The following is a 72,089-nucleotide window of genomic DNA, read 5'->3' on the forward strand; positions in this document are numbered from 1 at the left end:
TTTTGCAGAACACCTCCTCAAATTCCTACGGGTTCTCGGGCCATAGCAAACACCCTTGCTCAGTTTACAAGTTTTATCATGACTAAGTAAACGACAAACAAGTTTGCCAAAAGATTGTGAGATTAAAGTGGGATTTATTTTAAAGTGAAAAGTTTCATATCCCAAGACCCCGATGAAGTTCGTGATTCGGCGGAGTAGTCGGATGCAGTAACGATAGTTACTTAGCAAGTTTAATTACTTCCCGTTTGGAGGAGAGCTTAAACTGCTGATAATAACCAGCCGATAATATATCACTACATAGTAAAAAGTGAAGTCAACCCGCCATGGCTGTTTGGAAAGCGCTTATCTCAAAATGTGCTGAACTAATTTAATTAATGTTTTGACCAGTAGAAAATGTATCCTGGAGGTACTTGACTGTGCTTTGCGAATCCAAGGCCAGTAATCCTGTTTTGTTATAAAGTAAAATACTATTGCGCTCACTATCCTTACTCCTTCCAAGTTAGCCCGCTTCCATCTTAGACTGCATCATCAGCTACCACCAGCTGAGACTGCAGTCAAGGTCTAATTTGTAATGGAATAAAAAAGTATATGATAAAAGATGAAGAAGTAAGCCAACGATTCGAAGCCAAAATTGTATGCCTACCTATTTATTAATTATAATAGTTGATAGTTTTATAGATTGCAAACTCACGAGAACCTACTACCCTACTTTATATCACAAAGACTTTGTAAACACCCGACAAGTTTCGGAAAGATTAAACGATTAATTTAAAAGTAGAAAGTTTCATATTATTGAGATGTGAAGATGAACTTCGGCACAGAGTAAGGATATGATATTACATACACAGGAGCACGACGAAGGCGTCTAGATAGAACAATCGTTCTAAGTGCGAGATGAATGAGCGATCTGCGGGGTGAATACGTATCTCGCGACAGGCTTGCGACAGGCGTAAATCTCGCGATCATTGCTGTAAAAACAGCGGCTAGAGAGAAACAGCAATAGCCCCAAAACAAAATAAGAAGAAGAAGAAGAGACAGCAAATGAACTGTCGCATTGCTACTGCTGTCGCGTTGCTGTCGGTACTACAACGTTTTACGTAATCACCCCGCTGAACTGCCTACGTAAGTAGTTACAGTAAAATAAGTAAATATAGTAGAGTTGAGCTACGTAGAAGGATAATTTAGCCGTCAAAAGTTTCAGATCGTGATATGAAGATGAACTTCTTGACTGGAAGGAGTTAGTCAAGCTACTCGTAGTTTAATTACTTCCCGTTTAGGGAGAACTAAAGTTAAGGCGGCCTGTGATCCAAAATTGCCCAGCAAAGTTATGTCTTGCTGACACAGCGGCAACTAGTATGACAGATGTAATAGGAGATTGGTATGTTAATCCATACTCATCATCATCATGATCAACCTATCGCCGGCTCACTACAGAGCACGGGTCTTCTCTCAGAGTGAGAAGAAAAAGTGAGAGGTGCGTGCCCGGGATCGAACCCCCGACCTCCGATTAGAAAGCGGACGTCCTAACCACGAGGCTTTCACAGCTTTTACTAGATAACGTCTTAATCCATACTAATAATTAAAGGAAAAGCTGACTGATCTATCAACAGAGATAGCTTGCGTCCCGAAAATTGGTATGCACTTACAGTCAGACAAACAGACGAAAATTACGTATAATATTGTTTTGGGATCTATAACGATAATTTATGTCTCCTCCGATGCAAAATAGGTATATTTAATACACAGAAATCATCCAGTTTAAGTTTTATTATAAAGCGTAGATTATAATAAAAAAGTTAAACAGTGTTATTTTACCTTCAGTATTTTTATTTATAGCTAGCTATTATAGATAGCTAGCTGATGCCCGCGACTTCGTCCGCGTGGATTTACGTTCTTCAAAATCCCGCGGGAACTCTTTGATTTTCCGGGATAAAAAGTAGCCTATGTGTTAATCCAGGGTATAATCTATCTTTATTCCAAATTTCAGTCAAATCCGTCCAGTAGTTTTTGCGTGAAGGAGTAACAAACATACACACACACACACACACACACACACACACACACATACTAACTTTCGCCTTTATAATATTAGTCGGATAGAACTGTAACTGGGGCGAAGTCAGGTGAGTCAGCTAATAATTGCTCAGTTATTATAAAAAAATCCAAGATTTAAAGCAAATTATAATCAACAGTATAAACCTGAAAAAACAGGTTTAACAACTCGTGGTTGAAATTGCTTTCAATTCAAGCTTTCCTGTAGCCATTGCATAATAAGCTATAATAAGTGCGACAATTCTTTGTCGCGGCTTTTTTATCAACAAAATTGTTGCAAAAGCTCGAATAGAATGTGTGTCTCAACTCACAGTGTTTGTGCTTGGGCTGTACAGTGTTGTATGCAAAAGAATTATTGTATTTGTTATTTATTTGCGGTCTTCATTGTTTCTTACGTTGTTAAGAATAATTTTTAATTTAAAAGAGTAAAAGTTTTCATCAAGTGTGAAATTTAAGTAGGTCATGAAAATAAAGATTTTATGACTTCATAATATAAATTGCAAGAAAACCATACATAATCTATTACCGGATGAAGTTTCGGGCATCATCTATTTAGCAGAGATAGCTTGCATACTGAAGACGACATAGACCACTTTTTATCCTGGAAAAGTCAAAGAGTTCCCACGGCATTTTTAAGAAACTAAATTCTCGCGGACGAAGTCGTGAACATCATCCAGTGTAGATATAATAAGCTATGCATGCTTTGATTATCCTTGACAGTTGTAAACCATACCAGAACTTTTCAAGTGCCATTCAACAGATCGAGGTCATTGACTTTCCTATTCTCACTTTGATCGCATTGTAAAAACTGAAATGTTTATTCTGTATCCAGACGCAATAACTAGTCGTATATATTCCTTTTTCTCGTGTAAATTTTCCCGTCTTCTTAATTTTCCGCACAACTCTGTAGCTACTCGGCAGTGTCCGGATTGGCTGGTATAATACTTTATTCCGTCTGGCAATAAGCCATTTAACGCGGCGCTCTCAACGTTTTATTGTTTATCCCTAACATAATGTGCCTACTTGACGAACTATTTCTAGGACTGCTCCATTTATCGAAATTACATAATATGAGATATAGTACGTGACAGGTCGAGATGGCATTCTGGGAGGTAACGTCACGCACACCCGCACAGCCCCCACGCTATCCCGGTCCGGGCGAGCCCGGGTAACAGGCGGGTGTGCGGGGCATCCCCCCCCCCCCCTCGCCTCATACCCGGATTGTCTCAACCTGTTGTGGACTATAGGTATTGCGGACAGTGCCACGTATGGTGCGCGGACGAGACACGGATTAAAAATATCACATGAAGCAGTTCATGCTTCATCACGGAGGAGCACAGACACGGTACGGTGAAGCCTGAACTGTTTCATATAAATTGTTCGTGATGTTTTGAATCCGTGCCTCGTACGTGGCACGAGTCGTGCCCGCCACGTGTTAGCATAAATTATCCCTTAGTCGTTTATCCGCAGCCTAATATTTTATCAAACATAAAATATACGTATGTAATAAATACATGTTTCCAACTGAAGTTGAACTGTTTTGCTAAATAAAATCCACTCGTGGTTAATTACTTGAAGCTACCTATAATATACCTACCTATAGAAGAACCTACGAATACTTCGGGCGCAGTAGGAACTTTATGAAAACATCTGTTTTTGAAACCAATTTACGCGGTGTTTTAAAAGGTAGTAACTTTCTAATGGTTATAATTTTACTAAACATTATTAAAGCCATGCCATAGCAGACACAATGTTTTTTGCAGCGGTCACCGATTTAGTTGCGTTTGTGAAGCTTGATGCCGCGACTGAACGCTCCAATCCACACACATCCCAATCTCCAGTCGCAGCGATCAAATCAATGTTATTTATTACCAGCTAATGCCCGCGACTTCGTCCGCGTGGACTACACAAATTTAAAACCCCTATTTCACCCCCTTAGTGGTTGAATTTTCGAAAATTCCTTTCTTAGCGGATGCCTACGTCATAATAGATTGATCAGTCGGTCAGTCAATCACCTTTTCCTTTTATATATTTAGAAGACTAGCTTGTGCTCGCGACTTCGTCCGCGTGGACTACACAAACAACCCCTTATTTCACCCCCTTAGGGGTTGAATTTTCAAAAACCTTTCTTAGCGGATATAAATAAATTTCAAAAACCTTTTATGTATTTAGATTTTAAACGATATTCACCTGTAGAACATTAACTGTCGAGAAACATAATAAAATTCTATGTAGGTACCTACAATTATATTCTGTAGAAAACATGTAGTTTTTACTAAAAAGTAGGGAAATAAAAATAAATTCTCTTTTCTTTAAATCCATATTCTATCTAGAAAAGAAAGGGTTTCGTAGTTAACCGCTAGCTTCAACTAATGAGAAAGCACCTGGAACATAATTCTTGTGGCAACGAATTTACTGCAAGCACTTAGCGACCTCACAGTAGAGCTTAACTTCTAAGTTAGACAAGTAGCTATCTACTTGTTTAAATTGACCTTAAACTATTTTTAGGTACAATACTATAATCTATTTTTCTTACTTTAAAGGTAAACAAAACGAAAAAAACTGGCCTAGTGCGAGTCAGGCTCGCGCAACGAAGGTTCCGTAGTATAGTCGTATTTTTTCGACATTTTGCACGATAAATCAAACACTCATAAAATCAAAAATTCATAAAACTAAATAAAAATCTTTTTTAGAATTTACAAGTAAAGCCCTTTCGTATGATACCCCACTTGATATAATTATCTTACTTTGATAATTAAAAATACTAATTATTAGTTCATGATTACAATTTAAATTTTGTTTGTGTGATATAACCACAAATTCACGGTTTTCTGATTTTTTCCCTAATGTTTGTTATAAGACCTACCTACCTGCCAAATTTCATGATTCTAGGTCAACGGGAAGTACCCTGTAGGTTTTTTGACAGACAGACGGGCAGACAGACATACAGACAGACAGACAGATAGACAGATAGACAGACAGACATATAATAAAGTGATCCTATAAGGGTTCCGTTTTTCCTTTTGAGGTACGGAACCCTAAAAAAACGCTGTAGATTGTATGATGTGGAATGCTCTTCCGTCATCCGTGTTTCCTGCAACCACAGAGAATTCAACCTCAAGAGTACACATACAAGGTTTTGTATGAAAAAAATATCGTAAAATATTGGCGGGGGACAGGGGAGAATGCTTTGTTGTGATTGGTGGACTCAACAATCACGTAATCAAGACAATGTGCGGAATGAGGGTACCGAACGGACGTGGGCCGAATTTTATCCTAAGCAACTGCCTAAGCTTGGCGATCGGGGGTGTCCGGCTATTAGGCGTCTATAGGTCGTAGTCCTAATTATTATTAGAAATACCCTCAAACATCGATATAGAGTCTAGTCCATCATATTATCATTAGATTTGTCATCTATTATTTATTTGTTTATCTTTGTACGTAACGGTATTTTGACTTTTAAATGCTGATGCATTCAACGATATTGCGTTTCCTAGCGGTGATAGCCTAATGGTTAAAACGGCGCGGTCCGGTAAGTCGGGGGTTCGGGGGTCGATCCCGGGCATGCACATCTACCTTTTCGGAGTTATGTGCCTTTCAAGCAATGAAATACTATTTTCTTCAACGGTGAAGACACAAAAATCAAAAGGAAACCTGCATGTCTGAGAGTTCTCCATAATGTTCTCAAAGCTGTGAAGATCGTAGACTTGGTCGGCAACGGCATGTAGACTATGGCCAAACTCTGAGAGGAGACCCGTTCTAAGTAGTGAGCTGGCGATGGGTTGATGATGATGATGGTGATGCGTTTCCAAAATCAATACAGATACACATACATACTGTGAAACATTTTGTCCTGCTTTGGCTTCGTCGTTGTCGAGTAAAAAGATCTAAACACACGATATCCCACTAATAACAGTAAAAGATCTTATACTATATCTCGATGCTACATTTGGAGGATATCCAAGCTATTTGCCACAACGCAATGGAATTGCCACTTAAGATCTAAAGGCAAATTATGTGAAAGTATATTTATGGGAACTTCCTATGACGACAGTTGTAGTAAGTAGTAATATAGATAGATAATATTACTTGTATGTCATCTCCTTATTACATCGTAATTCGAATTATTTTGTCGAGATATAGGTATATTGGCACATACAAAAATGACTTGGAACCAATTTTAAATTCATTCTTATAAATATAATTTACTGGCATCTTATTTTGATTTAGTAAACTAAAAGCAAACTTGCAGGTAATTGTTGTTACAAAACAACTGCAGGTATAATGAAAAAATAATTAAAAATAGAATATACTTACTCAATTATCAATAAAAAAGTATGGCTATTTGTGGCGATATTCCTGAAAATTTTATGGAAATATAGAACCACCACCATTTTTACACCAAAATTTTATGGAAATATAGAATTGAGTTAAAAATAATATGAATATGTATGTAGCCTTTGCATGGATTGCATTGAGTAGGTTGTTATATAGAAACGGAATAAATAAACACAGGGTTACCCAAAAGCCAATTACCATTGGTTAACCTGCCGGTTCCGCAAATTTTTTTGATAAGTATAATATTGGGGCCGATTCTCTTGTACACAATCTCTAAACTAAACTAAATTAACAGGTCTAAATGTAGTGCCTTCCTTTTCCGCAAGCTACATTATGAAAGGGATAGCAATAGATTTAGACGTGTCATTTTATTTTAGAGATTGTGTACAATGGAATTAGCCACAATATGTATTTGAAATAATTTATAAATTTTCTAGAAGTGTAGATATAAAAAATTATAAACTACCTGATGCCCGCAGCTTCGCCCGCGTGGATTAAGGTCCCGTGGGAATTTTTAATTTTCCGGGACAAAAAGTAGCCTATCCGTGGTGGCCCGTCCCCGGGATGCAAGGTAACTCACTAAGTACCAAATTTCGAAAAAAAAATTTAGACGGATGATTATTTAAAAATCCCATGGGATCACCACGATTTAGGAATGCAATTTCTTACAGAATCAGGGCCTAGGAGTTGAGTTCTCTAGTTCAAAAGTCTTTTTTTTGTAGGTACCTCCAATATCAATAATGAATAACTGACAGTTTCAAAACCCCAACAGTTTTGGTGGGCAGATCCTGTAAAGCGTCTGGATTGAGGAGTTGGAATCCAAATTTTTTTATGGGACAATGTCGCTAAGTTTCTCTATCGATTAAAAAAACAAATTACGCAAATCGGTTCCTTTTTTGAAAGTTGGTTTAACTGGTTTAAAAATAGGTTTAGCCGTTCCGAAGATTAGCCCGTTCAAACAGACAGACAGACAAACATTTTAAAAACGTGTGACTCACTTTTGGTACAGTTCAAATAAACCATATGAGCTTAATATGAGATAGTGATTTCGAAATTACAGACAGACACTTCAATTTTAATTATTAAAAAAAGTACTAAATAAAGTAGGTATAAAGAGTATAGATATCCACCTAAAAGAGCTTTCAAGGTAGGTACAATATAGCTACACATTCTTCTTTAACTAGTTCCTGAAACATTTTGTGGTCGAATAACCGATTACGTGGAAGTATAATAGCAGGTCAGTGTTACCGACGGGCACACATTAGCATCGCTTTGTACGGGAATGACTCGCTCCATTTCACACGTTCTGTACATTAGATGTTTCAGGCTAGACTGAGCTCAGCCATTAAGGCTATACAGATTTTGGCGTAGGTATCGAGTTATCGATGCATTAGCTTAACGGTCGGTTCGCTTAGTCTTTATTTACGTTTAAGAGCCATATAGGCACCTACACACCTGAACAAACAGTCCTGTATACACAAGGTCTCAGACTGGAAACACTGTGTCAGGAGCACAGCTGATGTCCGCTTCAAAAGAGGTTGATTTTGAAATTCACGGACTCTCTTGCCAAAGGATCGCCTGGTAGGCTATTTCGGTACGGCTCTCTTATTGTTCCTACAGACGAGCGGCACTTTGTCGTTCTATTTCCTCCTCACCATTTTACTATCTGCCGTGGCCGGCCCGCTTCTACATAGTCGAAATTTCTCGGATTCGAACAAAGCAATTATAACACACTGCTAGAATATGGAATGCCCTTCTAGCTTCCGTTTTCACCGCCAGCTATAATATTGGGTCTTTCAAAAGAAGAGTGAATAGGTATATCTTCTAGTTGCTTGTAGTCAAGCGCGCTCCATTTTATCGTACAACTAGATGATGCTCAAATAAAAGTCTTTGATTTTCCGGGATAAAAAGTAGCACTCATTATAATCGTAGTGTAGTGACAGTATAGAAATAGGTGTGTACCCTGAAAATTTTAACTCTCCACCTATTACGGTTCATGATAGGTACACTCTCCCATCTCTCAGATAGAGGCCCTCTGACTTACTCCTCGGTGCCTCTGACGGACGGACATCGGAGGCTTAGTAATAGGATACCGTTGGCATCCTTCGGGTACGGAACCTTATGAAAAACTCTGCTGACGTTGCCGGTGTCGATGTGCATGCATCAATGGCAGCCGCCAGCGCGTGGACGGCAGCCGCCGACGTGGACTGTTGACTAGGCGGACAGACATTTACGGTTCGATGGTTTGTATACAATCATAATAATTTTGTCAAATATGATATTCAAAATTATTCTGTCACACTTTTATACTTATGTACGGTAATTAGTTTTAAAATAATTCAACGGGAAATAAGAACTGAGAGAAAACATCATTAGCAACGTCATTTGCATAAACTTTCCAACTTGGAAATAGTATGAAAAATGTCTTGAATTTCCCGACGGGCTAGAATTACTTAGTTTTAAAGCGAATGTCTCTGGAGTATTTGTGCAGTTTAAAAATTTTCTTGGTTTCGATGCTTTGGTGCAATTAGAACATTTGCATCAATAAAATTATTATAGACGTAGGTAACAACACGTCATGTTAATTTCATAGATTTATTCATTATGTTTGCCTTCGTTATGCTCGGCATGCGTTTTCATTATTTGAATATAAAATAATATTGTTTGTTTGTTAAACGTGATTATAATATATTTGTATTGATAAAAACGAGTATCATTAAAGGTTTTGTTTTTGTTCGTTATATTTGTTAGGATATAAAAATAAATTTAATTTATAGGCATGGGATGAAATATTTATTTATGCCATAAAACGTCAAAATTGTTTGTCATCCCCTAAGGGCCGGTTTGACGAAAAAAATATTAAGTAACATTTTTCTTGTAAGACCAGCTTTTTCTTTAAGAAAAATTTAATGAGACCTTCTCAAATAACAAAAGCCTTGAAGCGGAGTATAATCTGAAGAAATTACATTAGCAAATATTTAAAGTACACTAATCTTTATCTAAAATCTTTATGAAATAAATATCCCGTTTTTCTATTAATTTGTTGATAGCAAAAATGCATTTTTGTTGTTACATTTCCGTGACTTAATGTTTCACCCCAATGATGAAGCGCGACCTTCGGTTCTATTGTTTCTTATTCAGTTACTGAAGGGATGCCTATTGACGGGAGTACCTAACTTATTAAATTACTAAGTTGTAGTGCGAGCCATACTCGCACTTCACCTAAATATCTGAGAAGCTTCCTGGTGTAGTGATGAGTGCGTTGGTAAGTGGTAATCCCCGGTTTGATTCCCGGCGGGTTCAATAGGTTATATAACCAATAGAGTTCTAACGTATATTAGCTTATTGCTTATAACTTATAAAATGAAATGGCTTTACCTGTACATTCTAAAACAGATTTTTATTTATTTTTATACATAATAGTTTTTGATTTATCGTGCAAAATTGCGAAAAAATAACTGAGTACGGAACCCTCGGTGCGCGAGTTCGATTTGCACTTGGCCGGTTTTTAGAGAAAACCCAAGCTCATCAAGCACCGAGTATAAACGTCTGTGTCATCAAGTCATCGCTAGCGGTTGGTTGATGATGATGATGACCCTTTCGATGTTAGCGTACTGCTATCTTAATTGCGTTGACATTTACCACCTGGAGAGATCCCAGTTAAGCCCAAACTGAATCGTAAAACCCCAACCAAAGCAAAAAAATATTTGCAATAGGAAGCCGGTTAGAATTAGAACAGTGAATGACCCCAGCGGTACTGGTGCACTATAGGACTTCCATGCTCTATATATGACGTATGGGTTATAATCGTTATGTGACTTTAAAATTAAAAAAAAAACAGTTGTAAGCTTTTAATCAAGGCAATTCCAGAGATAAATCCAAGAGCTATCAAATTATATTTCGCAATGGCAAATGGATATCATTATGCTAGGTCAAACCAAGTTTCTAAATTTAATAAAATATACCTAGCGACAGGTTGAGATGGCAATCGTTGTGGGGAGACGCCGCACACCCGCACAGTGGGTGACGTGTGGGTGTGCGGGGCGTCCCCCCGCCTCATACCCTGATTGCGTTATCGAACTGTCGCGTACTATAGGAGTTTTTCCACTTTCATCCATTACTTTTGTGTCACTCACCTGAGATCACGAAGACCAGACAATGGTCTGCTACTGATCTTTTCACCATAATATTAGATTAGCTTTGGAGCGGATGAGTACAACAAAAGAGCGAACGTTAAAGTTTGAACCTAAAGTTCGCAGATTAACTTCTTCGAAGGAAACTTACGAATAATGGCAGCTATGTGGGAGTTATGACAGCAAACTTATATAAGATTTCAATTGTTCTTTTGAAAATAGTTGAATATTGAAATAACCTTTATAGAATACTAGCTTATATAAATTTCAAACCCCTATTTTACCCCCTTAGGGCAGTTACGCACTCATCCGATCCGAGTCCGTGAAATACGTTCTTTTTTGTTTTGTATGGGAGCTTATGACATATGTCGTAGATAATCGCTGGTATTCTCACGGATGACGGATAGAACTCGGATGACGGAAGCGCAGTGCGTAATCGCCGTAAGGGGTTGAATTTTCAAATCCTAATCCTTTCTTAACGGATGTAGAGTCTACGTCGTAATAGCTACTGCATGCCAAATTTCAGCCCAATCGGATCAGCCAGGCAGCTTTTCCTTTTATAAGTATACTATAGCTGAATCGGCGAACTTCGTACCGCTTAACAGTCGATTCTTTGATTTTTTTTAATACCTACTTTAAATTGAACCATCCTCGTACTTCAAGGAGTATTATAAAAAAAAGAATTAGCGAAATCGGTTCAGCTGTTCTCGAGATTTGCGATTAGCAACACATTTAGTGATCCATTTATAGATATAGATCTACGTCAGAGGGACGTGAAGAGCTTTTGGCCTTTTATCTTATGCATAACGTCGTCCAACTTGATCACAGATGTTCTAGTCATAAGCGCAAACCATTAGGGAGCATACCACTGACTAACCGTTGTAATATCGGTTATTCAGTTGTATGCTCCATACAGAACACTATAGTTATACATCTCTGATGTTAATAAAATTATTATTAGCAGATATTATGTACGAGTAGTAAGGTATTATGAATATCTTACAATATTATCTTGCTTTTTTCCTATAAAATTTAATAATAATAAAGGAAAATCATTAGGTATTTGGTATTATACCCAGTATACCAAACGGTATAGGTAAGATTTCATTTCTAGAGATTAATCTAAAGAGAATGCTAAGGCACAAAGGGCTATTGCTTAGTTTAAGTATATTTATTTGACAATATGAAATTATGTTAATGCTTCCATCTTGAGTAGACTACCTAAGGTACTTCTAGCATCATCTATTTGGCACAGAGATAGCTTTATTTACTTTACTTACTTTTTATCGTGTAAAATCAAGAGTGTATTGATATGAGTGGGTAACGTGCGGGTGTGCGGGGCGTCCCTCTGAATCATACCTCGACTGGCATCTCGACCTGTCGCGGACTATTATACATTCACCTTTATGTAAGTAAGTTCACTCATGTGAAACCAGGCAGAGTCATCTAGTATTGATATGAGTAGGAGTAGAGTTTGTCATGCCAAAACCGGATATAAAATAATCTCAATAGAAATTAATTACCAGTATGTACTTACTAGGTTGAATAATCCACCAATATACTTAATTAATCCGTGTAATATTGTGGTTGATAGCCACAGTCCACGGTTTACGCGATCCTATGTGGACTTGCTAATACGACGTAATCCGCAAGGCTTTTATCTCAAACGGCTCTTTATGGGATTAACTATGCTATGCAGTATACACGATTGGGACTTACTACTTACTTTAAGTTTGCCAAACTTCTGCGTCGTAGTGTTCTCGATTAGAGTAAGTTCCCAATTTTATATTATTTAATCTTCATCTTAAGGTTTATTTCTTTGGTCAATACTTCTACTGTATCCGTATTCCGTACTTACTATGTAGTATTGTACATAGGTATGTATTAGTAGGCACCTATTTGTTGAGATCATAATACAAAGATTAACGATTAATAATTTGGTGATTTTTATCTGCCGATATTATGCCGTTATACTACATTTACCGTTATAGTCTATTTTATTAGTATATTGGTATTATACATATTATTTAATACATGTATTAGTGGTTTATGTATTAGTATGTATCAGTTATTTGAATGTATGTTTATTAGTATATTACACACCACCTGCAATCTAATTTTCCTTATACTTTCCAATCTTCAAGGTTGCCTGGTAGAGATCGCTAATTAGCGATAAGGCCGCCTTTTGTATCTTCCTTCTGTCTGTGTTTTTTATTCTTTAATGTAATCCTTCTTGTGGTTGTGCAAATAAAGTGTATTTATTATTATTATTACATTATAATATGTTGTCCTTCAACCACGTCGCAACGGTGGAACGAATTGACGTGATTATTTGCATGGGTATAGATAAAGACCTGGAGAGTGACATAGGCTACTTTTTATCCCGGAAAATCAAAGAGTTCCCGAGGGATTTTTAAAAACCTAATTCCACGGGGGCGAAGTCGTGGGCATCAGCTAGTGTTTAATAATTGCATCAAATATTTTCTATTTATGCATTTTGATCCCTACCTTTTGTGCAGCCTGAATGCCGGCAGGTGGCGCAAACCGGCTTAATCTACTCAGTTCTATTGTAGCCCGTAACAAAGGTTCACCGTATCTGCGCTTGTATATTCACAACACAGATTACATTACACTATAATATTAACTGAACCTTAATTATACGAGTATTTTATCTTAATATATTATTGTTGTTGTGAAAATAGAGATTGCTGTTGTGAAAGATCTTCTTGCATGAAGGATTCTTACAAAATACAAATATAAGGTATTTTAGCGTTTAAACTACCGTGAGTGATTTCCATTATAAATAATATCTGTCCCGGCTGTACTCACGTGTTTAGTCGACGTTAGCCCAGCCTACGTCAGCCAGTCGACGTGAGTACAGCCAGGACAGATATTATTAATTATAATAAGGTAATTTGTCTCCAAACGATTTACACGGATGTTAATAATTATAATACAAACTAGCTGACCCGCCCCGGCTTCGCTCGGGTGGAATTTAGTAAATCGGCGTGGGGTTAGAATTCAAAAATCCTGAAATAGGTAGGTACCTAGTACCTACGTATTTTTAACCGAAAACCCAAATATAAATTTTCATGGAAATAACTTGAAAAATGACGTACTTTCATACAAACTTTCATCCCTTAATTTAAGGTAATTTTAAGTAGAATTTTTTAAAATCGTGAAATATAACATTGAAGAACAAACATAATTTGCATTTATAATGTTAAGAGTAGGTAGTGTTAGTGTCCACTATCCACAAAAGATTTAATTTTACTCCAGCGTGTCTAGAATAAACCAATAATGGTGTGTTATTATTCGAGTAGATAGTAGTAGACATGTATCATTCTCAGTAAGACGTATAAAAATAACCGCAAATCCTTAGAATTTGCTTAGGATTTGTGGTATACTTAGGTAAAACGTATTTCCTTTTAAAATATCCCTTTGGGAGCCTTGGGGTCTGAAAGGAGGTTGAACAAATGCGAAATAGAAAATTTTATCCGTTACGTCGTAATTCGAATTTATAGCTTTTATACTTATGTAAGTATAAATAAATTTATTTTCATTTGGAAACTGATTATTCACATAAACTTATTTTTTTATTTTTTTGAATCATATTATGCAGTGACAAAAAACATATTTATGCAGTCATAACGAATAAATCGTCGTACCCTACGAATAAATAGACTGAGGCCTACTTTTCAGGACGAATTTGTGGTTTATTTAATTCTAATTGTATGCAAATTTTAAATTTACAATGTTGGTAAAGGGTTTTAGGTTTATTGTATATAGGTATATATTAACTCTTCCTATTACGATTCATGAGATCCAGCCCGCTGACAGACAGACGGACGGACAGAGTACGGGCAGTGGAGGCTTATTAACTCGCCAAAAGGTGGTGCAGCTACCGAATGGGCACAAGAACTTAAGCGTCGTAAATACTCAGCCATTAGTAAGGATACTAAGGACTACATTTTTTCGCTGCTTCCGTTAGAGACGCAACAGTGTCCTGGCTTAAATGTGTATTTTTGGCTGTGTGTTTTTTGCTAATTTTTTTTGAGATACGTTATTTAAGTTAATATTTTTTCCTGTTATATTTTATTTTGTGCTATTTAATAAATTCCTCATAGTGAATTCAGTAAATCTAAGAAAAATGTTTATAATAAACAAAAGTTCAATGCTTAGTCAAAATCACGATGAAGTAAGTATAAATAAAAGTACCTTGAAAAGGTAAAATTCCAGGAAACATTCATTCATTCATTTATATTTTCATAAGGAAAATGTAAATGAATATTATCGCGCTAATAGATCACAGATACAATAATGTTTTTCATATTTCTTATTTTGAACCTTTCAAAGAAATCCGGTAGCATTAAATATTCCTTGTCGTTGAACAAAATAAAAAAAAGTTTCCTTTTTATTTCCGTAAATAAAGACAATTGAAAAATTAAGAAAACTGACGATAGTTTTAACGCTCTCAATAGAAGGAATGATATCTGAGATGGCTAATCGTATAAGTCCCACAAATTGCTAATGCGCGTGGCCGCTATTTTAGGGACGTCAGCACTAGACTGATGGTATATTTTGACTTAAATGACGTCATTTCGATGTTCCAGCGCAATAGCAATTTGCGGGACTTATACCAAGTCAAGTCAAGTCAAATTATTTATTCAGAATAGGTAACATGTTACGCTTACCGATGGTCAAAATTGTTAATTTGTAAGATGATTATATAGTGGTGAGTTGGTGACCTACCTATCTAATTATACTGAGTGAAATGACCTACTACTCGTAAAAAGAATACTCAATGTGAAAGTGTGTTTATTTGTCCTTCAATCACACTCAACGGAGCAACGGATAGACCTGATTTAAAAGACTTGGAGAGTGACATAGGCTACTTTTTATCCCGAAAAATTAAAGAATTTCCACGGGAGAAAAATGCGAAAAATTACCCCGCTCGTTTGCTCGTTCGTATTCGCTCAGTCCTTTTATTGAAAAAAAAACAACATTTTGCGGTAATCAGAGAATAACAATATAGTAGAGAATTTTCAAAATCCTAAATATAAAGCTCTAACAAAGAATACGTGATTTTTGTATTAAACTGGATCACCTTTCAATTTTAGCAGGAAAATATAATATATACTTATAATCAATAATGGAAAGGTAGACCGTTAGTATTATGACGCGTCATGTTTCCTCTCAACGAAACATTTCTCTCATGTGTAACTTGAGCACGTATTTGAAGTAAATGAGGAACGTGTGGCTTTCAGGTCCAAGTAGGTATGATTTATAAGTTGGATGAAGGACGAAAAATGAATTGGAACATTTAAATTTTGCTAAAAAACTAGCTGATGCCCGCGTGGAGTTAGGTTTTTAAAAATCCCGTGGGAACTCTTTGATTTTCTGGGATAAAAAGTAGCCTATGTCACTCTCTAGGTCTTTATCTATACCCATGCAAAAAATCAATTTTGATTGAAGGACAAACCAACAAACTAACAAATAAACACACTTTCGCATTAATTATAATATTAAGGGTACTGATAACAGCTTTTATTGTTTGTATTTGCAATACTCGTGTCACTTGCTTGACCAAGAATCATTACTTCCTAGTTCCTCCATGGCAGCGCTGCAATCAAAATGAACTAGAGTGAGTCAGCTCGAGCCTTGACCTTGAATCGACATCCTGTCAAATACTTAGCTCTAGGGTCAAGCTATAATATAACTGTGACTAGCTGATGACTGTGGCTTCGGCCCCGCGGATTTAGGTTTTTAAAAATCCTGTGGGTACTTTTGATTTTCCAGGACAAAAAGTAGCCTATCCATAGTAGCCAGTCCCTGGGATGCATGGTATTTCAGTATCAAATTTCTTAAAAATATTTAAACACATGATTCATTAAAGCTGAAGAGTTGGATCCTCGAGTACAAAAAGTCTTCACTCGGTACTTGGTAGGTACCTCCAATATCAATTTATAACCGACAATTTCTAAATCCCATCAGTTTTGGTGGGCAAGTCCCGTACAGCATCAGTTTTTAGGAGTTGGAATCCAAATTTTTTATGAAAGTTTCACTATCAATTAAAAAAAAAACAGAAATCACGGAGATTTCGGAGCATATAAGTTTGAAATTCGGTTAAAAAGTAGCCTATGTTACTTCCCTTGTCTGTGAAAGTCTCGTCAATTGGTTCAGCCGTACCGAAGATTAGCTCGTTCAAATAGACAGACAAAAATTTAAAAAATATATTAATAATAAATAAAAGTTTATTCAGCTTACAAAACAAAAAAAAACGTTTGATTTAGCTATAGTACAGTTCATATAACCATATGAGCTAGTTATTTCGAAATTACAGACAGACATTTCAATTTTATTTATTAGTATAGAAGTATAGATTATGAAATGAATTGAAACTTGTAATGAGCGAATATTCAGTATGTTTAAGTAGATACACATCACCCAATACAGTTAGAAGCTCTTCCTAAAATTTCGTAACGGTCTAGAATCTAATTAATCAAATCAATCAAAAAAGGCAAGATCAAAATTTGTAGGTAATTCACTAATACTTATGTATAGTAAAACAATATTAATTAATTATTGTATACTAGATGATGCCGTCCGCGTGGATTTAGGTTTTTAAAAATCTCTTAATTTTTTGGGGATAAAAAGTAGCTTATGTCCTTCCCCAAGCTATCTCTGTACCAAATTTCGGCAAAATCGTTTGAAAGGTTGAGACGCGAAAAGCTAGCAGGCAGACAGACACACTTTCGCATTTATAATAATAATATGGATTTATATACATACATTACAATATTATATATTATATATTATTAGCTAAACTATTACTAGATATTATTTTCAAAAAGAAGATTTTTTTACTATGTATTAGGCAATACGCGTAGTCGTTACAGATACAAGCAATATATAACAGCAACGGATAGTCACACTGTACACATTTGAATCACTTAGCAAATAGTTTTGGGATTGAGAGGATCAGAGCTCTCAGCACTGATACGTGATGAGACTCCAATTAAGTACACAGGGTGAATTCCAAATTTATTTAATACAACCTGATTTTCCTATAAATTGGTAGCAGTATTATAATAAACCTAGTATTTAAAGGGCATTTAAAATTGTACGACACATTTATGCACCAGATGTGGCGTAGACACTTTTTAGGATTCCGTGGTAAACAAGGAACCCTTATAGTTTCATCATGTCCATCCGTCTGTCCGTCCGTCCGTCCTCGGTTAATCTCAGAGACTATTAGTGCTAGAAAACTGTAATTTGGCATATTAATCACTCCGACAAAGTGGTGAAATAAAATTTTGATAAATATTTTATTTTAGGGTAGCTCCCCTACATCCCCTAAAGTGGGGATGAATTTTTTTTCCTCGTCGTATATATAATAAATTTTAAAGGAAAACTATCATGGCTAAGTAGGGTTCACAGGTTAAGGAGTTATATATCTGTTTTTCGAGGATTGTGACTACGGAACCCTACACTGCGCGTGGCCCGCCACGCACTTGGCTGGTTTTTTAGTAGGATTTCATAGTGGTGGCGACCGTGTCATAAACCCTGTTACACGCACTTCTATGATGGAGACGTGTAGCAGAGTGAACTACCTTACCTACCCTACACTATTATTGAGGATACAATAATAAATACATAATATATCACTACCCATGTTATAAATGCAAAAGTGTGTTTGTTTGTTGGTTTTTCCTTCTTCAATCACGTCAGCAACGGAGCAACGAATTGACGTGATTTTTGCATGGCAGACAAACGCGACGGAGGGACTTTGTTTTATAATAAGTACCTACCTACTTAGGTAGTTTTATAAGAGTGAAGATAATGAATGTGTTTATGCAGTGTGTACTTAATTTGACACGTGGCACCAATTCCGTTGTCTATCTCTAAACTAAATTTAGAGTATCTGCATCCTTTTATTTTTTACAATGCTAAAAAGGGACAGAACATGAACTTTACATTTAAAGACTCTAACTTTTAGTGCACGCTACAAGGGTCGCGACTGTGCGCTAAAATCGCGGGTTTTACCATCTAAAAATTAAATTTAAAACTGTCAAACTGCGTCTGTCCTTTTCATATTACATTAGTAAGAAGAGGATGCGAATACTCTAAAATTAGCTCCACTATATATATATATATATATATATATACTACACTCGTAAAATGCAACACTTGTGTACAATAAATAGAGAATCAATTCATAAAACAAATTGCGGCGATGAATCAAAGTATAAAATAAACTTTTTACTGCGCAATACATCCGAATCAATCGCGAAATGGAACGTGGTTGTGTATGCTTTGTCACGATCGAACCGAAAGCATTAAAATCGTTATGGCCACTCATCACTGGGCACAGAATCAATATTTTGTGTTTTCTTTAAAGTGGTGATTTTGTTTTTATATTTAAATATTTTATCTGCGTGGTTTTCTGTTTATAAAGATCCTTTAAAAACAGAATAGAACAGATTGAAATATCTTAAAAATCGTTTGTTATTTAGCTTCTACCTCAGAAAATCTATGCAAAATCTCAAGTTTTAGAAGCCTGCGGTGTTGATGTGCCAGTCAGTCAATTACCTAATGCTATATACATATATCCATACTAATACCTATTATAAATGAGAAAGTGTCTGTCTGTCTGTCTGTCTGCTAACCTTTCACAGCTCATCCATTCAACCGATTGTGACAAAATTTGGTACTGATATGGCTTACATCCCGGGGAAGGGCATATTATAAATTATATAATATAGACATATACATTTTATAAAATATTATAAATGTGAAAGTGTGGATGTTTGGATGTTTGGATGTTTGTTACTCAATCACGCAAAAATGGCTGAACGGATTTGGATGAAATTTAGAATGGAGATAGATTATACCCTGGATTAACACATAAGCTACTTTTTGTTCCGGAAAATCAAAGAGTTCCCACGGGATTTAAAAAAATGTAAATCCACGCGGACGAAGTCGCGGGCATCATCTAGTAAGTATTATATAATTCTATATACTATAACTGACGATAAGATGATGACTGCGACTTCGTCCGCGTGGATATAGCTTCTTTTAAATTCAGTACCATAGGATAAAAGCCTATAGTAGCCTGTATTGCTTATGAACTGAACGTACTTAATTGATACTTACGGTCTTTACACCTTCTGTCGCTGTCACTATGTTACTGTCGATGCTATTTCTGTACTGATACTGCTAACCTATAGAAATACATTCGTTCGTCGAGTCCATAAAGCTAGTATGACCATTATACCTAATACTTTAGTCCCGAGAGAAAAATATACCTACTTACTTAATAATTTTCCCGCATATTGAATAGATAGGCCACTCTATACATGTAAAGACGGGGCGGGTAAAATAGTTAACTATATTATACTATCGCTCGTCTAAGGTCTTTTTAAGTCAACTCTGCATTCGCGCGTGAATCACGGCTGGAGTTTTGTTTGCGATTCGCGCGAACTCTCCCTTACAAAGATTTTCATAGTCTACTTTAATACATTTGATGCGGTCAAAAACCGACATAATACGATTTTATACGATGAACGCAAAATGCAAATGCAAAGCCGCCAAAACCATGCACACGTTATTTCACGGCGAGGGATTTTGCAGCGCGAGAGTAGAATCAGAACAAAGACAATGTTACAGTAAATGGCAGAAAATTATGTACATCGACCTTTAGTTTAGAATGAGATTTCGGCTTTCTAGAGCGTTGTCTCTGTCACTCATACCTATGTGACGTTTTGTCGGTCTCAACGACAGAGACAATGCTCTACAAAACCGTCTCTCTAAATCTCTTTCTAAAGGTCGATGTACAATATTTTCTGCCGCGTACTGTACTACGTTTGTATAGGTAAATACTTATTAGAATGGTAGTGAAGACCGAGGTGATCGACACCAAAACACAATAATAGCTGCTAAATAATAAAACATCAGCGCCAACAGTGCTGTTTTGTTTCCACACAAGCGAGCATAGGTAAAACCAATGGGTAATACCCAAAAGAGCGTGCATTTGAAACTGTAAATTTTAGTGAATATCAAACACTCGAATAGTATAACAAAACTTTCAAGTGCATTGCACAGTTGTTTGCAACTTTGCATGGGTATTATAACATTCTTAAAACAAGGAAGGTAATGCTCACATAATTAATTAATTATTTAAATACGGATCTGATTATAATCGGATCCGGCTTATCGACTATCGTGCTCTCCAAGACAGAGGAAAGGTAAAAGCCAAAGTCGGCTACCAATCCAGTTCTGGATGGTTAATTTTATTAAATTCTTTCATCTTAGAATACAAATTTTATTATTAACGTACGTATCTACACTATTTATGCAAGTGCAAGTACCTCCAAAGCTAAGAAGCTACCTAGCTAGCTAGCTATTTGCGTAAACTGCGTACGAAAATAGCTTGTACCTATTCTAGAACAAGGAAGATATTTTAACTAAATATTTTAAAAGAAGAACTTAGCCTTGCCTAATCCCTGTGTAAACTTTAGTTAAATAGTATCTTTCAGGTAAGTACGGTAATAAGATTACTCCGCAAAGATCTTTAAATAAATAACGACTCTAATGACGATGAAATTCAGCTCGCACAGCGCTGCGGCATAAAATTTAATACTCAGGTAAATGTCGTCAATCCTCAAAGACACCAGAGGATACCAACATAATTATTATTTTCTCTTAAATTAAAAATTCTTTGAGAAAAGAAATAATACGCTAACTTAGACCCTTGAGAAAATATTTCCATCGAGAAATTCCGACGGAATGTTTAGAAAAAAAGTCGCGAGGAAAAACATAAAATAAATAAAAATTTAACATATTTTTCCTAAAAAATGAAAAAGCTATATTTCTTCACAAAATATAGCCCACAAATCCTGCACTACAGAAAAAAATTTAAAAATACATTTGCAGTAGTTACACAGTTGATATAGTGAGCGGCATTCGTTGTGCAATGCATCACCGAACATCAAAGAGATATTCGGATTTCATAATGGAGTAAAAAGGGAAGTGCGACCGACAGCCAGCGTGTCCGACCCTGTTTCGACATGCGGTTTGTCGGCCGACTCTTCGAATAGATATTAATGACTGAAAACAGCCGTATTCTTTTAATGTTGCCTATTTTATTACTTCCTCGTGCCCAAAGATCTCTTACTATCAATGCGTGTACATACATCTTCATATTATATTACCTACTCTGGCGTTCTACGTTTTATAAAGTTCATTAGTACTTATTGAAAGTTTTTAGAAACGATAGATCCGTAAGTACTTATTAATATTATAAATGAGAATCTGCTGAGAGTTTATCTGTCTGTCTAGACGCAAGCTGTTCGAGGCTCATCTGCTTAACCGATTTTAATGGATACAAAGACAGCTTGTATTCCGGGCCAGGACATAGGCTACCTTTTATTCCGGATTATCAAAGATTTTTAAAAAACTGAATCCACGCGGACGAAGTCGCTTGCATCATCTAGTCTAAATGTAGGTATAGAAGGAAAAGGTGGCTGACTGACTGACTGACTAATCTATCAACGCATAGCTCAAACTACCTATACTGGACGGATCGGGCTGAAATTTGACATGCAGAGAGCTGTAAATGACCTAGGCTGTTCCTAGTAAATGTAGGTCGACTTATTCATGAAATAAGACTAAAATGTAGGTAGGTACCTATACTTACCAAAAATATTTATGTTGGCACTTATATTCAAAATTTCTCGCTAAAAACTCCTTTCAAACATTAATTTAAATTTTAGACAAATAAATAGGCCGTTCCTTGAAAACATATAATTTTTCATAGTTTTAAAACAAGGAATCTAATTACTTGCAATAAACAAAAATACTTTTTAATACCGTCTCTTTTTCAAAAAGTCTTAAACTCCTTTTAATTAAATTCAAAAAATATGGTAATTTAAAAAAACTTGTTTTTTTAAAAGAGTATGCTACGACGACGTAGGACCTTATGAAAAACCTTGCTCCTACGTAGATTTTTTTTTAGAAAGATAAGGTTTTGAAAATTCCTATTAAGTATTATTTGGTGATAAGTGACAACTCAAATACAATTTTTTGCTGATAACGGCTTTTTAGATATCCATACTAATATTATAAATGCGAAAGTGTGTCTGTCTGTCTGTCTGCTAGCCTTTCACGGCCCAACCGTTCAACCGATTTTGACGAAATTTGGTACAAAGTTAGCTTATATCCCGGGGAAGGACATAGGCTACTTATTATGCCGGAAAGTTGAAGAGTTCCCACGGGATTTCAAAAAACCTAAATCCACGCGGACGAAGTCGTGGGCATCATCTAGTATACAATAGACGGCAGAATAAACAAAATTACTTTTCACATAAGTTAATCACCATTACATACGAGTAATAGTGCCATCAATAGTTCAATGAATATCACACGGCTGTTGTGGCCGGGTATCACATACCCGAGCGCACTTTGCTCCCTCAGCATTCTCACCAGAAGTAAAGAGACACTGATATTGGTAGATCACATGATTGTAGAGGTTCTTGGCACCAGCTACTATGGATTTGAAGTCACAGTATTGAGTGAGTTGAAAATTATCAGCGTTTAACAAATCATCCGGTATCTTAATATAACAAATCAGAAACGAGGAGATCCGTAAGATAACCAAAGTAACCGATACAGCTCAGCGGGTTGTGAAGTGGCAAGGGTTAGCCCACATTGTTCGAAAAGCCGATACACGTTGAGGTCCTAAGGTGCTGGAATGGCATCCTCGTACGCTACCTCGAACTGCCTGGATTCAGGTGGCGCGGCGCAAGATCTTGGTATGAAAGTTTCTACAAGAGACCTATGTTCGAGTGAACGTCCATCGGTTGACGATGATGATGATCTTATAACCAGTCATAATGGCGCTGGGTTCACGTTAAGAATAACATGAGTGTATACCTACGTCCTACCTGTATTATTTTATTGTGAACTAGAAACTTATGCAGATTAATTATATAGGTACTTACGTCGAGAAAAGTGCATCTTTCAAGAAATGAAGAAGATGCGACTTCGATGCTGAATAATTCATTTAATTCAGTTAGTAAAGACGGAGCACTGTAGACTTTAGAAAAGAAAGTCCTAGTCTTTGTGTTCTTCCTGATTGATAGTTTGTTCTGTCGTAGCTAGATTAAATTATTCAAGCTGATCCACTTCTGTTTAGGTAGGTTTACTTATATATTCACCCCTACTTACTGATATATCCACAAGGTTTAGTTGTATATTCACCCCTACTTAGATAGGTTTACTTATATCAGTACCCTTATTATAAATGCGAAAGTGTGTCTGTTTGTTGGTTTGTCCTTCTATCACGTCGCTACGGTGCAACAGATTGACGTGATTTTTTGCATGGGTATAGATAAAGACCTGGAGAGTGACATAGGCAACTTTTTATCCCGGGAAATCAAAGAGATCGCACGGGATTTTTAAAAACGCCACGCGGGCGAAGTCATGGGCATCAGCTAGTATTGTATAAAAAGAGAAACTAGCTGACTGAAATAATCAACGTACAGTGTCTAGAAACTTGAGATTTTGCATGTATGGTCACTTTATGATGTAGTTAGTCTACACTAAGAATGGATTTACAGAAATTCCACCCAAATCTTGTATGCTGCGTCGAGGCGGATCAGATAGAAAATAGGTAGGTATTAGATATGTACATAATGCACAATCCACATGCCTTCCTCGTGGATTTTCTAAATTATTTTAAAAACTGCACTAAACTGAACAAAGAAGTTTTGAACAAAAAAATCCATACTTACTAGATCTAGAAAGCTTGGGAATGAGTTGATTAACAGCTTTGTTATTCTAATAAGTTTAAGTAATTTTTGTGGAGTGGTGAAAATAAAAACAATACCCGGCTGAGTTTGTTGTGGGCTCTCCTCAGACCTGGGCGCGTTTGGAACCCTCGTAACTTTAGTTTAAAACATCATTTATCTTACAAATCCAACAAGTGACAATCAAAACGTGTACAATGTTACCTATTTTGAATAAATAATTTGACATTGACTTATTATAAATGCGAAAATGTATATGTGTCTGTCCTTCTATCTAACTACCTGCCCGTCTGTCTGTTACCCTTTTACGGCCAATCCATTTAACGAAATTTTACGAAATTCGGTACAGAGATAGCTTGCATCCTAGGGGCGGACCTACACTATTTTTTACTCCGGAAAATCAAACGGGATTTTTTAAAACATAAATCCACATGAATATCGTGGGCATCATATTCTATCTGGAACAGAGATGGACGTACGTGACAATTTTTATCAAGTAAAATACTACTTTTATATTACTAAATTTGGGAATAATATAAAATAATACGATATTTTTATAATTTTATTATCAACACTACAACCTTTTATATTAAACAGATTGTGTCATTTTTAAAACAGTAATCTAGTTATATTTATTCTTATTACACATTCTTCATACATTAAAGGATGATATTTTTTGTTTTGCTTACAGATTAGCTTAGCAAATTATTCTTAGCTTTAAAGATCCCATAAATATTCGTTTGTCGATGTTAAGCTACATTGTATTACGCAGTAAAACTTATAATGTTATTCTGCCCTACCTTAATTCATTTCTTATTACAGAATTTTTGTTTACAATAGTGATTAATTTAAAATATTTTTATTTTTGAAATTTAAATTATATAATAAAATATTTTCTCATACGATGAAACGTCTTACGTCTCCTAATTGCATTAATAAAATAATAATAATACAGAAAAACTGCTACCTAAACGATTTTAATGAGTTCACATCAACTATCCAGTATCTTAAATACGGTTTTAATTTCAAACTTAATTTTTTCAATGACATCAAAATGTCTTTTCATTTATTATAAAAATGCCAGGCATTCTATCTATAAACAACATTCAAAATTTTGACTATTAAAATTTTAATTTTAATTTAATTATCTTTAAAACCTAAATATTCATGTACTTAAACTTTTACATGAATAAATAAATTTTAAAAGTAGCCACCTTTTCAGACTTACAATAAATAAATCATGTTAAAACAAGGTAACATCAATATCAATGTTGATACATTTAATTTTATAGACTTTTAACTATTACAATAAATAACCAAATTGAGTTGGATCTATTCAGAGAGCTTATAATTACGGGGGAGTGGTTTTATTAGAAATAGTATTTATATCCAAATCAGTTGACTGGTTATCAACGCCCGGTGCCGTAAAATTGTCATACGATATATACTGAGGCGGCTCTTGAGTTTCGTTCTTCGGCAATACTGGTCGTTTTTTCGTTTGCATATATCCCAATGCTGACACTAATACAATGAAAACTATAAGCCCTATACAACATCCCACAATCAAACTTAGTCTTCTCGTCAAAGCTTCAGCAATTCCCATATAAGTATTGGAAAATGGACTATCTAACGCTGCACTAAACATGTCTATTGTGCTTACAGTTGTACATTTACTTATATGAGAATCATTCATTTGCGATCGCAAATTACTAAATATTTGTTCATCTCCATATAAGTTAACTCCCGAATTTCCTGCTGACAGCGCTATTCTGGCATTAGGCGTTGTAGATCCTGGATTGCTATCAAAATCACCGATGGCGATGACGCAAATTGTATATCTTGCTCCCGGTGTCAAATGGTTTAATCTTGTAGTTCTTGCTGTCGAATTCAAAAATTTTCCTCGAACCTGTGACAAATAAAACAATTAACTCTGAAACACGTTTATGATTATTTGTATAAAGCTTTAGAGAAGTTTGTCAGTCGTATAAACCATTGTTATTAGAAGATTTAAACGGATTCACAGTACAAACGAAATAACCTCGGGCGAGAAACATAAATATTTTTTATGGTCCATTGAAGTGATGCAGAGCCTTTGTATTCAAATGTTGGTGTAATGTTTGGTGTACCGACTGGTTTTATGTGATACATATTTTTAAATATTTAATGAATAAATATACAGCATTTTTAGTAGCAAATAAAATCACCTCAATTATAGGTGACATTTCAGTTATAGTGGTTATAGATGATTCAGTAACGGTTACCTACAAAAGTTACATTTCATAATGACATTGGCTTATCCCTGAATATCAAAGAGTTCCCGCGAATTTTGAAAAACCTAAATCCAGGCGGCAGCAATTCTCATCCTACAATATAAATAATGTAGTAAAATATATGATACCTACGTATCTAATCAGTTTTCCAAAATTAGCACAATCAGGAACCAAATATATTATGTTACGTAAACCTAAAGTGATGTTCATATTTAGATACTCACAATCGTTGGCATATGTTCCCTAAAATAAGCAACTTGGTATCCATTTAAACCAGTTTGATTACGACTTTGCCAAGAAACTAAAACTGAATAAGTCTGAATGTCCTGTATGGCAATTCGAATTACGACTGGTACATCGCAAAGCTTTTGAGATTTTACTTCCAAAAAATTCATTCCATGCAGTTCTTCTGGATATTCACAACGCAAGTTGCTACTTCCTTTTAAAATAATTTTATGGTGATCTTGCATCCATTTCCAAAGTTCTTGAGATTCGCAATTGCAAGTTAGAGGGTTTTCTGAAAATAAAACAGTGCTCTTGAGATATAACTGGGTCTTTATACATATAAATAAATCATAGTATATTTTATTATTTTGTGGCTTACCGTTATAAAAGATTGTTTTGATTTGAGTTTCAAGAGCAACTAGCATTTTAAGCTGTATTACTTCAAAATAATTTCGACTGAAGTCGATGTGTTTTACTTTTTTTAGTTTAGCAAACACGCCTGTTGTTATTACTGATAGCCAATTGTCGTTCAAGTAAAGTTCTGTCAGGCTAAAAAGGTTTCTAAATACATCTTTCGTTATTCTTGTAATATGATTACAAGATAGGTCCAGAATTTGCAAGCTCTGTAAATCTGAAGTAAACTCTTCCAGCTCTCTAATGGTGTTTCTTGAAATATTGACCAAGCGGACTGTATACAAGCCTTGAAGTCTTTCTCTTGGAATGTTTTCTAATTGATTGTGACTTAAATCCAATAACTCAAGGCTATGTAGTTTTAAAAATGGACCTGGTGATAGTCTAGTTATCAAATTATGTGACAATATTAGTTTCTTTAACGATGAAAAATTTTCGAAGTCCTTACTAGTTATGATTGTCAAATTTGTATTCGTTACAATTAGCTCTTCTAACAATGGAAACTGTTTAATTGGATATGTCTGATGTAATTGTTCTATGGAGTTAAATGACACATTTAAAGTAGTTAGAGCAGGGAAGAGGGACTCTGATAGACTACTACTAGGAATGTATTTGAATAAGTTTTCCGATAAATCTATCTCTTTTAAAGCTACCGAATGTTGAAGAAAATTTGGTGGAAGGATGGTTATCATATTGTTGCTCAAATTTAAAGTTACCAAATTTTTTAATGATGGAGATGTAAAGCCATTTAAAATAGAAATACGATTATGGCATAAATTTAACGACCTTAAATTGTGCAACCCTACAAATTTAAAAAAATCAATACTTTGCAACTGATTGTTACATAAATTTAAGATTTCAAGAGAAGTAATATTAAATAAGGCAACGTGTGGAAAATCTGTAAACCAGTTACCTTTTAAATTAAGTTCTTGCAAAATTGCGGTATAGGCAAATACGTCCTTGTGCAAGTCTTTGAGATTATTATGAGCAAGATTTACTCTAAGTAAGTTCTGATTTTTAATAAACGTGGATGGAGGTAAATGCGATATGTTTGACATTTCCAATGTAAGAGATTGTAGTGAAAGTAAATGAGAAAACGTTTTATTATCCAGATGTGTAAAATTATTTTTTGACAACACAAGCGATTTTAAACCAGGGATATATACTTGAATAATATCTTCCCACGTTAAATAGTTCATTTTTAATTCCAAGTCACTTAAATTAGGTAAAATTCGTAAGGAATCTGCTTTAATAGTTGTAATAAGATTTTTATTTAAGCGAATATGCTTAATTGGTAGTGTTGAGATATTAAAATCAAAAATGAAGATCTCATTTTCTGATAAATCAAGAATTTTTAATTTGATCAGATTTTGGAATGACTCTTTAGCAACATTTTTTATATTATTACATTTTAATAATAACTCTTCCAATGTGATGAGCTTATAAAATGTTTCATTGTGTATTTCACTTAATTTATTATTGCTTAAATCCAAGAACTTTATTTTTTTAAGCTGTTCAAACGTACGGTTTTCTATGTGCATTATACTATTATTTTTTAAATACAGTCTCTGTATATTAATCAAATCACTAAATAAATTGGGGGTCAGAATTTTAATATTATTTTGTGTTAGCCACATTATCTGTACATTTATTTGTCCCCTTAGAGAGCTGTTTTTTAATAGCGATAAATTATTTGAGCTTAATTGCATAGAAACCAACGATGAATTTCTATTTGGAAATATATCACCTATTGTATTTAATCCATTATCCTGTAAATTAATATGTTGAAGGTTTTTAAGTGTTATAAAAGCATGAGAATCAATATTTTGTATAGCATTATTTTGTAAATGTAACTCTAAAAGTTCTGGCAGTGGGTTAAATACGTTTCTCTTTATATATGTTAATTTATTACTTTGTAACCTTATTTCTCTTAATGCTGCTAACTTATTAAATACTAAATCATTTATTTCTTCGATTTCATTATTATCTAAACTTAGTATTTCAAGCTTCTGGTTGAATTGAAAAATATTACTTGGAAGTTGTTTCAAAAAATTTGTTCCCATATGAAGTTGCGTCAGATTGTGTAAAGAATCAAAACTGCTTGGACGTAGTAATTTTATGGCATTTTGCTCTATATTAAGAACATTCAATCCAATTGTTCTATAAAATGCGTCATCTGGTATCTCAAGAATGTTATTATCTAATAAAAATATCTCGGAAAGATGCTTAAGATTGGCAAATATACCATTTATATGATGTAAATGGTTATGACTTAGGTCTATCGATCTAATATTAACATTTTTTTTAAATGTATTTTTATCTATATTCACAATTTTATTTCTACTCAAATCTAGAATTTCTATATTTTCTAAAGAATAAAATGCTTCTTCAGCAATATACTGGATTTCGTTACTAAAAAATATCAATGTTTTTAAATTAGGCATGCTCCTAAACCAGTTATTATCTATTTTGGTAAATACATTTGAACTCAAGTCCAAGCTTAATAAATTTGGTATAGTCTCATTTACATAATAAGGTATTAAACTAATCTTATTCCAGGCTAATTTAAGAGTTGTAAGTTTGTAAAGATTTCGTAATGCTTGTAAAGGAAAAGTTTCAAGAAAATTTTCCGTCAGATCTAGTTCAACCAGTGTTCCATCTATTTTGTTAAATGCATGTTCAGATATATTTGCAATTTTATTTCCTCTTAAATTAGCTTTTTTCAGTTTCAGATCTTTAAAAGTATTGGCTTCGATGTATTTTATGTCATTGAGTTGGAAGTCCAGTGATTCAATATTGAATAGTTCAAATAAAGCTTCATGTGGTATCCTGTTTAATTTACTGGCAATGATGCTTATAGATCTCAGTGAATCGCGAATCGTTGTAAAGGCCTTAGGGCTCACTTTGTTTATACCAGATTGCGTTATTTGTAAATTGTTTATCTTCACATTCGAAGGAATAAAATCTGTCTTCAATTCTGTCGTTGATCTGTCTAAATCATATATCGATAAAGAATGAATTGTCCCCTTTATCTTTGTGAGCACATTTTTTACGACATCAGGTGTGGCACTAGGACATTCCAAAAATAAACCTGGAAAAATATTTTTTTTAAATAAAAACGAATTAAAATATGAAATTAGCGTAGTGACATAATTTATTCTCAAAAAGTTACCTTCTTTAAAATGATAACATGGACAAATAGGATTTTCTGTAAGACTTGGACATTGTGATTGCTCTTCTCCTTGCAGTATCGGAATATGGATGATTATAAAAAGGACGCGTATGCCACATTTCACAATGTTTGAGAAAAAACTCATGCCCATGTTCATTGAACGTCATCTTAATAACATTTTCCAATCAAGATAGTTAACTTTGTGCCGTCTTGGATCTGAAAAAAATGGAACATGAAAACTATTTTTTAACACTATTTTTTAACATAAATACAACTTATATTAATTAAAAATGAAATTAAGAGAAAATGCCTCTTTCTAATTTTATTGCAAAAAACCTGTACCTGTACCTGTACATTGATTTTAACATGCAATTCATATCGTATACGTATTAATGTAATATTTTCTATTACATATTTTTAATTATAAAAAGGAAATGAATACCCGGTCGTAGGAATGTATCTACATAAAGGAGTGCCTAATCATCTAACTCTAAGTTAATTTTATTCATTTAGCTTTTTCTTTTTAGCAATTGATTTATTCTAAAGGCTCTAAGCAAAGAGGATGTTTTTAAACCTCTATAATTAGACAAAGGAAATGGCGTTGCTCTCTAATTTAAGTGTACCGCCACGGAGGGGCTTAATTAATCGTTCTGTACGGATGTACACGGTACTTCTCTTTATTAATGTAGGCTGTTTATTTCATCAGGAGTTTACTAAAGATATTATTGTTTTCACTAAGTTTAAGTTAAATAAGAATCCGTTCTTATAAGTCAGAGTACATATATCCACTTTCACGTCAGGCTGATGCCGGTGACTGATGACTTACAAAATTAAATTAATTGACGGTATACCTATTATACCAGAAGTAGCCCACGCCATCGTTCCCATTGAATATGTGTTAGACCTAGTGAAATGTTCAAAATAATAGTGAAAACCGCATAGAAATCCACTGAACCATGTTGAACTTTGGGATTTAGATATTATAAGCATTAAAAAAAAATTGTTTCTACATGTGTATGTATGTTGAAGTCGGGCGAGTTTCACGATTTGATTTCTAGTTTCTTTTATTATGCTCGCCCGACTTCATACATACATACATAGATACATGTGTAGAAACAAAAATTATTTTTTACTTTGGAGTGGTTTTGGAAGTCAGTTTTTAATAAAAAAATTAAGCTTTTTAGTGTAAGTAGTCCTTACTTGGTACCTAAAATATCAATTCACCAACAAAATTTTCTAAATTCACATGGCTTAGGAGTTCAGTATCTTGCAGCATCAGGATTGAGGAGTAGGGATCCGAAGGTATCTTAAATAATATTGCACCATCCGCAGTTCCTGAATCACTATAGTTTAGGAGTGCTGTTTCCAGCATCATCAGGGCTTGGGACCTTGGGAGAGAGAAGTTTGGACTTGGAGTTCGAGCATGAAGTCGTTGCTTGGTACCTACAATATTAATTCACTATGAACATTTCCTAAATCTAGATAACTTGCGGGACATAATGAGATGGTCACTCATAAATCACCAAATTTATTACCGTGTGATACACGATTCTATGGCGTTCTCAAAACTAAGGCAATAAATCTAAAACAAAGAAAGAAAAATAAAAAGGCGACCATAAATTTTAAATACAGCAAAAACAAATTATCGAGAGTAGAGAGTGCGTTTGTTAATAAAGACGTCAAGAAATGCGTGAGTTATTTTAAAATTTCTGGCTAAACACGGCAAAAACTAATACTTAATGGCAATCATATGTCTAGGGACAAATAACAGGCGACAAGTATCTGCGAACAAATGTGGACAGATTTTTGGAGGTGGGGCCTGGAACGCAATTTTGTTTTCGGCCAATAGGGTAATTTTGTGCGCAAGAGGAGACCAATCAGAGAACCGTACTCCCCTGTCTGTTTTGGTTTTCAGAGAACTGTGGGCGTGACGAAACACGACCACGGGGACCTTTAGGGAGAACTGGAAAAAGAACGGAGGGCAGTCAAGGCAGGATTTCGGCTCGGGTCGGAAGTACAAATCCCAGCGCGAACCTCGCGACCTCGTCCATTCGAGATATTTTGAGCTTCCTTTGCAAAATTGGAGTGTAGATTAAAATTATAGTATAGTGTATTGTTAAAATTTGTCCTGAGAAATAAGATAAGGTTATAGAGACAGTGTGTTCGAGCCAGCGGCGGTTTAATGGTGAAGTACCCAGATTATTGTATTTAGTGTAAATTTTGAAAGTAGTTCCACAACTTTTAAGCTTATAAAATTGATTAGCCGGTATACCTAGAAGAAATAGATCTAGAAAATAATCTAGAAGACCAATATCATGCTAGACGTAGACAATGGTCTCAACCCTGGGCTTGGATGGAGTGGACCACGGGTTTAGCGTGTGAAAATTTCATATTATACCTAATCACCGCATTGTGTATGCATAGTCGCGAGAAGTGGGGGCGTATTGTGAACCTCGCGAGTAGGTTTAAATTAGAAAGAATATACCGAAGGTGGTTTTAACCGGACAAGTTGTGTAACTAGGTTCAGATGTATTTAGAATAAATACTTGTGCTAGATTATGTATATAACCGTGTGTACAGTGTGTCTTTAACTCTAATTCGTTTTTAGGAATAAAATTTAAGAAATCTCTCTTAAATTTTATGACATATTATGTGTGTAATTGATTGTGAAATAAACTGCGCGGCCGTAAGGGTTTTTAAAGTTTAAATGTTCGTTTTTCCCTTCTAAATAGATTGGCCTAGGAAGCGAACATTTGGCGGGTTTTAAATGTAACAAACACATTTAAAATTCCGTCTAAATCACAATACCAGTTTCTTTTTTTTCTAAAAATACTCAACTGTGAGAGTAAATAAAACAACTTATTTACCAGAAATAAAAGCATTTGAGTATAAATATCATCTTTTATTTATCACGTCTAGATACCTTCTATAGACATTTAATAATGGAGCTCAAATTCATTTTAGAGGTAAACGATCGAACTGTGTGTGTTCAAAAATGCCGTAGATACATGGTTCCATGTGTCGGACTCCAATATTAAATCTCTCATATTACCTATATCACGACTCTTACTATTAAGTAAAGTTTAGGCTAGTTCCTTTTTTTTCAGCAGTACACCGAATTCACAATATTAGCTCTTATCTAATAGTAAATAAGAAATAGAATAAAATTGACAGACTAACGCAGTCAGATGGGACGACCCTTGCCAAAATACACATTGACTGGGTAGGCAAAATTGCACTAATAATTTGGATAATGTGGTGTGTTTTGAACTATCAGCTACCACGATACCATCACCATCATCATGAGCAACCCTCGCCGGCTCACTACTGAGCGCGGGCTCCATAGAGAACTCTCAGGTTGCGGTTTACCTCACGATGCTTTCTTTCTACGACGAACCAAGTGATATTTAATTAATTTGAATATACACAACTACGACTACTAAAGGGTTATCTTTCGGGTTCGAATCCCCGACCCTCGAGTGGAAAGCAGGCGAGTCAAAACTGGGTCAGTGCGACTTACAACCAGCACACAGCGCAAGCAGATTGTATGAACGAGTAACGGGGCCGTTGGTGAACAGTAGAACAGGTACAGACCTTTTTTTTTTGTGTGTCATCGTTACGCCGCATTCCGAGAGCTATAGGACGGCGTTACATACCGGCCTAAACCGCGGGACACTGAAAGTATTAATGTGTGAGAACTATTAGTTTGATATCCTTGACCTATAAGGTCGGATTTAATGTAAAAAGGCACACGGTCGATATGACGGCGTCCTGGCGGCAAAGCCTCGGCACACCAAAACACGCCATGTCTTACAGCTTCGACCTCCCGACACCTAAGTTGGCCAACTTAGACATAACTGAACGAATATATATATATATATATACAAAATTATACCATGGTAAGGGGCGAGCTTTTAGCTCAAGAAAAGAACCTTGTCTTCCACGACAGGCTACCAAACGCTTCGTAGCGAATTAACAGGGAGGTCGGCTGTGCCCCACATAACAATGTTGAAAGGCTGGTGTCCAGCGCAGGGTCCCCCGTGCTAGTAGAGGCTTTGGTCAGTAGAACGATGGCCTTATTGGCAAATACATGTACCAACCGACCCTTCATCCAAGCCAGAACGCATAACCTAGCTGTTTTTTTTTTCCCTCCTCAGGATTTTCATCCGAGAGAGTTGAATGAGTCAAAATAGTAGATCTCTGAAATAAAATTCATCATCTAACCGCGAAAATCTGGAAGTTTGATTGGCAAGGTCTACATGTCCGTCCGACGAATTGTGCCTGCCATGTACTTGGCCATACCTAAGATAACATATGACTCCGAATACAAATAGTGTCCCAAAGTTTAGCCGATTTACTTGTTTTTGAATTTCCTCATTATAGCCCATCAATCGAAAGAAGCAGAGACGATCACCGTACCATCACAATAAACCCTGCCCGCCTAAGCATCAGGCTTAGGGAGTTGGATTTAGGAATTTTTATGGGACCACCACGGACACTTGCTCTATTAATTAAATAAAAACCTCGAAAAAATCGGTGTACATACATTAAAAAAAACAGGCTGAATAGAGAACCGCCTCCTTTTTGGAAGTCAGTTAAAATACTGGAGATTGCAGGTGTATTTTATACTAAGTACTTAGGAAAGAAAAAGCTTAATTGATTCATCATCATCATGACCAACCCATCGCCAGCTCATTACTGAGCACGAGTCTTCTCTCAGTAACAGGAGGGTTTGGCCATAGCCTACCACGCTGGCCAATTGCGGATATATATATAGCATCATCATCATCGTGATTAACCCAACTACAGAGCACGGGGTTACTTGGATGCAAAAACAAAATTCATCAATATTTTAGCAGTTACGTTAGTCAAACAGAGGTACCTATTTATTTTTCAAAAGTACGACGTAATTAACTTTATATTCATGAAAATTAAGCAGACATAATAAAGATGAGGAACATCTAAAAGGAGAACACCTTAAGCTCAAACCTATTAAAATAAACGTTTATAAGGGTCCCTTAAAATAATAAAGAACGAAATTACCTCCCGAGCTTACTTTTTCTGAGCTCCGGCGGCTGTTCACAGAAACTTACAAAGAAACGTCTCATCAATAGAGTGAAATAAGTTTTTTATTATTTCTTCGTAGGGCTTACTATATAAGTATACCTATAGGACGCGACAAGTTGAAATGAAGTTGTACACGTATTATTAATCTACCTAATCTAAAAATTTATGAAAGAAACTCTATTGCAATTTTATCGTTTTATCGAAATCATGAAGTTTCAACTGAATTTTAGGCAGTTTTGCTTGGAAATGACTCAAGATTGTACAATATTCAGCGAGCAAAGTTACGAACTTCAGTGGGTAAACTTAAGTTAAAAGTTAAACTTCAATAAATATTTATAGTTATCTACATGATCACTTTATAAAATTACACGAAAGAAACAGAAATACCTTCTGATTTAAAATTATGCATCACTATGAAATTTTCATTAAAACCACGAAAATTGTTTCAATCCTATTATTAAAGAGTTCCAGTTAAATCACATTATAATAATTAAGTTAATGTCCCGTAGTGAGATTCATTACCACTAATGCCCTCTTATTAAATTTTATCGGCCCTTAATTTTAGGGAGAGTTTTGTGTCATCTGCTTAAACGGAGTTATAAAGTATTTACTTAAAAATAAGTTGTAACAGAAGACATTTTGAATATCTAAATATATAGAAAAGGTGCCTGATTGAATGATCTATCTATCTACGTATAGCTCAAACCAATGAACAGATTGGGCTGGGTATAGGTACAGATTTCTAGCTATTGTTAGGCATCCGCTAAGAAAATATTTTTGAAAATTCAATCCCTAAGGAGGTAAAATAGGAATTTTAGGTATAATAGGAATTTTTTAAACCCTTATTTTACCCCCTTAGGGAATAAATGTTCAAAAATCTTTTCTTAGCGGATGCTTAATAATAGCTATAAGGATAGGGATACATAATGTGTATTGTGAAGTTTTAAAGTAATATCCGTAAATATCGGTACTGCTTATGTAGGTAATTAATTTAGGCTTTCGGTTGAAAATGAATACATATTTCACGATTTTCGGAAATTCCACCCCCAAGGAAGTTAAATAGAGGATAAAAGTTGGTATGAACGTCCATCCCTCCTCAAGTCCATCCCTCCTCAAGTCCTCAAGCTATATTTATTAAAATAAGTATTATGGTTTTCGACTAAAGATAAGGAAAATGATGTTTCAGGATTTTAAAAATTCTAAGGGAAAGGGAATGGAATTTAAAGTAATGTGAATGTGAAGGATTATTCACATGTAGAGATTTATACACATAAGAAGTGACACACAGAATTTTTAAGAGCTAGGCTCTACGCGGATGAAGAAGATGTATTAAAAAAAACTACTTATAAGTTTACCCAAGACTAAGACAGCTTTATCACCGAGGAAAATACTCTACTTTACGTACCATTTGCGAAAAAATGAACACAATAATAATATGAGATAAGCATTTATTAAACGTATTTTTAGAACATTAACTTATTTATAAAAATAAATTAAAATAAACTTAACGTTTATGTATTTGAAGAAAACAAAAACGCGGCAAATTCCTCGACTAATATTTTTTTGTCGGAAAAGCAAAGGCATCAAGCTCATACGGCCTCGTCGGTTTTCGTAATTTTATTTAATAATCATGACTGCATCATCATCATCATCATGATCAACCCATCACCGGCTCACTACAGAGCACGGGTCTCCTCTCAGAGTGAGAAGGGTCTTGGCTATAGTCTACCACGCTGGCCATGTGCGGATTGGTAGACTTCACAAACCTTTGAGAACATTATGGAGAACTCTCAGGCATGCAGGTTTCCTCACGATGTTTTCCTTCACCGTTAAAGCAAGTGATATATAATTAATTAAAACGCACATAACTGCATAGTACAGATAAAAAATTACTATTGTTATGTTCGCTTTTTGTGGCATTGAATGTCACTTTTTTGAGCAAGTGGTACGAAAAATTTATTTTCTGATTGGAAATGTCGGTTAAGTAGTTTTAGATTGGAGGATAGAAGGGAATGAATTATTATCTTAATTGTTTTCCTTTCCTATTCACTATCGGGAAGATTCCATCACTATTGACTTAAGAACCCTTTTACGAAATCAGAATTGGGTCTATCTAATATTGGATTTTTCTTGTATAAAATTAGTTTTGTGAAGCATTTCTAACGTACAAAATACCGAATTATTACTTGTTTTGTTATTTCTTCCCATCAGAGTTAACTTATCCAACTTCTTGAGTTCAATATAATATTGTTTTATTCATGCTATGCCCTTCAGGTTATCCTCTAAGGATTTTAGCATATTTTCAAATTCAAATACCTACCAACAGCACTGTAAAGCGTCATCCAAACCTGCGCGATCAAAGTGGGAACGTTAATCAGTCGCCTCCCACGATATTAAAATTAATGGGGCTATGGACCTACGCGACTACTACACCTGCACGTAACGAAGATTTGGTCTGGTGGGAGGCTTCGACCGTGGCTAGTTACCACCCTACCGGCAAAGCCGTGACGCCAAGCGGATCGCGGTACGATGCCGTTTAAAATCCAAAGGGGCATGGGTTTAATAAAAACTGCCATACCCCTTCAAGGTTAGCCCGCTTCCACCTTAGACTACATCATCACTTACCACCAGGTGAGATTGCAGCAAAGGGCTAACTTGTATATGAATAAAATAATAAAATAAAAAGCGTAGCGGACGCTCCCGCATCGCGTTCCATATCCTGCGTCCATTACGTATTTGTTGTTAAAGCGGCACTAGAAATACACATTCTGTGATAATTTCTACTCTCTACATATTACTGTTTATGAGATACAGCACGCTGGCAGACAGACGTATGGACGGACAGACGGAAGGACAGCGGAGCCTTAATCAGTCTTGGGTACGGAACCCTAAAAATTTGTATAAGTACTTAGTTGTTATATTAACATACTGGTTGACGCACTTCAGCTTTGCACGGGTGGGCTTAACCACTCTATATTCTAATTGTATGAATGTGTTATAGTATAATAATAATAGGTATATTATACCTACATATAAACTTTTTTTTGCTGTAATTGAATCTGTACTACTAGTAGGTACTTGTAGTACTTGTAGTAGTGTGTTTTACTAGTACTTAGTAAAAAACCAGCCAAATGTGAGTCTGATTTGCGCACAGAGGGTTCCACACTCGGGTATTTTTTTGACATTTTGCACGATAAATCAAAAACTATTATGCATAAAAATAGATAAAAATCTATACCCGTATGTAAACGTTATATACAATAAAATATGTCGTTAAACCACGAAACATTGAAAATACATTTTAATTTTTTTTTTGTGATGTAACCATTAATTCACGGTTTTCGGACTTATTCCTTTACTTATGTTATAAAACCTACCTACCTACCAATTTTCACGATTCTAGGTCAACGGGAAGTACCCTATAGGTTTTCTTGACAGACACGACGGACAGACGGACAGACAGACAACGAAGTGATCCTATAAGGGTTCCTTTTTTCTTTTTGAGGTACGGAACCCTAAAAAATGTAAATGTTCGTTAACATGGCACACCTCAATGGTATATAATAATATGAAACATTCTAAATTGTACAAAAATTTTGCAATGAGTTCTAAATATTGTAAGGTATGTTTAAAAAAAAACATTCGCTAAACATATTATAATTTAATCAACTAAAAATACCGTAAAATTTATTATGTTTTGTAATAAAACCGCCATGTTTACGACACTCCCCCAAAACGCCCAGATGTATGTACACACATGAAATACAATCATTAATCTACTTTAAGTTGCTGCCTAGGGATTTCATACTTTTGTGTTGCGTGTCATTTTAGTAACCCAAACGTAGGTATCGATATCATTAGATACTTCAGCGTTCAAAATATCGTGAGTGCTACCCTCAGCCTGGAAACCGCTTTTTGACTCTAAGACAAGGGCATCAGTCGCGGGACAGGACACTATTAGCTCCGCTTGCCTGGATTATGGTGACGGTTCCAGCGATGAAGATCAGCAAGAACTGTCGGGAGACGATCTGCAGCTGTCTCCCCCCCCCCCCCCCCCCCCACCTCAGCAACTCACAACGACGAGCTCTACGGGCAGCGGCACGCGCAGCTCGCAGTCACAACCGCGACGCGTGCGCGAACTGACTCCCTTGAAAAAGGACCCCGGATGGGTTCGGAACTAGTCGGGCTAACGTCGACTACGAGGTACGTGAGTAAAGCCGTTGACAGATATTATATCATTAGATACAATTAGTAAATCAGAATAGGTATTATAATAATAGGTAAATAATAATATTATCAGGTATGATAATAATATGATTGCTGTGTGGAAGGAGTGTGAAGTCTGCCAATCAGAACTTGACCAGCGGGGTAGACTATGGCCAAAATCCTTCTTATTCTGACAGGAGACCCGTGATCTGAGTAGTGGGCCGGCGATGGGTTGATATGATGATGATCTACATATTACATCATATTAGGGAGGTATATATTTCAGTATGCCAGTAACTACAGAACTTATAAAATATTCAATAAGATAATGTTTCATTTACTAATTCAGATCTCACTAATTGTAGAACTTAATTTAAGTAGTTTGAGTTACAAGCTGCATATTTACTAAGTTTGTTCTTTGCTTTGCGCAACTAAGCTAATCAAATGACAGGTTCCGCGCGTGTGGATATACCTACTCATATTTTGAATGTTATTCGAATCGAATAGATGAACGTACTCGAGCTGTGTAAGTTTATATATTCCCCTCCGGGCTCCGCGTATCTTTACTTACTTTGCTTTAGTAATTTGACGATAATGTTTTACGGGCTTGGTCTCGGAGAGAGTGGGTAATGTTGTTTTTCACACCACTCGCTCTATAATGCCTTATTACAGACTTGTTAGCTATGGGTAAAGTACGTCATAATATTCCTATGACTTTACCGGGTTGTAATGTTGTACTGAAATCTATTACGTCTTAAGGGATGTAATGTAATCTCCGAAACGTTGTATTGTGGTGTTACTTATTGAAATTAATTATTCATTTAATAAATAAATAAAAAATTGAGTGACGAAAATAGCAGCAGTAATTTAACTCCGGAAACTATTACCTAATGCTCAGAGTGTAATAAACGATTTGCTCCCAGAAACGTCTAAAGACAGATAGGTAACCTACCTAATTAAGCAAACGAAGATTTTGATTTTATTGTTTTGCGAGGTGTGAAAAGTCGAGTATTGAACTTGCGGGTAATGGGGCGCTTCGCTCAGGGTTCAAGATGCAACACCCTCGCTACACTCGAGAATTACTCTAGATTTCCTCGTTACGCTTGGGATTTATCCCGGCACCCGTGACGTAAGACATTACATTACCCCCATGTTGAATAATTTAATATTGTTTCTTAAAGATACACAATGTGCTATGTTGTTTTAAGCTTCTTATAGATACACGATTCGCGTTCTCGTTCGGAATGAGCAGGATGTGTAGGTACATAGTTAGAAAAACTGATAGACGTTGGGGTCCCATGGTGCGAAAATGGCGACCTCGCATCGGAAATCATAGCGTTATAAGAGCCCCCACTACGTGAATAGACATCATCAAACGAGTCGGAGGGAGCGCTGGGAGCAGACGGCACAAGACCGTGCCGTGCTAAGTACAAGAAACCTCCATCCAGCACTGCTTTCGGATGATAATGATGACATATTTTTCAAATTTGTTCCGTTAGTTAACAAACGTCCGCGGGCAATAAATCCTGCCTACGGGCGTTTGTGCACTCATCCGTACTCGGTTTGTATCCGTGATTCTTCGAAGTGGCCGTCATACGAATACGGCATTTTTATGGAATCCGTGATTTCACGATAGAGTGCACAAACGCCCTAAGCCAGTCCGGAATTGATACACGAACATGGTGGATACCCGCAGCTAAGAATAGGCACCATTAACATAAAATTATGTGTCGCAATAAAACCGCTATATTTGTAACAGTTTATTTCCCCAAGAAGATAGATACCAGACGAACGTGCATGGGACAGAACGAATAAACTATGAGAAATCGCTACCATGGGACTCCCATTTTATCCTGCGACGCTATTTTCCTATTTAGGTCACGTATACAGATATCAATATTTATCCAGACTATTAAATTTACATACTATGCACAGTACATATTTTGTGTTTTATTATAATTACCTTACTGTTTCAAATGTCGTATGTGTGTGTTAACATATTTTTACGAAACTACAACTATAGACCTATTGACTATCCTATATGCCTCTTTAATAACTAACCAATAATCGTATCGTAATCGTCCCGTAACCAATAATTTAATATTATTTGAATATTAGATTACCATGTAGTCCGCGAGAGGTTGAGATGGCAATCGGGGTATGAGGCACACGCACACCAGCATGTCACCCGAGCTCCACATCGGGTTAGCACGGGAGCTGTGCAGCGCAGCGGGTATACGCGGCGTTCCCTCCCCGATTGCGATTTCAACCTGTAGATAGGTACCTAATAGAACAACTTTTGTTTTTTTTGTACGAAATAAATTCCTAAAAGCCAGCCACCCACAGCTCTTACAGGTGCTACGAATAAATCTAATCTAAATAATATATCTAAATTTATAAAACAAAAAGGTGACTGACTGACTGACTGATCTATCAACGCACAGGTCAAACTACTGGACGGATCGGGCTGAAATTTGGCATGCAGAATGCAGATAGCTGTTATGACTTATAGGCATCTGCTAAGAAAGGATTTTTGAAAATTCAGCCCCTATAGGGGTTTGAAATTTGAGTAGTCGACGCGGAAGAAGTCGCGGGCATAAGCTAGTCATGGATAAAAAGACTTTTTATTCAAATAGACTTTACTAGTGCTTTTGAATAATAGTCAATGAATAGTCAATCTTACCACAGGTTCGGAATGCCTTTCCTACCAAAATCCATTATAAGCAAATGCTTAGGATAGGTACCTACTTGAATTAAAGCTTCTATTATAATATGAAGACGACCTTCGGATATTCATTAATCATCGCCTTTGTTTCCCGTGGGAAGAAAAACTAATTATTGTACTTCGAGGAAACCGCCGTTCCCGATCTAAATATGGTACGAGTAGGATTGCATTTAAATAGGTATGGAGGTACATATTGGATTTGTTTAGTTTTAGTTTTGATGTGGTCTAAAGTTAGTTGAAATTCCCCATATAAAAATGACAGACAGATACATTTTTTCGTATTTTGGTAGGTATATGGATGCGTTAAAGTTACCTTATCCAAATGAATAATATTATTAGCTAATCTACGATAGATTGCTTGTAGTTATTTACTACTAGGTGACGCCCGCGATTTCGTCCGCTTGGATTTAGGTTTTAAAAATCCCGTGGGAACTCTTCGTTTTTCCGGGATAAAAAGTGGCGTATGTCCTTCCCCGGGATGCAAGCTATATTTGTACAAAATTTTGTCAAAACCGGCTGAAGGGATAGGCCGTGAAAGGCTAGCAGACAGACAGACACACTTTCGCATTTATAATTACATATTAGTATGGAAGTTTTTCAAAATCCCGCGAGAACCATGAATTTTTACGGGATAACAAGTAGTCTATGTTCTATCTCTACTCCAATCAGTCAAATCCGTTCCATAGTATTTGCGTGAAAGAGTAACAAACATACATACACACACACACACGCGCACACACACACGCACACACGTACATACAAACTTTCGCATTTATAATATTAGTGTGATGGATATAGATAAAAAAACCTAAGTTTTAAATTCCTAAATTGTTTTGTGCTATCTGTACCGGTGCTCGGCAAGTATTTGCAACTTTAGAGAAAACTCATAGCGAACTAAAAGTTTGGCGACAGTATGCACAATGCACATGTCCTTACACAAAATTTATCATTTTATACCTGGCACCTTAACTTTTTATTACGGAAAAATCTACAAAGTTCAGTGCTGGAGCGTTTAGGTACTTTTCAAAAGTAACATTTGTCCACAACAGCTCAACAAGACAAAGACTGACAGTGTAAAGTTAGTGCTCCACTTGTAAAAGTCTCTAAAACAGACCTTTGTTTTCGCCAAGTGTCGCCGTCGATCAAGCTAGACGAGTGGGTGACTCTTCTAACTATAGAATTTCTAACACCGCTTGGCTACAGGGTTGAAAGCAACTCGTTTCTAATTTGAATGAGAAAACACAAAGTGTCTACGAGTTCGAGATTTGCATACGTATTTGTGTCTCAAGTAGGAACTGTTTTCCATTGAGCTTTGAGTTACTTTGATTTTAACATAACGCTACTACTTATTACTCAGTAAATAAGGATTTCAATTTTTTTTAAAGAATATTAGCCTTGTTTATTATGACTAACTAACAATGGTAATATTCTTCTCTCCAACTAAGCAAAAAGTTTGTGCTAGGAGTGGGTACGACAATAGTGCAACGGGTGGGGTTTGAACCGCCAACCTGTCGGAATGCAGTCCGCTCCTTAACCGTTGATTTATTGAGGCTCTAATCTAATAAATTGGTAAACTATACTATCTTTTAATATAATAAATGCAAAAGTGTGTGTGTGTGTGTGTGTGTGTGTGTGTTTATTTGTTTGTCCTTCATGTGTCACGCCCCAACTTTTTTGGCGTAGAGATAGTTGAGAGGACGGAGAGTGTCATAGGCTACTTTTCATCCAAGAAAATCAAACAGTTCCCAAAGGATTTTTAAAAACTAAATGCACGCAGATGAAGTCGCAGGCATCAGCTAGTTTTTTTATAAATGCAATAAGATATTGTTAAAATGTTAAAACCTTATTTTCTTCAACCGTGGTTGCAATCTTGTGGAAAGTGATTTTAATTTGAAGCTAGAATTATTTGGTACCATTTTGGCGGTGGTCCTTTGTGCCTCGACTGTATAATTATTTTCGACATACTGCAATCCATATCCATACTTAATATTATAAATGCGAAGTGTGTTTGTCGATCTGCCTATCTTATCTGTCTGCCTGCTAGCTTTGCACGGCTCCGTTTAACCGATTTTGACGAAGTTTGGTAGAGAAATAACTTGCATTCCGTTGACGGACATAGGCTATGTTGCGGAGAATCAATGAGCACCCGTTAAGGTACTTCATCAAGGAAGATTGCATCCTGGAGACGGCTATATAGACTACTTTTATCCCGGCAAAATCAAGAAGTTCCCTCGGGATTTTAAAACGAAAATCGACGCGGACGTCCGCGTCCACGTCCACTTCGCCCGCGTGGATTTTCTAGTTGCAATATAAAATAACTAAATTATCAATCCCACGAGTACTTCATGAGTGTCGGGGCCCGCATGAGCGGATGCACTTTGAGCACTCAGGATCCTTGTACTCGCTTCTTCATTTTATAATCCTCTACCTAGATTGCTTCTAAAACCCACTTTAAGAGTCTGATTGTAGCATTCCGGTTGGAGGCTCGCAGTAATTTCCCGGCAGGGGTCAGATTACTACTAAAAAGAGAGATTCGGTTCCTTGCTAAAGTGGCACTTTAACGTAGGTATAGTACGCGGCAGGTTGAAACGGCCATCGGGGAGAGAACGCCCCGTACACCCGCACGCTAACCCAGTGCGGACGAGGACAGGTGACGTGCGGGTGTGCGGGGCACTCCCCCGCCTCATACTCTGATTGTCATTTCAACCTGTCGTGGACTATATGTGTGCTCCATAATAACTAAAACCAATAATAAAATTATTGACTTCATGTTTGGTGATAGGTGTTATACATAAGTACGGCATGTTACCTACCACATGGAACCAATGGTCAATGCAATTTGATCAAAAATAAGATTTATTTTATTTATGTATTTGTTTCAAATGTTGTGACGGATTTTTGAACAAATTAACGATTTTTATAAAATTAAATATTTTACCTAAGTACTTAAAATTTTAATAATATATATAAGATTATTTACGATTATATACTTATTATTATAAATCAACAATAATTAATGATATTATTATGATATCTCTAAAGTCTGATATCGTAAAAAAGGTCTATATACTCTGTCTGTACTTAATTCTGCCCACTATCCTCAAGTAGGTACTTGCCTAATATTATATTATATTATGTACGAAGGGAATACCGCAATCCTATTTGATAGGCACGGTATCTTAACTGTACTCCTACGATAGTACCTACTCAGACCCATGAAAAGATGATTACATTGACAAATGGCCCGTCCCTTGGGCCCTGAGGTTGGTAATCTACTGGTAAATGTAGACCAATTAATTTTCCTATACTATAGAAATTATTATGCCAGTACTTTGTCCTTGTAATGTCTTGGATCCATGTAGTTAATAAAGTAAAATTATCTCCCTGTTCCAATTAATTGAGGAGGATGATAAATTTCCACAGAGCAAATTATGTTTTTAGAAGTGGATTTATATGTGTTTTAGAATGTTAACTACTAGCGATGGTCCGCAACATAGAGAACTTCTATCTGTACTACGCTTATTATAAGATTTTACGTTTCACCAAACGTTGCTAGAATTCGAGAGTCGAAACACAATAAAATGTAAAGTAAAATGGACCTAAACTGCCTTGAATTAAAGTCAAAAATTCAATGCCACTGATTTTAATTTCGCAACGTTTCCGCTTGGAGCGCTGGCTGTAGATGTGTAGACAAACTTGAGCTTTAAAACAAGGCAGTTAAGATCCAGTTTACTATAACGCGGAAGTGTTTCGACACTCGAATACTATCAACGTTGGTGAGACACAAAATCTCGTACTAAGCGTACTGGGTCCAAAGGTTTGGGCTAGGCATTGATTGGCAGTGAGAGAGAGTCAGGACTTTTTCATTTATTTTAGACTAGCAGTTGCCCGTGACTTCATCCGCACAGGATTACCGTTTTGATACCTAGTAGTTAGTAGTAGTAGCTTAGATCGTAAATTACGTCTGTTTCTTAAATTCTCAGTACAGACCATTCCATATTTCAATCATTAAAACAAGTAGACAGAACAGACCAAATACAATAAACTAAAAAGACCAAGGCCAAGTCAGACTCGTCCACCGAGGTTTCGTAGTTTGGAAAGAAATGTAATAAGTTATTTGGTTAAATTAATCTACATAGTACATACTCAAAAGACAAATTCTTCTATTTGTGACGCAAAACTAAGTTAACTGAAAATAAAGCAATTGCCAGCGGAGTAATATTGGAAGGAGGTAGCGAAGCCGAGGCCTTACCAAGTGAATTTAAAAGAAGGACCCGCCAGTTCAATAAACTGGTTCATTGGTGTTCTTGAAAGACGAAATATTTTTCTCCTTGACCCTTTATAGAGCTACGGGAGTTCGCGCATCACTGGCATAAGAGGCGGAACAGCTCGGACCGTGATCGTGGACCAGTGGGTGTTTGAGGAAGGATCCGGACCGCGGGGTACGCGGGGATCTGCGTGTTGTGTACGTCTGCCCCAGAAAGGGGAGAAAGACCAATTAGACAAGGACAGGAAAGAAAGAATTTGTAGGGAGTCAAGAAGGCGCCCCGGGAAAGAGCCTCCGAGCAAGTACCGAACGGGCGCCCTCCCGCGTTTCGGCCCATATAACCGCGAGGTTGGTGGGGCCATGGGAGGTAGTGGGTTGACCCTATATAAAATTCATCAGTGACTGAGCCAGTTTATCTCGTCTAATTTTGTTCTTAAATACCTTTTAATTTTAATTTCCATCTTACATAATACATATATAGGCAACGTGCTTTTGCTTTTACGAATTAAGAGCTTAACACTTTTTATAATAAAACTTTTTTGCAATTAGGTAGAAATTCTTTTTCTTGGCTCCTTTTTCTTCGCTACTTTTAACCGTTGTTGGAGTAGGTAGGTACGCTTAAACATACAATCAAACTTGCCGACTTCTGATTTTATACCGTCCACTTTGTTTTAGAACTTGAAAAGTCCACCGTCTACAACTTTTAATGTAGATAAGTTTCTCAAACTTCTTATATTATAGTCGGGTACCTACTACCTACCCACTTTTATTGAACTTTACAATAATTTTGAATAATTTAGGTGGAAAAAAGTATTATTTGAAGTCTCTTCCCGTAATATAACTACATGTTATTGAAATATTAATTTAAAATATTGAAAATCTCAATCACTATTTTTATTATGTGTTATACTATTTATGCTAGTAAACATTCAGTTAGGAAAATTATTATTAATCTTCAAATAAAGCGACTCATTCATATAATAAGGTATGATAGAACTAAACGTCATGGGATTTTTTTCTTTATTCATTTGATTTTATTATATTTTAATTTACGGATGATATTCACCTAAAGTGGGATTCTAGTCCAGATAAACGGGGTTCTACTAACATAATAATAAAAACTATTAATCCAAGCATATTAATTAAATAGACTTTATCTATTATGTAAATCAAACGAACATTAGTTAAATTATCCGGCGCTACCAGAATAATGTTCGATGAAATTGTTTCAAATTAGATTGACCTAATATTAATAAATTCACTACGCAATAGCTATATAATAATTATTATTATAGGTACTATGAGTTCAAGAGGAATTTAAATTTGTTTCATATTATTGTGTATTCATGGTGCCTTAATGACACTAATTAAGAAACTATTTACCAAAATAATGGATTGGCAGATAAGGACCGATCCTGTAGCCGTCTTCATAACCAGACTTGAGCAGAACACATTTTGGTAGTAAACTGTACCTCCCTTTTGATAATAAAAAAAACTATTTTTTGGTCTGAGGAAGGTCGGCCGGTAAGAAATTTCTCCGTTGTGCTCCTAATTTTGAGTTTCTTCAGTTAATTTTCAACTTATTGAAGATTGTTTTATGTCGTTTATATAGCTAAGAATGATTTTAAAATATTTGTCAGGCCAAAACTTCACAAATTTTATGTAAAAGTAACAATTAATTACACAAGTAAACAATATAAATTATGAAACTGGTAGAGTTTCGGAGCTCTAATCCTAAAACTTTATTTTTTTACTACTTACAAATTAATTGAAATAAAAAATAGAAATGTACATTACTTTTTTATATATTAGAAAAACAAATCCGTGTATTTAAAAAAAACACATAACGATCAATATAACACATACACGGCCCTTTTGCCCATTTTGATAGCATTTGACCTCTCGTAACCCTTCTATGAGATCGTGACGTTTTACCAAATATCCTGTGTACTTTAACAAAGGTACATGTACATATAGTACATTTTACAGGCCTAATTTAAAATTTATTAATAAAAATATTTTGAATGTAATTATATAATTTAAAGTAATAATATATATTATATAATTACATTCAAATAATATAATACTGGGGCCGATTCTCTTGTACATATACTCTACACTAAACTAAATTAACAGGTCTGAATCTAGTGCTAACCTTTTCCGCAAGCAACATTATGAAAGTGATAGCAATAGATTTAGACGTGCCATTTTAGTTTAGTTTAGAGATTGTGAACAATGGAATCAGCCACAATGTATAGATACCTCCAAATTTATTTAAAATAAAATATGCTTCCAAATAAAAGTACCTATGTCGTAGATTTTTTCAAATAATAAAAGTTTGATATAAAAGGACACTTAGGTAGGTACTGCAAATTGTGCATTTGTTAGAAAAGTAAATTAACTTCAGCCATGCAAATACATTTCAACTTAGATAATCCCATTATTGCTTGCAACGAAGGAAGTATGTTGTACTAAGATTATCATGACGTGAACTTTGCAAATCCATGCTAATATTATAAATATGAAAGTGTGTCTGTCTGTCTGTCTGTCTGCTAGCTTTTCACGGCCCATCCGTTCAACAGATTTTAACGAAATTTGGTACAGAGATAGTTTGCATCCCGGGGAAGGGACGTAGGCTACGAGAGTCAAAGAGTTCCCACGGGATTTTAAAATAATCAAGTCGCCGGTATCATCTAGTAATATGTACAAATATGTGAGTACGTAATATGGTAAAATTCTTGAATCATCTATACCTCATTATTATATAAACGGTATATAAACAAAAATGTTCTAATTAACAAGGTGTACAGTTACATACAAATGGATATGTGAGTCGTTGTTATTGTCGAATCGAGGCTGACAACTTCCGCACTCGGAGGGAATCTTCACTCCCGTCAAATATCAGATATCTTATCAAAATGGGACAATGGACGCCGGTTCTCCGATTTCTCTCTTTCATTATTTTATCCATCTCAATTACTTTCAAACGTTTCCGTGCTTTAAGAATTATTATAATAATTTTAGCCTGGGATATTTGCTAAACGAATTTTTAAACATATTATTAGATATATTTATAGAACGCGACAGGTCGAGATGGCAATCGCGGTGGGGACGCCCCGCACACCCGTGCTAACCCGGTGAGGGATATCGCGGGTGACGTGCGGGTGTGCGAAGCGTCCCCCCACCTCATACCCCAATTGACATCTCGACCTGTCGCGTACTATACTGAGGTACCTAAAGTTTTTAACATCAATTTCTACTATTATGTATAACTAAGTACAATAATATGAGGGTCGATTGAGATGTACGGCGGAAATAGTAACATAAGATTAGGTAATAATAATAGAATAATTCCTATGATAATATTATTATCTGTGATAAAGACCGTGGTCTAGTGAGCTAATAAACAATTAATCTTGGACAAAACTTTCTCTAATATTTTCGCCTGAAAGCCGGTAAACAATTTAGGATGAACACAAACAACAAACAAGGTTGACTTGAAACAGATTCGTTAATAAATCGATTTCCCATGTCTTTGTTGTCTCGTGTCTTGTAGGTAGGTACTTATATTTAGTACCTGACATCTCTGACGATGATGTGAAACAATAACACCCACACCCACATCGCACCCACACTCAGGGTGTTTGTGCACTCATTCGTATTCGGTTCGTTATTGTGATTCGTGAAAATACGAGGCGACAGGTCGAGATTGCAATCGGGGAGGAAACATCTCGCACACCCGCAAAGCTCCGCGCTAACCCGGTGCGGGTGAGCACAAGTGACATGCGGGAGTTCATTGACTTTCCTATTCTTACCTACTTTTAACGCATTTTTCGTGTTTTTCTGGTATAATTCGAGATCAACGCAGTAGTCCGGCATATTATTTCTTCATTTTGGTTTTGAACTATAGGTAACGGTTTCGAATGTTATAGAAACTGCATCATTCATAAGCTTTAATAATTTTGTCTTAATAGATTTTTTTTTACTTTTTTAGCCTATAATTATCACGATAACTCAATTGCTTAGCAATTTAAGCTTGCTCTACATACTTAATACCTAAATGTTGCTTAGTAAGCTTAATAAACATCAACAAGTAACCACATCAGAATGAAGACATACCTAAAAACTTCTTCTACAAATTCAAAACAAAGTTGTGAGGAACATGTTTGCAACATATTTTGATGAGGGAAAGCTAGGGAAAGTAAATTATCATCTTTGAAATAAGGTTTAATCTAAGTGAAATTATTGGAGTCACTGCTTCTGTATGTTTACGGTACTATTTTTCCGATGCTTTATATTTGCTAACAAATTTTGCTTCATGCTTGTACCCTAATACCAACTGTTCATGTTAACTGCTAGTATAATAATTAGGTATTATATTTTTACCCTGACAACTAAGCTAAGCTAATAAATTGACATCAAAACTGCGGGCAAGATAAGTGGTTAACCCTCTTTATATTTCTTTTTGATTTAAGAATGCTTCACATTTCTTGGTTCGAACTCCTTCACCTTATCAGATTCCGGGCAAAAGCGAGAACAAATATGCAGTACCCGTATCTTGCAGCCAGTGTCTTTCACCTTTCACCTTAAAACCGTAAAAGGGATATTTACAAAAACGACATATTATTTGAATTCCATATTACTTTATAGGAGAGAGAAAAAACTGAATTTTGGACAGAATATTCAAGATTTACATTATATTTTACAAATTATGTATGAATTAAGGTCCAAAACCTTGGATAATATACTTATTTTCTATCTGTTGTCCACAAATAATGAAACAGGTAGTAAAATAAACTGGACACATGTGCAGTTTTTGTAAAATTTTGTTGGTTAAGTTCCTTTTGTAAAAAAATCTTTGCATTTTCTGAAAGTTATGTTGTTTTTGTAAGAAATAAAACAAAATTTTAAATGAAATCATGTATTATTTTAATAATTAGTGTACAGTACAGTAGTAGCATGGAAGAAAATAATAAGTAGTTACCTTAGTCTTCCATGCCACTACTGTTGTCCTCACTGTCAATGTCAACAGCAGAGGTAGTGGACGCAGATGCAGCTGAGGAACTCAGAAGAGTTTCAAAGAAGCTGAGGCTTGCTGGGTTTGATAAGAAATTTATTAATTTAATTAAGTCATTTCTTTTAATTGCGACTCCCCGTCTTACAGTTCTATAAGTTCTTAAGTATGGGTTGCCTGGAAGAGATCACTTTAGTGATAAGGTCGCCCTTTGTTTTTTAAGTGTATCCTGTATTCTTACTCTCTGTAAATCTATTAACAATAAAGTTATTTTAAATTAAATTAAATTAAATTCTTTTATGAGGATTTAGTGGCAGTTTTGATTCGTACATTTTATTCAGTTGCAGATCCTCTGGCAATTTACGCTTATTTTTTATCATTATTCTATGCCAGGGTCCTGTAAAAGTATATCTAACTAAAACATAGGGGAACTCTTTCTCTATTTTAATCATTCTCACTTCTTTCAGTTTCATAGCAGGTTTACTGTTGCGCAAAAAATATTGGCCAACAGCCGCCTTTATATCAAAAAACATATCATGTGTTACTTTTTCAATATTGAATGGTGATAGGTATCTTCGAGCGGTTTCCATTATGTCATTCCAATCGTCTGGTAACTCTGCGGTGCATTTCTTTTTTTTGCTTCCAATGAGACTGAAATCCTGGTCATTAGGTAGATAAGTATGTCCTCTGATAGGAAATATATACTTAATTGAATTAAATAAACCTAGCACATGAACCAAACAGTAAAGAAAGTACACCATTATATAATTTTTATTTTGTCCTGAACATCCGTCACTGATAAGTACTAACTTTTTAGAGCTGATTTCATATTTATTTAAATATCTCAGTAATAGTGATGTAACATCATTTTGGCCCTTTTTTCCCTCTGTCTCCAAGTAACTATTCAAAACTACCTGATTTTTGCCCACATCATGGATTCCAAACACATACATCCATAGTTGGCGACAATAAAAGACATCACTTGTTCGGATGTGGGGTAAAGGAAGGTTCTGCATATAATCGAAGGTTAAACACATAGTTGAACCTTGCTGAGCTTTTTGTTTTTCCCGTCGTCTTATCTCATTAAATTTATCTACCTTTGCCAAATGTAATTTATGTTCATTTTTTAATATTTGTTTGGTTTCATCCAAGGCAGCGAGTTTGATCTTTAATTTGTATGAATCGCATGTTGCACATGTGTCTGTCCTTGGCAGACCAAATTTAAGATTGAATTCATGTTTGAAAACTGACCAATACACCACATATGACACCTGCATTTGATGACTGTTTAAAAATAAATTCTACATTTTATTAACTGATAACTCCTCAGATAAATACCTGCAGATGGGATTGTCTCTTAAAGAATAATGTGATTGCCTCGTCTTGAATGATTCAATGTGGATACGGATTAAATTCAAAATTTCTTCTGGTGTTTTCTTGTATCTATTTGTCTTGTGTGATCCTCGCATATCTTTTGGTACCAATACATTAACAGAAATGAGGCCTTGTAGCGTTCTTATACGCCCCTTTGTAACACCATGAATGTTACAAAATGCAGTTAAGCAAACTGGTATTTCGTCCACTCCAACACGTATTTTAAACGAGTAGGTAACCATGCGAAACTTTTTTGGTGTTTCAGTTGTATGCCTTTTAGGGTAAGCTGATGAAATTAAACTCATAAGGTAGGCATCCTGGTCGTTTTTGTTACCCAAACCATTAAAATGTGTTAATATGTTTTGTCTCTGATCTGCATTAATTTTATTGTAGCATTGATATAATTTGCACCTAAAACAAAGTACAATACTTCAATTACATACGATAAAACTTAATCCTTTCCTCCATCCTCATCCTCCATTAATTTATTTTACCTGCAATCTGGCCCCACTTTTCTTGCTGGAATCAAGTTATTTTTGTGGTTAATATGCTCCTCTCCGTAAGCTTTCTTCTTTTTAATAACATTTTCCTTCTTTTCCTTATGCTTTCTTTTCCTATTTACTCTTGAAACACTTTGATCACTCATTTTAACAAAAAGTATCTTTTACCGCGTGAAAAACCAACAGTAAAATATTTATTGACACTGACAAGTAGCCATTCAACTATGACAGTATGACAGACTTTTTTTTACAAAAACGACTCAAGTGCAAGAAGTTAAGTAGTTTTTGCAAAATATTCTAAATAATATGTTGTTCTTGTAAAATAAATTTCAAATCGAAATATTTCAGACTTAAGTAGTTTTTATAAAATATGTGTCAAACCATCAGATAGCCTATACAAAGGCGGACGCAGTGGTGCCAGAACAAAAAATCTGATAAAAATGTCGGTTATGTTGTTTTTGTAAATAACCCTTCAATTATTTACGGTGAATTTATATCAGCTCGGGAAATTTAAAATACTGTACCTATCAATGAATATTTTTAAACCTTGCATCGCCTTAAAACTAATCTTTGTCTATGTAATTAAAAAAATTGTAAGTTTGCACAATATAAATTATTGTATTCTATTGCCCTAATAATAATATAAATGTGAAACTTTGTTTGTTATGCTATATAAACAATTATCGATTTGGATGTTTGGAATAGAGATAGGTTGTCTATATACACAGACTTAACAAAGTGGCTACTTTTTATCTTAAAAAGTTAAGGAATTCCCGTGGAATTAAATTTTGTATCCACTATTAATATAGTAACATCTATTATTATATTATAAACTAGATGATGCCCGCGACTTCGTCCGCGTGGATTTAGGTTTTTAAAAATCCTGTGGGAACTCTTCAATTTTCCGGGATAAAAAGTAGGCTATGTCCTTCCCCGGGATGCAAGCTATTCCTGTACCAAATTTCGTCAAAATCAGTTGAACGGTTGAGCCGTGAAAAGCTAGCAGACAGACAGACAGACAGACAGACACACTTTCGCATTTATAATATTAGTATGGATTAGCTGATCTATCCCAGCGTCTCATTGGCGGCCTGTATTTTTATGTAAATGTGAAAAATAAAATGATAAGTTACCGTTTCCATAAGATACTCTATAGCTTAATGTAGAGCAAAGCTTTAAAGAAAACCTAGGTATAAGTTCCCACTTTAAGCTCAGTCATAAGCTTGTAAAACCTTTGAACAACTTGTAAATCTTGTTAATACTTTTAGTTTTAAAAGTTGCTTGCAAGTTAGCAAACGCGGGTCTGTGAGAAATATTTTGTACAGGATAAAGTCTAAACATTAAAACCTCATCCGACTAGGTATCTACTACTGATACTACTTTTAATAGTGTGATACGAGGGTTGTAATTAGGATTTTACAAACGAGCTGACGTCTGTAAGCCTGTACTCGGATGAAAAATATAACTGGGATTTCGTTTAGCTTAACAAATGGTGCTTATCCCTCTTATGAGATAAACGACCGCGAAGAAGTGCTGAGCGACGGAGCATGTCGATATTGATATATCTTCATCGCCTGACAGGGATTATTGATTGGTAAGGTAGGTAATTCTGTTAACGTGGCAAATGAATTAGCTGACATTAAAATCTAAGCACAACATCGATTTAGATAAAATGAAGTCTTTATTGAGCTTTCGTATTGCACTTTAAAAAGAAACAGTCAAAAAACGATGTCACTAGCTGTTACATGGGGGGAGGGGGGGGGGGGGATAGGGGGGTAGGTATTTGACTTTAGTATCCTTCTAGTAGGTTTCTTCGTGCTCGTAAGCGCTTGACGGCTTATCTGAGCACTGCAACGAGGCTGCACGGCTTGAACGGACGGACAGACGGACGAACGGTCTTCTGATCCTTCACTAACTAACCCAACATGGTTTTGTTCGTAAGTACAGAATATCTGAACAATCCTTTCAAAATAGGTGTCTACAGAGATGACATCTACTTTCTAGACCGAGTTCAGCGGTTTGAAGTATATTATGTTGATTATTATTTAGGTATATCAGCTAGTTTCTTCTTTTATATAATTATATTTCATCAGATATAGATAATAATTTTATAAAGTTATTATTAGGTACATACGTTTTAGCAGACATCTTTCATTTCAAGTTTTTCAGAAAGAGGCATTTTCTTTGTAAAAAATAAAAAAATCTATGATCAATTTATAATGAGGTAAATAATAGCTGAAATTGTCTCCATGTTAATTTATTCAGCCTTAACTCATATACACAAAAAAGCTAACTCGATAACTTTCATAAACTTTTACACTTACCGGTACAGGCAATATACCAATAATTGTTAAATCGAATTCCATAACGACACTGGCAACACAAGAAACATTCGGGAGAAAATCCAAAGAGAGAACGTTCAATCGTCAATAAACACACTCGTATTCAAACGAAGCGCTATCGGTAAGCTATCGTAGTTCCCAAACACTTTGGGAACAGTCTGGAGCGTCCGTCGCGTCCCTACTCCCGCAGCTTACTGGAGCAGAGATCTCAACGGAGTCTGCGTAATAGAACGGCATTCCTACAGATTGCTATATGGGAATAAACGCTAATAAATTACCATCATCGTACCCATCGTACACGCGTAACGCGAACGAGCCCGTGTTCTTGATTAGTTTGAAGTTCCCCGCTAATGTGCTCTACATCCCTATAAGTACTCTGATGGGTTGATGCGTTGATGTCATGATTTGTTATTTTTATTAGACAACTTAAAACTATCATTCCAGGATTACCTAATGCGATAGCTAACTTAAATTATTTATACTTATTGTTACTTTTAATTACATACATACAACTAACTAACTTAAACTTATAACCTATTTTATATTAGGTATAACACTTAACAAAAACGTTGTGGCTTTATGAACTCACCCAGTGAGCAACTGATTAGGTCTATGTGTTCAGCAACCGAGTTGAGCGCGCAAGTCGTGCGCGTGAGCGGCGCGCGAGCAACATAGGTACATCCAATTATATATTTTTTCCTGTAAAACATACATGTCGACAAGACCCTTCAACAAGTTTTAAATTAAAGTTACTTTATCTTTGGCGCCACTTAAATAATACATTAACAGACAGATGCTGTCAAAACTTAAGATTAGGTTATTATTAGACTTGCACGGCTGTCTCGTTTTACAGAACACAGTTGTAAAAGTATTTTTAAATTCCATTTTTGTAAGTATAAATTATAAGTATAGGAAATTTGTCAAATTGTATAATAACCGTGACTGTTTAACACAGTGTTTAAGTTTATGTAATGGCAAATCTATGAAGTCTTTCGGAAACTTGTTATGAAAGCGTGTCGAACCATCAATGTGTCGAACCCACAAAATTTTTTTGCGCTTTGCTTGGACGTTATGACCATGTAACTAGCTCATGACGATTTCTGGTACCTACCTTTTGTAAGCTTCTGGAATATTCCAATCCATACCTACTAATTAATTTAAATGCGAAAGTGTGTCTGTCTGTCTGTCCGTCTGTCTGTCTGCTAGCTTTTCACGGCCTAACCGTTCAACCGATTTTGACGAAATTTGGTACAGGGTTAGCTTATATCCCGGGGAAGGAGATAGGCTACTTTTGAAGAGTTCCCAAGGGATTTCAAAAACCATCCACGCGGACGAAGTCGCGGGCATCATCTAGTTAGGAATATTTTTTGGATGATTTTCGGTGGAAAAAGTTGTATCCAGTCTTTTTTCTATTTCATGACGAATTTAGTTTAAAGATCCAAAAAGCATAAAAATTTATACATAATCAATCAAAATTATTGTATTTCGTAGTTTTCAAATTATGGGCTACCAAACGTCACATTTTTTAAAATATCTGGCATAGATTGTTAGCTGATATGTTCTTATTTTATAAAGCTTGTTTGTAGAGCTTATAATATCCACTCAGAGACTCACTGGCTTGGTCGCTAAGTATAAATGTTCGTCAGTTTGTTCAAGCAAGCTCAAATTATATTTAGACGCAAATTCGAGCCTATGCTCGACATGACGACTGCTCGTCTATTTTATTCTTATTATTTATACCTGTCTGCAATGGACCTAGCTTTAACCATCTATTTTCAAGATGCAAAAGTGTATTTGCGCAGCTCTTCTGAGCAGTATGCCACAGTAAACTGAGTGGTTCTTTAATGAATGCTTCGATATAATATTGCATACCTAATATAATATGCACAAATCTACATTAAGTGGAAATAATATTTATCAATTATTGTATTAGGTATATTCTACCGGGTCGTTGTTCATGAAATAAACTATGAAAAAATCAAGTGGTAACTTGTGTTACAGGAGCGTAGAAAGTTGAAAATATAGTCAAGGCACCAAGAAAGTTTTATAAAGATAAGTTTAAAAGTTTAATTTTTATGCATCCCGGGCATTTTAAATAAACTTTTCATTTAAACTTAGTCCGTAAGACTGTATATTAACAACATATTTTCCTGTCTATTGGGGTCTGGGGACTAACAATTCCTTTGGCAGCCTGAATGTCGTGTCACGAAAACTTGTTGTACCTGGCTACATAACATATAATTTTCATGCGAACTGTTTTTCTTGTATTTTTAGGGTTTTTATGATTCCGTATCTCTTTGTTGTCTGTCTGTCTGACAAGAAACCTACAGGGTACTTCTCGTTAACCTAAAATAATGAAATTTGGCAGTGAGGTAGGTCCTACAGCAGACATTAGGGGGAAAATTTGAAAACCGTGAATTTAGGATTACATCACACAAAAAATTCAATTGTGGTCATGAACTAATAATTAGTATTTTCAACTTTCGAAGTGAGATAACTATATCAAGTGGGATAACTATATCAAATCAACTATATCATATGAAAGGTCTTCACCTGTACATTCTAAAACAGGTTTTTATTTATTTTTATGCATTATTGTATTTGCATTATCGTGCAAAATGTCGAAAAATACGACTGAATTACGTAACCCTCGTTGCACGAGCCTGACTCACACTTGGCCGGTTTTTTAAAAATGAAATAAGATTTCTAGTGCAGATGAAGTGAGATACACTGTAGTATCTGTAGCTAAATACACTGCAACTGTTCTTTAAATTTTAGAATCTACGTTATAGAGAAAATCTCCTGGCACAAACTCAAGGTTCAAGGTTCGGTTTGATATTTATGTCAGTCAGTTAGTTTCTTGGTTTATAAATGCAGGTCAATATTTGTAAGCCCTTTTAAATAAAGTGTTGTTTTGTATATTCTTTTACCTTTTGAATGATTGAAAATAGCAGTACCTACAACCATTGATTCCAATAATGCGAACGAAGCAATCACACGTGAAAGCATTCGTAATTAAAATTGAACGCAATTGATGAATTATCCACTCCTGGCAAAAGGATTATAGTAATTACTAGATAATGCCTGCGACTTTGTTCGCGTGGATTTAGTAATCAAAAATCCTGTTTGATTTTTCAGGAAAAAAGTAGCTAATGCCCTGCCCTGGGATGTAAGCTATCTCTGTACCCAATTTCGTCAAAAACGGTTAAACAAATGGGGCGTGAAAAGTTACCAGACAGACAGACGCACTTTCGCATTAATAATTAATATATTGATTAAAAATATAGAAATAAAAATAGGAACAGGAAGCTCTTAACTTTTTGTCTAAGAAGTCTAGATGTCTAGTCTATATACCTATATAAAAGGAAATTTATAAATGCAGAGTTTGTTGTGGGCTCTTCTCAGACCTGGGTGCGTTTGGAACACTAGTAGCTTTAGTTTTAAGTTTATGTAAGTAATAAATTATCACCTCTACTCACCAGATTTATGTGAGAGATATAGCTCTGTCTCGTTTTAACTAAACTCAAGTAACGATTAAGGGGACTCAGTTCAGTGCTTTCTTCATACAAACGTAGGAGGGAAATTACAACAATATTCGATATTGTACGCACAAAACTAAGAATTATATCGATTTATCTTGTCATTATCTAGGTTTATTGATATATAAAACATTGAAAAAAATATTTATTTAAAAGTTACGAGGCTCAAAAGATTCCTATTTTAACACTAAATTAATGACAACTTTGGGTGTAAATAAATAAGATTAGGGATATGAAAATTCTAAAACAATTTATCATTAGACGTAGTTTATTTATTCATTAGTTGAAATAACTTTACTTTGCAAACATAAATTCAGCAGTTTTTTCTCAAAAATACTTTTCCTAAACCCTTTTCGCGCGCTTGATTTCAGTGAAAATCGTCGTGCCTCTCAACTTTCTCATACAATGTCAAGTGAAAAGCAAACATGTTACGTTTTGCGCTGCCAATTTTGGTCGAGCGTCCTGCGTCACCTTAAGCGACTTTGAGTAGGTACGGCAGTACATATCTTACAAATCTAACAATTTTGACAATCAATAAAACCTAACATGTTACCTTACCCATACTCCATACTAATATTATAAATGCGAAAGTGTGTCTGTCTGTCTGTCTGCTAGCCTTTCACGGTCCAACCGTTCAACCAATTTTGGTGAAATTTGGTATAGAGATAGCTTGCATCCCGGGGAAGGACATAGGCTAAATTTATCCCGGAAAATCAAAGAGTTCCCACGGGATTTTCAAAAACCTAAATCCACGCGAACGAAGTCGCGGGCATCATCTAGTTTTGAATAAATCATTTGTGTTTGACTTTATCTTTGACTTTGAATGCATAATTAGATATGTAAGTCACAAGTCATAGGTCTTAAATTTAGTCACAGAAATGACTTCGTACATGTATTTACACAGACGCAAACTTCCGAAAGCTCTTTATCAATATTGTATTTCTGTTTCCATCCAAGATGTTCGTAGAAGTTACGAGTATGCTATATATAAGTTTACTTATCCCGGGGGAAATAAGCGAAAGCAGGAAATGGAGCGCTGGAGGCCTCACGCAAATACGAGTATGTCTGTATGTTTCATCCCTGAGAGTTTGAGCAAAAGTGTAGCAGACCCTTAGGTATATTCACATTCTTACACTTACTTAGGGCGATTACGCACTGCATCTGATCCGAATCCGTGAAAACACGTTCAGAAGTAGTCATAGAACTAATTGTATGGTAGCTTACGCACTAGCTTCGACTTCCGTTATCCGAGTTCTCTCCGAGTTGCTTTAACGGTGAAGAAAAACATCGTGAGGAAACCTGCATACCTGAGAGTTCCGAGATGATGTCTGGAAAAGGAACTATGAAGACCTAATTTATTCCACGCTGGAGCTATACCCACATTTAAAGTATAAAATTGTATAAGCTGATCAAACCCAGATTGACTCTATTGGAATTCTTCAACGCAGACCACCACTAAGAAATGATTTAAAATCCTTTCTTGATGGTCTACGTTGTAAAAAAAACCTACAAGCAAAATCTTTCTAAGTAGATCCATCAATAGCTGATAATATGTCATTCAGTTTCACTTTCTGTATAGAGTCATTTAAGGCTGTGCCACGTCCATGAAGGCCCATAGATGCTTGTGCATGCAGCATGCTGGAGTTAGCCAAGTGCTTAAAGACTGGCTTCCTATTTGGGGGGTCGGGATTTGATCTCCCTCCAACTTTACGGATATTTTAAGCAATTAAATATTATTTGCTTTAACGGTGAAGGAAAACATCGTAAGAAACCATTCTTGAAAGTACTCCATAATGTTCTCAAAAGATGTGTGAAGTCTGCCTATTCATACCTGGCCAGGTGTGAATGGTGTTAGACTGTGGTCTAAGCCCTTCTCATTCTGAGAAGAGTCTGATGCTCAGTACCGAAGAGTCTGGTGCTCAGTACCTAGTGTGCTAGCGGGTTGTACTAATGTAATCCTCATAATTTTGCACCTCGTTTCAATAACAGATGGTTATACTTGCGTAATTAAATGCAAAATAAATGATTGAACCGTGTTATCTATCCCGTTTCAGCTAATTCAGATCGCGCTACCTTTTCAAGTTAATTTTATCTATTTAGGGCTGATTTTTAAATCGCCAAATAACTTTTATCTGATGAATAAAGACGTTTTGACAGATTTCTTATACCGAAACTGCCAAACCTCATCAGTTAAAAGATAGTTGAATTTCAAAGTTTTTTAAGCTGATTGTTATTGAGCGCTAAAATCTAATTTATATTTGTGATAGTTTTATTTTTAACTAGCTTATGCTCGCGGACTACTTTTTCAAATTCCTGTTTTAAATTTTCAAAAAATCCTTTCTTAGCGGATGTCTACGTCATAATAGCTACCTGCACGACAAATTTCAGCCTGATCCGTACAGCGGTTTGTGCTGTGCGTTGATAGATCAGTCAGTCAGTCAGTGAGTCAGTTTTTCCTTTTATATATATAGATTTAGTACCTACCTATTTATAAATTATCGGGATGATCCTTCAATCATACGTATAAGTCCCGCAAATTGCTATTGCGTTGGAACCATGTCTCATTAACATCGATGTCATTTTGACATCATTTGACGTAGGTATATTTAAGTAAAAATATACCATGAGCTCGAAACTTCAGTCTAGGTTTAACGTCACTAAAATGGCGGTCACGCGCATTAGCAATTTGCGAAACTTATAGTTTTAATTATTTTTTTCTGGGAATATTAAAAAAAAACAATACAAGGAGCATTATTTTTTTCATATGGATTTTTCATTCGTTTGTTGTTATGGACTCGCATAATAATTTTATGAAAATAAAACGTGTGGTTTAGACTTGAAACTGGAGCATAACTCAGATCCAAGTCTAATCCTTTAATAATCCACGTGTAGGTTTAATTAATATTTTCTGCGGAGATTTTAAAAAACGGCCAAGTGTGAGTCAGCCTCGCGCACTGAGGGTTCCGTACTCGGGTATCTTTTTCGACATTTCGTACGATAAATTAAAAACTGTTATGCATAGAAATAAATAAAAACCTGTTAAAAAAATATACAGGTAAAGCCCTCTCATATGCTACCCCACTTGATGTAGTTCTTACTTTGAAAATACTAACTATTTATTCATTAACAAGTTTTAATTTTTTTGTGTGTGATGTAACCACAAATTTACGGTTTTCAGATTCATGATTCTAGGTCAACAGGAAGGATTCTATAGGTTTTCTTGACGGACAAGACAGGCAGACAGATTGCCAGACAGTCAGACACACGACGAAGTGATCCTATAAGGATTCCTTTTTTCCTTTTGGAACCCTAGAAACAATACTTCTTCATTTTGTTGTTGTTTTATACGGACTCGCAAAACATTTTCATGGAAATCAAACGTGTGGTTTGACTTGAAACTGGGGCATACCCCAGATCCAAGTTTAACCACATTTTTGATTGATGGAAATTTCGATGAACATGAAAATAAGAGTAGGGCTGAAGTTAGAACTTTATATTTTAACTGAAGGTGTCAGCCATTAAATCATTAATAATAATGGTTTATCATTGTACAAAAATGAGTCCATCATCAACCTATCGCATTATTAAGCACATGTTATCTTCTCTTGGAAAGAGAATGGTTTGGTCATAGTACACCAACATTTCACTAATAGATATATTTTTAAATGTTACAATAAAACTTATAACTAGACTTATCTAATTACTATACCAAATATCATGCCCGCGTGGAATAGTGTCAAGAATGTTGACTGCATTTCTGCGCTGGAAAACCAGTAAGTATTAAATTAATCAATTTGATACTGGTTTTCCAGCGGTTTATTTATTTTAAAATAATGATGATATTTACCAATTACAATTCAAATGACGAAGCTATTTTACATAGTTTGTCTAATACCTACCTATACACGAGGGATAACCGTACGCGTACAATCCAGAACTACGAGGCAAAACTAAAACTAAACCAATAACATTAAAACAGAAGCGTTTTATCAAGGACGGCATTTGATTCTGGTTTGTATTGTTTAATTAATTCCGTGGCAAACAAGCGAATACATTTTGTTCCGTGTAGCCCTTCTGTTTCAACGAATTTCTGTCGCACAATTTTGTTTCGTGTAGCCCTTCTGTTTCAACGAATTTCTGTCGCACAATTTTCCGTTCACCGCCCTAAAATTATTTACCTTTCATTCCGTTCACTAAATGAGTAGGTTTATTGGATTAAGTCCAGAAAGCTTTGCCCTTAATTGGGGCTCTCCGGCAAATAACTTTCTGTTTTCTCAAACTCGGACAGCTCTTAAATAATGCTCTTAATTAAATTTGTTTTCATAAAAATGAGTAGATTTTAATAATAAAATTCTTCCTTTCTTTTATAAACAGCGCACATTGTTCAAGTTTGTAACAACGAAAATATTAAGATTTTGCTTGCAATATTTACTCTATTCTAATAGCTCTCTCATCTCAATAAATTAAGTCGCCAATAAAGCTTTATTGAAGCAATTATAGATGTAAATAATGATTCAATTGTAGACAGGATAGTGTACATCCTATATTTTAATGAAGAATGATGGTCCGCACTCCGCTGTACAAGTAGATTTACAATAAGACCCTGGCCGTGACACGCGGGCAGGCAGACAGACAGACAGCAGAATGAAATTACTAGGCCTTTGTCGTCGTCATTGTATGTGTTTGAAAATATTGAATATTCTTTCCGTAGTGATAGCTTAAACGATTGTAATAGTTTAAAATTCTGAATTCAAATTTTCTGTACGTTGTTCGCGGAGCACGCGTTCGTTAGTGAAATGCATAATGCAGCATCATCCGTACTGACCCAGCCTGACACGTCGAAAATGTATTCAAAAATATTATTACTTATAGCTAAGAAAATTAAAATGTTATAACTAGGTGCAAATACTGGTCAATATAGTGGTTTAAAATATTATCATCACTTTCCACTGTCCATCAAATTATTTTAATAATAATAGTATAGGATCCCGCTATAGAACGACCTTCACCGAGCTGGTTAATGGATGAAACATATTTTATATTCAATTTAATATGTCAATAAATATATTGCATATGGGTTGCCTAAAAATATAGTGGTTTAAAATATTATCATCACTTTCCACTGTCCATCAAATTATTTTAATAATAATAGTATAGGATCCCGCTATAGAACGACCTTCACCGAGCTGGTTAATGGATGAAACATATTTTATATTCAATTTAATATGTCAATAAATATATTGCATATGGGTTGCCTAAAAAATTTCAGTCCAGGATGATTAATTAATAACAAAAAAAGTTTTTTCTTATAGGATCCCGCTATAGAACGACCTTCACCGAGCTGGTTAATGGATGAAACATATTTTATATTCAATTTAATATGTCAATAAATATATTGCATATGGGTTGCCTAAAAATATAGTGGTTTAAAATATTATCATCACTTTCCACTGTCCATCAAATTATTTTAATAATAATAGTATAGGATCCCGCTATAGAACGACCTTCACCGAGCTGGTTAATGGATGAAACATATTTTATATTCAATTTAATATGTCAATAAATATATTGCATATGGGTTGCCTAAAAAATTTCAGTCCAGGATGATTAATTAATAACAAAAAAAGTTTTTTCTTAATGATTTCACAAATTACATAGGTACCAATCGAAAGTATGAAGCCCATAGAATATCCAAACGTTGGGTTAATGAAATAATGTTTATTTTCATTTAACTTTTATTCATTAACGCGGTGCAATTTACTAGTATCGATTTACCTGTTTATACCTGCCTACCCGGGGAAAAAAATAACGTTTGCATACTCTATGGCCTTCTTACTTTCGATTGGTATGGAATTTGTCAATTAAACAAACCGGTGAAAAAGTTTTTTTTTTTTAATTATTAACTACTCATATACTGGACTGAAATTTTTTAGGCAACCCATATGCAATATATTTATTGACATATTAAATTGAATATAAAATACGTTTCATCCATTAACCAGCTCGGTGAAGGTCGTTCTATAGCGGGATCTTAGACCATAATACTTAGAACGGAACGCGTTAAGCTGGTGGTTGAGATAGTTAAGAACTTACAGTAGGTAAGTGAAATAAAGTGATGATGAAAAATAAGCGAGTTGCAGCTGGCTTATTACCAGCAACTTTAGAGATACCCCGGATTGCTGGTGTACCTCTATAGTAGCTGGCGTATTCTGAATGTATCGAGCGTAACTCTAAAGCCGGCGTAGAATGTACCTACCTTGAAAGTAGTCAGCATGTCTACAAAGTATCTGACATATTATATCCTTCTCCAGGATACAATCCATACTATCCATACTAATTCATATAAATGCGAAAGTGTGTCTGTCTGTGTGCTATCTTTTCACGGCCCAATAAATTAAACGATTTTGATGAAATTTGTTACAGAGTTAGCTTTTATCCCGGGAAAGGACATTTATCCCAGAAAATCAAAAAGTTCCCACGGGATATTTAAAAACCTAAATCCACGCGGACAAAGTCGCGGGAATCATCTAATGTTTGATAATCAATCATTATTCTCTGTTATCCGTCTAAATTTCCAGTTAATGATGATATGCCAGTAGTATTTTTGCTGCAAATTAGGTCCGAAAAAGTGTCCAGTTTTGCACATTTAGATTTGTTTTAATTGCAATTAATTTTATTCCCTCTATAATAACATATATCTAGGTCTGCAATGCGTGTAAAAATAGTAAGTGCTTATATTTTATAACATTTTTTTATTTAGCTTCATAGTATTATTATTATACTCTGTAGGTAAATAAGAATTTCAGTGTTTATTGAGGTTTATTAAATAAACTGACATCGAATGAAAAAAGTTAAATATTTGTTTTAGCAGACGCTCTATGTTTTATTCTTTCGGGCTTTTAATGTTTTACTGACTTTAGGGAAGTCTAAAGGTGAAAAGTTTGTTCCACTTTGGCAAAGGGACCTTTTAACTTTTGGATGAAGTTATTTTAATGAAAATGTAATTTGGTACTTTGTCACTCAACTTTTGATAGAAAAGTAGATAGAAATCGTTTCATGTGACGGCTATGTGTATTATTAATGTCCTATATCTAGTTTTATGAAAATAATAAACTAAAAAATAAATTTTCTGTATCATCATCATCATCAGCCTGTGGACATCCACTGCCAACAGTGGACGCCCACAGGCCATCACTAAAGAGCGCTACCACACCTGGTTTTCAGCCTTCCTCTTAGTAATTGTATTGTCTCACTTGTATCAGTTTTTTAATTCCAGAAATCGACTGGAGGTTGAAGAAGTTGGTCAAAAATGTGGTCAAAACCAGGAACTGAATTGGGAGAATAAATAGATCTAACTTTGCTGGCTTGGACTCCTGAAGATAATCGTGCTATGAGAATACTTGGGCCGTTCAGTAGGAAAGCACTCTCTTGGACAACCCAACTATTGCTGGATGGAATAGAAATTCCTTATTTGCAAGAAAATATTGTACATCGACCGTTAGAAAGAGATAGCGGTTTCGTAGAGCGTTGCCTCTGTCGTTGCGACCTACAAAATGTCACATGGGTATGAGTGACATTGACAACGCTCTACGAAGCCAAAACCTCTTTCTAATAGATAGTCTATGTACAATATGCCGGCTACTGTCCAATGTGCACTCATATCAAAAGTAGGTACTCTACTTATTGCACGATCGTTACATCGTGTTCAACTTAGAAACTCGTATTATGTAAGATTGTAAGGCACTAAATGGAGGGCTGTCACGTCTCCCGCACTTGTCTTCTAGTTTGCTAGTAGAGCCACATCGTATCTGCAAGTTTTCACATAAACTGCGCGACTTTACAAACTGTCAGGAAGCGAACGCCAATTTCTTAGTGGCCGTACTGGGACAATATTGAATGTCCTTTAACAGTTTAGTATACAGCTAACAATATTGCATCCTATATTTTCTTAATTAACATGTGCGGTGTGGGTACCGCTGCACTATTTGTCTTTCAAAATGATTATACATTGTGTTTAGATAACTATCATGACTCACAAGAGAATCTAAATTCTAAATATCTAAATCTAAATCTTCTAATCTATATGTATAAACGGAAAAGGTGACTGACTGACTGACTGACTGACTGACTGACTGACTGACTGACTGACTGATCTATCAACGCACAGCTCAAAGTACTGGACGGATCGGGCTGAAATTTGGCATGAAAATAGCTATTATGACGTAGGCATCCGCTAAGAAAGGATTTTTGAAATAGGGATTTGAAAATTTGTAGTCCACGCGGACGAAGTCGCGAGCATACGCTAGTTATATATAAAAGGAAAAGGTGACTGACTGACTGACTGATCTATCAATGCACAGCTCAAACTACTAGACGGATCGGGCTGAAATTTGGTATGCATAGTTATCTAGCTATTATGACGTAGACATCCGCTTAGAAAATTCAACTTCTAAGGGGGTAAAATAGTGGGTTGAAGTTATGTAGTCCACGTGGAAGAAGTAGCGAGCATCAGCTAGTTTTTAATAAATATGAAAGATGTTATAATCATTTCTTCAATCTGCAGACACGGTTGAATATGCCACGTTTTCATCAGGTATAATCACTGTGCAATGTGCATGGCCCTATTTATTCTTTTGATTTTGGCGTTCTTGTGGTCTTTTGTTTGCTAGTTGTAGTAGCAGCTTTGTTAAAAATGTGCGCGGCAGGTTCTAGTAGGTACATGCAAAGGATAGTAAAGATTTTAACTCTGAACTGTTAGATGTAGGTATTTTATTTTGTAGTATTATGTTTGTTATTCTTTCTGGAATGTTCTTAACAAAGCGAAATATAATTAATTCGTTTGTTTTTATTAAATTTATATGTGCTTTAGGATGTTTAAACCACCGAAATGGTACATAACAACAAAAACAACGGTTTGTTTAAATTGTATCGTTTTGTTTTGAGTAAGTATATCAGCGAGCCGCTTATTAGGTACTTTATTTTTTTAATTATCACACCTACAAAATTTCAGCAGCTATAATAGAGCTCTAAAATAACAGTAACATAATTATTTATGTTAGGTACGATACCTACTGTATTCTCACTGTTTATTAAACTTTTCAGTGTCAATATTTTTTCTATCAGCTAAGAACGTTTATTTTTCTGTTTTTTTTTCGTGACAGTGTTCAAAAAAGTCCCCGAAATAGTGATACATAATATTATTACATGTTATATTACATCATCAATAAATTATCTACGAATTTACTAATCTTTTAAAATAGCTTTTGGAAGATTTTTTAATCTCATAAAAAAAGTACCAATCCTATGTTCGTCACCTGACGCCTCGCCTCGCCCATTCATCATCACCATGATCAACCCATCACCGGCTTACTACAGAGCACGGGTCTCCTCTCAGAGTGTGAAGGGTTTTGGCCATGGTCTACCACGCTGGCCATGTGCGGTTTGGTAGACTTCACACACTTTTGAGAACATTATGGAGAACTCTCAGGCATGCAGGTTTCCTCACGATGTTTTCCTTCACCGTTCAAGCAAGTGATATTTAATTAATTAAAACGCACATAACTCCGAAAAGTTAGAGGTGCGTGCCTGAGATCGAACCCCCGACCTCCGATTAGATGACGGACGTCCTAACCACTAGGCTATCACAGCTTCCCATCCTCCCATTATCACAGCCTCGCCCATTAGGTACAGCCAAATAGTAAAGAAAAAGCTTATTAAAAACAGATTCACTTTTGGATTTATAATATTATTAGTATGAATTTTCCATGTATTGTATGAATATTGCATTGTTACAAAAACTGCATTGGGAGAAAATTTTGTAAGCGAAATCTTTGTTATAAACCACATCGGTAGCGGGTGATAATTATTTGAGATGCTCAACAGTGACATGTCACTATCCTTTACATGGTTTGAAAATAAAACGGTACATTGTAATTGAGATATTTGATATCTGTATCCGTTTAAAAACCAGTCAAGTGCGAGTCGGACTTGCACACGAAGCATTCCGTCCCATCGTACAAGATACTATGTGCTTTTAATTGCATGGCGGCCATTTTGAAATTCACCATCTTGGTTTTTAATTATTTGTTGGTATAGCAGCAATAGAAATAGGTACACGCTGAAAATTTCAACTCTCTACCTATTACGGTTCATGAGATATAAGCCCGCTGGTAGACAGACGGACGGACGGACAGACGGACGAATAGCGAATGCTTAATAATAGGGTTACGTTGGCGCCCTTCGGGTACCTGCGGGATCCTAAGAACTGGCTTGCATTTTGCGCTCTGAGAAATAATATTAGGTAGCTTTTCATACACTGATTATAAAACGATGCAATTCTAATCTTTATCACAATATTATTGAAGTTTTAATATACGTTACTAATATTATATTGTGAACCTACCATATATGTGCCTACCATGGCAGATCAAATTTAAAGTTAAAGCCATAAAAAAAAAATACGGGCCGAATTGAGAACCACCTCGTTTTTGGAAGTCGGTTAAAAATGGGTACCACTGTATTATTTTTGTGATAACCAATTTACTGTTACGTTATACAATACTAATATCGAGGTTATTTTTTACACTATTACAAAAGCAAAGATGTACCTACATGGGTATGTTTTATGAATATTATTTTTTCAATTTTCTACCTAATCATTGTTAGTTAGTTTATAAAAATATTAAGATTAGAAATTTTTCTTTCATCTTATAATGGACAAACTAAATAGCTAATTAATTATTTATCGTAAACTAACATATTTTTTTATTAATCGATTCGAATATTCAGATTAGATATTCAATATTATATCAATCGTTTGCAGAGAATATTCAGCCGACTGATTTTCCATGTCATTGAATTAATTTGAAGGCAGCTCAAATATTATTTTACGCCAATTATAATAATTTATGGATATATTTTATTTTTGATCTGAGTTATAATGACACTAACTGAATCGTATGGGCTTGGCACGTGTTACTTAAGTAAATGTTATTAGTAAATAGACCTCGTTATTAGTATGTAGCTAGTGAACAAGATGGCAGACATTTTCCATGAGTGATTTTGATGAGATTTTGTATAGCGATAGCTAACATCCCGGGGAAGAGCATAGGCTACTTTTGATCCCGGAAAATCAAAGAGTTCCCATGGGATTTTTAGAAACCTAAATCCACCCGGACGAAGTCGCGGGCATCATCTAGTCATCGATACTTATAATAAAACTGTAACAGGTCAAATTCTGTACATTGAAGATATATTGAAATTTTTTTTTCGAGGGCACTCTAAATTGTATATTTAGGGCACTATAAATGTAATTTTTTTCATTTTTGTCTGTCTGTCTGTCTATCTGTCTGTCTGTCTGTCTGTCTGTCTGTCTGTCTGTCTGTATCACGGCCGCGCATCACGCTGAAACTACTGAATGGATTCCAATGAAACTTGGTACGATTTGAGGTCATACTATGAGGAAGAATATAGGATACTTTTATCCCGAAATTCAGCATGGTTCCCGTAGGAGAGGGGATGAAAGTTAAAATGTATACTGAGTTGTAATTCATTAACGCGTAGTCCGATTTCATTCATTCTTTTTTGTTAGAAAGGGGATATTTTAAAAATTGTTCCGTAAATATTTCAAGGTAATCGGTTTTTAACCGACTGTCAAAAAGGAGGTGGTTCTTTTTTCTACATCGATTTTTTCGAGGTTTCTGGACCGATTTGCAAATATTTTTTTTAAATCAACAAAAAAAGTTTTTGTGGTGGTCACGTCACATAAAAAATTCTGGATTCAACTCCTTAATCCTGATGCTGCAGGGTTACTGCCCGCCTGAGTTATCAAGATTCAGGAAGTGTTCATAGTGAATTCATATTGTAGGTACCAAGCAACGACTTTATTCTCAGACTTCAAGTCTCAACTCCTCAACCCTGATGATGTAGGGTACAGCACTCCTAAACTATAATGTTTCAGGAACTGCGGATGATGCAAAATTATTTTAGGTACCAAGCATAGGCTACATCATTGAACTTCGGATCCTAACTCCTCAATCCTGATGCTGCAAAGTACTGAAGTCCTAAATCGTGGGGATTTTAGAATTTCTGATAGTGAATTGATATTTTAAAAAAAAAAAAATTTGAATCGACTGTTAGGCGGAACGAAGTTCGCAGGGTCAGCTAGTATTTTAATAAATCTCTCACTTGCTGCGGTCCATTAATTTTACTCTGGCTTTCCATAACTAACTATAATCATCATCGTGATCAACCGATCGCTGGCCCACTAATGAACACGGGTCTCCTCTAAGAATGAATGTCATTTTTAGGATTCCGTACTCGAAGGATGCCAATAGATACTAAGCCTCCGCTGCCCGTCCGTCCGTCTTGTCAGCGGGGTCAGTAATTTATCTCTGGCGGGGTGTATTTCGTAATAGGTAGACTTGAAATTTTTACATATAAATGTATATTTATATTGCCGCTATAACAACATGACAATTAAAAAAAAATGTGTTTTTAGCGTACCGTACCTCAAAAGGAAAAACAGAACCCTTATAGGATCACTTTGTTGTCTGTATGTCTGTCTGTCTGTCTGTCCGTCTGTCTGTCCGTCTGTCCGTTGTCTCTCAAGAAATCTACAGGGTACTTTCCGTTGACCTAGAATCAT

At 35.5% G+C, this 72,089-nt stretch overlaps 1 protein-coding gene across 1 annotated transcript; it reads right to left on the reverse strand.

Annotated features, from left to right (window-relative positions):
* Positions 1-24,879: 24,879 nt before the first annotated feature.
* Positions 24,880-56,103, reverse strand: LOC117986920 (chaoptin). The gene is made up of 5 exons (XM_034973879.2): positions 55,887-56,103; positions 30,410-30,625; positions 27,206-30,328; positions 26,826-27,118; positions 24,880-26,237 (listed from the first exon to the last, which is right to left on the reverse strand). The coding sequence occupies exons 2-5, from the start codon at positions 30,564-30,566 to the stop codon at positions 25,683-25,685; spliced, it is 4,128 nt and encodes a 1,375-aa protein (XP_034829770.1). The 5' UTR covers positions 30,567-30,625; positions 55,887-56,103; the 3' UTR covers positions 24,880-25,682.
* Positions 56,104-72,089: the final 15,986 nt, after the last annotated feature.

The sequence above is a fragment of the Maniola hyperantus genome, chromosome 12 (genome assembly GCF_902806685.2).
Source record: "Maniola hyperantus chromosome 12, iAphHyp1.2, whole genome shotgun sequence".
Classification (NCBI taxonomy): domain Eukaryota; kingdom Metazoa; phylum Arthropoda; class Insecta; order Lepidoptera; family Nymphalidae; genus Maniola; species Maniola hyperantus.

Coding starts and splice junctions, on each gene's coding strand:
- LOC117986920 (XM_034973879.2), bottom strand. CDS start 30,566: ATGAACATGGGCATGAGTTTTTTCTCAAACATTGTGAAATGTGGCATA. Junction 27,119..27,205: donor CAAAACAATCTTTTATAACG/GTAAGCCACAAA, acceptor TTTTATTTTCAG/AAAACCCTCTAACTTGCAAT. Junction 26,238..26,825: donor GGGAACATATGCCAACGATT/GTGAGTATCTAA, acceptor TATTTGTCACAG/GTTCGAGGAAAATTTTTGAA.